Here is a 72,089-nt window from a genome sequence, read left to right as displayed (position 1 = left end):
ACACACACACATATATGCATAAGTATGCACACATACACCCACACCTACGTAGACCTACCCACCCACATACAACCACAAAAAATATTCTTATTTATCTTTCAAGCACCAATCTGGGGTTTGACTTAATGCAAATTTTGCTTTTCAGGGAAGGGGGGCCTAGGGAAGTGGTTCTGAAATCATGGTCAAGAAACACAGGCTGTTCCCAAGGGTCTTACTGATAGGCAATACAAGTGTTTAAAAAAAAAGAAGAAAGCGTTGTTCACTCTGAACAACCTCACAGTTCCACCTGTATTTATAGAGCACATAATCACAGCTTCTTCTGAGAGACAGAAGAGACAGCCTGCCTCGGGTTTGAACCGCAGGTCTACCACTGACTAGTTACATGACCTTGGAAGGGTAACTTCACATCTCTGTGCCTCCACGTCCTCGTGTGTAAAATGCTTATAACAGCAACAACTATTTCAAAAAGCTATTGTGTTCTTACAGGTGAAGTACGTGCCACGGGAAAACAGCTCGCTGTAGGGATTTTGTTGTTGTTGTTATTTTTCTTATGTTTAATATCGAATGAGCAATGCGTTCTTTAACATTGCTTGAATTTAATAGGTAATACTATTTAATAATGCTGTTTGTCCCCCGGCAGGCATAAAAAGAAACTTAGTTCCAAAATTCTCCCCCAATTTGGGGGCTGTTGAGCATAGGGTACCTAAAATGACTAATAGCCTGTAGATAAAATAACTTTTAACTACATGGAGAGCGCTCATGCAGATAATGTGTTTTTATTTTAGCGATTGTGTCACAGTCCGAATGAAATCAAGGTGAAGGTGGTATCCACCCTGGCAATGGGTGGATATGAGCCAATGCGTGAAGTAAGATAAATACAGGGGAATCTGTACAAAGAAAGATGGACTCAGCCCAGCAAGCACAGCTGGCCTGCTGAGAAAGTAATCTGTACATGATTAAATGAAGAATGAAAGTCTCCCACAGAAGTGGTACTTTTTATCTGTACTTGACCTCTCCAGTGAAACAGAAGAATTAATATAAATCATGTAAGGCACTTGAAAGTGGCTTCAGTTGACAGTCACATGGTTTTAGGAAATAATTTTGCACTGTAGGTGAGAGGAATCCCAAAGTATTTTCTGACCTCATTGTATGAATTTTGAATTTTATTTGAAGATGGATACCCGTGGCACACATCCAAACAGATGGAATCTGTCCAGAAGAAATAAAAGTAGGAATATCTGTTTCCCTTATAACCATAGCAGCAGCCAGTTAAGAAACTTCTGCTTTAAACAAAAGCCCTGATCATTCCTTCTGTATCTTCTTTAATCGTTAACAGTCTATAGAAACAATGCATTAATGTAAGATCTGCATGTATGGGTAGGGATATTTTACTCCAATCACAGGTAAATCATGTGGGTAAAGGTGGGTCACTATTGCTTCATAACAAATTACCCCACAACTTAGTGGCTTAATCACAAACTTTTATCTCACTGTTTCTATGGGTCAAGGTTCCAGAAGCACCTCAGCTAGGTGGCCTCCAGAATCTTTATGATGTCCATATTTTACGACTTTAAACCCATTCATTCCCTATGGCCACCCAATTAATTACCAAACTCGTTAATATATAAGTCCTACGGTACCTGAGTCAGTACTGTGAAAACAGAACATCCTTTTATGCTATTGAGTTTTCCCCTGGTGACTGGAATCTATCCATCTTCTAATTTATCATCTTCTTCCCTGCTCCCGGGTTTGCTGATCATGGGCCTCTCCGACTCTTGGTCCCCCAAATGTAGAATCAGATCATCTGCCAACTTGGCCAGATGTGGAAGCCAGCTGGCTATGCTTACTGTTCTCTGGACCAGGGAGAACCCAGAGTACAGCCTCCCCAAAGCCAGCCAGCCAGGCCCTAGCAGACCAGCCAGAAATCTCTGAAAATTTCCAGAGCTGGCCAGCTCTACTTGACATCTGTGTTCCAGAGCTGGGGACCCACAAGCCACATTCCAAACCCACAGGACCAACTCCCACTATAAGATGGAGCTCTTATTTTCCATCTTCGGTCTTCTGATATCTCTGCATGTTCGGGTTTGGCCTGCTGTAATAGAAAGACACAGGTTTTGTTACGTCCAACCTTTTCTACCATACGTAGTTCAGCACATTTTCCAAACCAGAAGATTCTTATTAAAACAGTGCAGCAAGATTCTGGATTTTCCAGCACTCAGTTCCACACAAGTGAATAAGAGCACATGTGGGGGAAAAAATGGTTTATAAAATAGTTGAAGTACGATGTGATAGAATGAAAGGTAGTAGCATCATCATTAGCATTGCTATTATTTTGGGTGTTGATATTTCTAATATTTCCATGACATGTTGTCTCACCAATAGTGGAATCTGGTTTCTTTTCTTTTCCTTCTTTTCTTTTTTTCTTTTCTTTTTTTTTTAATTTATTTTTTTTTAACGTTTATTTATTTTTGAGACAGAGAGAGACAGAGCATGAACGGGGAGGGTCAGAGAGAGGGAGACACAGAATCTGAAACAGGCTCCAGGCTCCGAGCTGTCAGCACAGAGCCCGACGCGGGGCTCGAACTCACAGACTGAGAGATCATGACCTGAGCCGAAGTCGGACGCTCAACCGACTGAGCCACCCAGGCGCCCCTCTTTTTTTCTTTTCTTTTCTTTTATTCTTTCTTTCTTTCTTTTCTTCTTTTTTTTTTAGCTTTTGAACATTTATAGTAAGCAGTCTTTTTGGAAAAATAAAGATTTTAGTGATTCCTTATATAAACTCTGGGATAAAATCATTATGCAATATAACAGTAACGTCAATGTTGAGGCAGTATGGCTTAAAGACCACTTGAGACCTGTTTCCAGAGATCTCTGGGCTTCAACTTACTCATCTTTGAATTCATACTAATATTACCCTTCTCTCAAGATTGTTGTGGGAAGAAAGTGAGATAACATACATAAAAACTCCTAACATACTGTTAATTAACAAATACAAAATCAGCATTTATTTCCCTTGTTGGAAATGTTATTGATTTTTTAGTGTTAGATATTTCTGTAGAAGGAATAGAGGGGAAATTTCTAGGTCTTTGCATGTCTTAAGCTATCATCCCAAGACAGTGCTGTAATTCCGAATATGAATTTATTTTCCTTGGGTAGGTTCGGGGGAAGTGAGTTGTTCCCCTCTGTTCCTTTTCTCAGTGGATGATTTGGCCTAAAATTACAGTTTGTAGTTGCATATCTCCCATAGAAACTAGCAAGAAAAGAAAATTCATGTATGCCTTCAATATGATGAGATATGATGTCTCCTTTGTAAGAGATCTTAAATGTTCCTTCTTTCCAAGATGCCATTGATCCTTTTTATTCTTCTTTCTCTTGGAATTGTCTTATATTCATGGGAATTCCAAACAATGAAGCAAAGAGGAAACTTTTCAATCAATTAAATTTGTTGGACATTTACTGCATGCCCAGCATGGTCTTAAATTAAATGGGTGATACATTTTGGATGAAAAGAGAAGAGGGGCAAACACAATTTAGGGAGTTGAGTGTGAAAGAGGAAATGACAAATACACATTCAGGGACTGAGATTAGGTGATTTGGGCTGACGCATGGATTTTGTAGAAGAAAATGATAACACGTTCCTTCATTTAGCTATCAATTCTGTTCTCTCTTTGGCCATTCATTGCCAGGCAAGAGCTCTGCCAGATTTCTCAAGTGAATTTTCTATGCCCATTACCTCTATTTCCTCTCCACCTACTTCCCCCTTCACCCCCTGTAATTTGCTTTCCGTTTCCAACAATGCACCAAGTTCATGCTTTAAAGGTCACCAACGATTTTATTATTGCCACATCAGGTGACCTCAGTTTGTATCCTACAGGACTCCTTCCGTATGCTTGACACTTTCTGTTAACAGTCCTCTGCCTTGTCTTCCATGACCATCTTGACAATCTTTTATCTTGGCTTCCTTCAGCTTACTTTTCCTGGTTTTCTAGCCCAGCAATACCTGTGTGTGTTACTTAACTCTAAAGGTCTATCCCTCAGATCTTTTCTCCACATAGTTTCTGCCTTAGAATGCACCCATTCTCCAGGCCATAATTATATACCTTACCAAATATTGCTTGTGTGATGTTCTATCCTAAATCTTTCTGTGGCTCAGTCCCACACGAGTGTCCTGCAACCTCGCATTAGCCCTTCATGCACTGGCCCCAGTATCTCTTCCATCCTGACAGCATTCTTACCCTCGCCTGTGGCTCTCAACCTTCTGGTCCACATGCAGTTCTCAGAATAAATACAAATACGTTGAATGATTCATGTTCTCTCATACTGCACAGATTTCATTGCGTGTACTTTCCTCCACTTGGAATAAACTGCCTCCTCCCACATGGCTCTGCATATCTGCTAGCCCTTCAAGGCAACGCAAGTTTCCTAACATGTACCCCCCATTCCCTTACCTTAAGGCAAATGCTTCTCTTTTCTCAAGGTTAAGACTTGATTTTGGAGGCCCAGTCTCCCCTCTCAAGTTGTGGATTCTTTAAAAAGATAATCATTGTTTGCCAAGTTCCTCTGCCTCCAGTCCTGGCGTTGTTTTTGACCCATGATCCACAATCAAAACCTCCTTGTCCAGTGAAAAAAATGAATAAAGCAAGCAAGTCAGTGGCCCAGTCTGCCTCTCTCATGAGTTTCTCATCTTGTGTGTGTTACAATTTTCTCAGCGTGACCATTTCAACTGATCTCAAGTCCAGTGGTTTCAATACTAGAAACACTATCTCATCCCACAATAGAGACCTCCCAACTGAGAGTTTATTCTCTGAGAATTTCCCATAAAGGCAGGGAATTTTTTCCCCCATGCTAGTTTTTGTGAGTATTGGGGTCATTTTCCTCGGTATTCAGTAATAATTAACCCACGTATGCAAATATATTTGACTAACTGTCTAACTAAATGACTGGTTAAACAACAAATGCCAAAACTGTAAATGTAACTTCAGGTCAATTGGTAGAGAAATAAAACCAAATGTTTGCTCTGCCTAGAGGCCTACTCGGGACTCTGTCAAAATCCTTCTCTAGCGTCAATTCCTCCATGGAACTTCTCCTCAGGCTCCGCTTAGCAGATGGTACTTAGTAGATGGAGATCTATTATGATAGTTGTTTTCAGTGTGCTTTTGCCCACTGCATCCTCCCTCAACTGTAGAGTAGCTGAGGTCACCATCACATCTTTCAGATGCTTTTAGAAGAACATCTTGGCCAGATTAGGCATTCATGGCTGTGTGGTTGAATTGAAGCACCAAGGACTGGGGCCCACAGACTTCATCAAAGATGTCAGGAGTTCAAGAGGAATGACTGGATACACAGATAGCTATGTAGCAATAAAGAAGCCCCCAAAACTGACACTTTATCCCACAAGGCCTTGCTCTTTTTCAGAAAAGGAAACAGCCTCTGAGACGTTCTCAGTGTCCATTTCTCTCTACAAGAACCTTGCTCCATCATCTGCTCCAAAAATGAAAAACCAGATGAAAAGCCGGCTTCTGCTGAACAACCTCGAATCTAGTTACATGACTAAATTGTTGAACAGACATCTTAATTGAAAGGACTAGGGTAACTTGTCCTAGCGTTTCCTATGAGAACATGTCTGCTTAATAACAATGTAGCAGATGATAAGAGAGGGTTGGTTCAGCCCATGTTAAAGGTTGATGATAATTACCAGACTAAACAAATCATTAGAAATATGTTCCCATCTCCAATCTGGATTTTAAAATACTTAAGAGTAACTTGGAAACTGAGCTTTACTTTAATAAGCACCAGGATAACTGGTACCAAATGGTTGAAAGGTTTTTGATTTTTTTTTCTTTTGCATATCAGAGCAGATAAAATTTGAGAAAAATACAAATTTGATTTCTCCTTAAGTTCCCTTAATTCTTTGGAGATATATGAGATAAAGCTTATGCATCAACATACATCAGACACTTTTAGTCTTCAAATATGTGGACATAATTCAGACATCCTAGGTGAGAAACAAGTGTGAACATTTTAAGGCATATTTTCATTTGAGAAGCAAAGGAAACGGATACTTATGGGGGTAGGAGAAAATTAAACTAGACCTCTTTTACTTTTTCAATATCTAAAAATGCATTCGTAAAACAGGGCACAAATTTTCTAGATCTGTGTAGCAGTAATTTGTGGTTAAGTCTATCCATCAAGGAAATCTGTATTCCCAGCTCTCTTAAAAGTAGTGAGGAGTAAAACTAAATATAAAAGGTTTCCAAAAGGTGGTGGTATTTTTGTCATCAAAGAGATGTGAAATGATGATTTTTTCATGGAGAATACTTTACTTTCACACTGCTGTTTTTGCCCTTCCCATAACCTGTACAATGTGTTTTTCCTAATGTCATTTTTCCTGGCTAAGAAGCACATTAACAAGAATAGCGTTTTTTTGTTTTTTTTTTAAGTGGAGGTGGGGAGATCATGAGTGTTATGTCACAAATGACTTCAAATGGAAGAAAACATACCAATTCCACATTTCATCCTGGAGAGAGAATGGAAATTTAAAGATCATGCTCACTGACTTTCCCCTTTGTGCCTAAAGTCAACCAAGGGTTTCTGTGTTTGATTAGCCTAACATTCATCCAACTAAAAACTTGTTCCTTCATAGAAAATAATGGCTATTCCAACATAAAATGAAGCACTGTGACTTCTTTATCTTTTGCCATGCTGTATCTCATGAAAACCTGCAATATCGAGGAATTACACTGCTGATTCTTTCCAGTAAGGACCGTTTGGAGTATTTGAATAAAGTAACCCTCATGCTGACTAGTATGCATAGATTCTTTCAATTTTCCCATATTTTTATATATTTCTTGATTCTCCAGCTTTATTGAGATATGCTTGACAAAGAAAAACTGCATACATATTTAAGGTATACAGTGCAGTGTTTTGATATATATTGTAAAATAATTTTCACAATCAAGCTAATTAACATATCCATCATCTCACATAGTTACCCTTTTTGTGTGTGTAGTGAGAACACCTAAGACCTCTCTTTTAACAGATTTCAAGTATACAATATATAATTATTGACTATGGTTACCATGCTGTGTATTGATTTCCAGAACTTTTCATCTTCTTTTTCCAAATTCATTTAAACAGGGCCAGCATTTCTGGATCCCTTCAATATACTTCAGGAAGGTATTGTGTCTGTTTTGCATATTTTAATTTTCACTTTAATGGTTCTGTGTCAAAATATTCTTATTTTACTCTAAAAGGTAATTTTGAGTGGTATGGGTTATAAAAATCCAAGTGTGAATGTCCCACTCGGTGCTCTTTGCAGTTATTAAATAGCTGCTGAAATGTGCAGAGACAACATTGGTGGAATTTATTAGACATACCTATTGGGAGTGGGGATAGCTTAATGAGGTAAGGTGTGCATTTGATAAGTATAAACATTTTCAAACTCCTTGACACATAACTATTCAATAAATAAATGTTAGACATTATCGTAATCTTTCAATCCATCCATTTTTAACATCTCTGATATCAGTGCTCCCATAATCTAGAGTATCTACATAATTATTTGTAGTTGCCAAGTAAAATTCCAAAACTGAGACAGAACGTCAGTCCCACAATGCCAGAAGCCACCTACCTTCTGGTTGTGTTTTTCCTCATTAAGAATTGTGTGCTGTCTGGGTCGCCTGGGTGGCTCAGTCAGTTAAGTGACCGACTTCGGCTCAGGTCATGATCTCACAGTTTGTGAGTTCAAGCCCTGCATCGGGCTCTGTGCTGACAGCTCAGAAACTGGAGCCTGCTTTAGATTCTGTGTCTCCCTCTCTGCCCATCCCCTGTTCTCTCTCTCTCTCTCTCTCTCTCGCTCTCGCTCTCTCTCTCTCTCTTAAAAATAACGAAAAAATTAAAAAAAAGAATTGTGTGCTGTCAATCAATATCAATGTATTAGTGGTGTTAGAATTGATGATGATGTCTGAAATGCTTTCATCACCTGGGAGAAGGAAGGTACCCAAGATTTTACCAGCTTCTGGTAGCATTGTTTCCTCTCTCACAGAAGATGTAGGCTTTGGCTTAACTAAGTCTCTCTTAATTGGCTTCAATGACGTCTCATTCCAATGATACGCATTTCCACAGCTCGTGTTGCAGCAGCTCCCGCTGCAGCAAATCTGCAATAAATGATCCAGAAAGTATGTTCCCACCTTAAGAATCCTCTGTAACTCCTAGCAGTACCAGCACTGGAATACACTCCCTCATCCCATATGCCCGGGGGCTGAAAGAATTTGGGGTGGGCCTGATGGAAATTACATCCCAGACCTACACGCTATGCAACATACTCAGCCTCTCTGGTTTCCTTCTGCTTCGGTTTACATGGGAACCTGTGTTTGTAATGGAGTTTTGTGTTCATCAGCTGCAGACAAAGTCCTCCTGGTTTTCCCCATGCCACATAAGTCTTTTTTCCTAACATTTATCCAAACATATGCTTTGATACGATTTTTAATTGATTTCAGTCTTCCCACTACCAGATGTCAAGTACCACAAAGGTAGAGCAATCTTTCTTTGTTGGGTTTTTTTTTTTCCTTTTGGTTGGTTGGGGGGTTGGTTTTGGTTTTAATTTGCTTGCCAGTTTTGCTCGCATTGAATCCTTGTTATATCTAACAATAACCTAGAACATGGTAGGTGTTTAAAAATGTCTGTTTAATTAATTAGTTAATTAACTTCACTTTTATGTTTTCTTATGTTTCCGTAGGTGACATTCTATGAAAATACTCATTTGACCCCATCCTTCCCCTGATCCCTATGCCTTACAGAACAAATGGTTTTGTTGGCATTAACATATTTGTACAAACCGGATTTATGAGCAAGCTCCCACCCACAGCACAACCTCCAGCTCCATTACCACCACAGTTCTTATCTTTTGTTAAGAAACCACATCCCTTCCACCTTTTCTCCTGTCCTGTTAGGCTTCCTTCCCTGTATCAGCCTTGTGCCATGGAAGAAATGATGTGGGAGAAATCATTCTTTCACCTTCTACATAACAAAATTTTCTCGATTCTTTCTTCTTGCCCCAGAAAAGAAGTTTATGCCATTTCCAAAACATTGCAAAATGGCTCTGCCAAGCTTGCTCTTCCCTAGCTGTGTTTCTGGCCAAACAGAGACGAAGGCTCAGGGTCTCTCATTTTAGCTTAGAACGGAGAGCTCACCGGTGAACAAAAGTTACCGTGTGAGGAGATAGTTGCTATTATGGAGTTAAGTATGGAGTTCTGTAGGATCTAAGGAGGAGGCATACCCAGATCCACATAAGAACTCAGGGGGAAAGTCAATGGAAAAAAAAAGAACAACCTTTAAAAAAAGACTTGAGTGATAAGCATGCATTTGCTGGGTAAAGGGGAAGGACATTTCGGCCAATAAAGCAGCATAAAAGCAATAGAAAAGAGAGTCTAGGGTGCCTGGGTGGCTCAGTTAGTTGACTGCTGGACTTTAGCTCAGGTCATGATCTCATGGTTTGTGAGTTCAAGCCCCTCATCAGGCTTGCTGCTGTCAACTAAGAGCCAGCTTCAGATCCTCTGTCCCCCTCTCTGCCCCACTCCCCACTCATGATCTCTCTCTCAAAAATGAATAAACATTTTTATAAAAAAAAGAGAGTCTACTCAACTAATATGATCAATTCAGCAGTGTGTGTATGTGTGTGGGTGTGTGTACACGCACATGTGCGAAGAGTTTTAGTGGAGGTGCTAGGGGATTGAATATTAAAAGATGAGTGTACATGAGCTATCAGAGTTCAGCTAAATAAGTATTACTCTACCCTGTGGGTAATTAAATCCATTGTATGTTTACTGGTCAAGAAGATTTCAGACATAAAGAACCAGCAAGTGAAGAATGAGATTAAAAGCAGAAAGAATGGTGCAGCAATTGAGGCAAGAGATGCCTGCAGTTGATGAGCCGATGCTCCAACAGAGCCGGTGGAGAAGAAGACATTGAGGAAGCATGTTAACAGAACTTGGTGATGGACTGGATGAATGCTGGGTATAAGGTAAGAATGGCAATTGGAGTGTCATCTAGGATCCCAGCGAAGATGGTAGAAGAAGCTGGAGGTGAGGAGATCAGCTCAGTAACACGACGAAAGATGGAGATATCCAGGTCCAAACAGAATATTTTCCTTTGGAACTCACCTAAGGAAGGAATTTGTTTTCACAAATTTGAGACCCGTCAGCAGCTGAATGCAGATGAAGGTATGGAAGAAGATAAAGTTACCCTGGTGGCATGACAAGAGAAGAGCACGAAGAACCGAATGCTGGTGAATCCCAACACTGGCATCAGAGGAAGAAGAGCTACAAAGGACATTGCAAAGTGGCCAGGGAAATGGAAGAGAATTCGTGGGAAGTGAAACTTGGAGGAGGAAGTGGTAAACAATACTAATGTGATAAAGAGAGTCAGGTAAGAAGAGAAATAGAAATCTCCCATTGGCTCTAATACCTTGGAGGGCATTGTTGAGGGTTGCTAGAAAATTTTCAACAAAAAGGTGAGGTAGGACGCCAATATGCAGTGATTCGTAATGTCAATAGGAGAGGAGAAATAGCGCCATCCAGACAGTGGCTACATGGGGAAAGGGAGTCCAGGGTGAGTTTCATCTTAAAGGTGAAAAAAGAAAACTTGCTCAAGGCTGAAGATAACATCAGTGAAGAGCAAGGTGTAGAAGATACAGAAAAGGAATATGTTTTGGACCCAAGTTCCCCAAGGCGTACAGAAGGGTGGTATTAACTGGGAGTGTGATGCATATGTCCGAGTTAACAAAGGGGCAAGTGATGAGGAGCCAGAAAGTTAAAAAAAATTCACTTCCAAGAACCGTTATTTTCTGGTGAGAGCAGAAACGAAGACAGGAGGGGACTGAACAGGCGAAGGCTTGGAAATAACTGCTCAGGAAGTTGGGGAGGGAAACAACCAGAGCTTGGAAGTGGGTGTTTCGAGTTCATGTCTCTTGACACCACATGACCCTGAAGCAGTATGATGAGTCTGGCCTCAAGAGGTATGAACTGTAGGCTGGAGTGGAGCCAGGGGTGAGTAGCTGGCCCCGTTTGTGATGGGGGGGTGGGAAGGAAGGTTTTCACCGAGACTGCTCCTGAGCAGGTGGGACGTGGGCAGCACTACAGGCAGCAGAATCGGCACAGGAATGGGACGTTTGGAGGCATGTCTGAAAGTGCCTTATTTCTTCTGTCTTTACATCTGCCACAGCTATGGGATGCTCCTTATCACAGCTTAGCTTTTTATTGATGTCACACTAGAGAGCAAGCCATGTACTTTTTGCTTCCAGGAAATATTTTTTCTGGGAAAGTATGAAAGGCATCCATGTGCTCTCTGAGCTGCCCTGGCCCAACCACACAGCTGGCTCCATCCAAGATCGAGAGGATTTTCAGATGTTTCTCTAAAGCCTGGAGATCTATTCTGTGAATCTCCAATAGTTTATTTCTCTAATAAGAGATACATACTGCTCTTCCTATGTGTCCCAACCCTTCTGAGTCATTGTAAATATTAATTCAGAACACCTTGTAAATATTAACTAATTTAATCCTCAGAACAACCCTCTGAGATGAATACTGTCATTATGCCCATTTTGCAGAAGGGGAAGGGGAAGGCTTAAAAAAAATTTAGGTTTGTTTCTAGTCTCAAAGCCAATAAGAAGCAGAGGAGAGACTTGAACCTGGCAGTCCAGCTCCAAAGTCTGGGTTTTTACTCCCCTATGCCAAGCTGTCCTTTAATGAGCAAATACTTACATTGGGGTGCCTGGGTGGCTCAGTCGAACAAGTGTCCCACTTTGGCTCAGGTCACGATCTCACAGTTCTTGGGTTCGAGCCCCGTGGCTCGCTCTGTGCTGACAGCTAGGAGCCTAGAAACTACTTCAGATTCTGTGTCTCCCTCTCTCTCTGCCCCTCCCCTGTTTCTATTCTCTCTCTCTCTCTCTCTCAAAAATAAATAACTAAACATTTTTTTTAAAAGCCAGCATTTTATGAGGAAAATGTCTAGATAATCCAATTCCTTCTTATCATGTTGTAAACATTTAAGAAGAATTGGCAACTAATGATTTCAATTTTGTTGTCTTCCTTAAAGATTATATACTGGTAGATATTATACCAGTATATAATGGAAGATATTATACTGGAAGATATTATAAGAAAGATGGCTATTTTTTGTGCTAGAGAATGTTTTCTCCTTCCCCTTGAAATATCATCCACATCGTTGATTTCACCGTGAATCATAGGACACTAGTGGGCTCCCTGGAGGCCAAACCTACTTCAATTCCTTCTATTTCCAGAGCAGGTGTCTATCCAGTCAGTCATAGTCATCTTTATTTTGAGAGCCTTTTTGAATTAAAAGAAGATTGTCTACTATTAATCTGTATTCCACTTGCCATATACATATGTCTCTAGTAAATTTGATTTTCCTCATTTGTAGCCAATTACACATCTGTGTATGCATTATTAATTGCCATGGATCTAATTTTTGTATTGTTATATATATGTGCATTTGTGTCTGGAAATGATCATCCTCTGTTTAAAATTCAAACACACTGTTTCTTTAGCTAATAGCCTACTCTGTCTTCAACAGAGAATGTTTGCTTAGTTTTTAAAGAGAAGGTTGTGGGATTTGGGAAGTTTTATATTTTGACCATTGAGTTGAGCCAAACTCTAAGCACATTTTTTAATGGAAACCCCTTTGATCAAGAGATAAAGTATCATGTTAACCTGTAGCCTTTGGATTTGAAGTCTAAACAAAAGGATAATGTGTGAATTTGCTAATGATTTCCTACTTCTGAGTTAGCTAAGCTTTTTGCTGTTAGCTGTAGAGGCATACAGCTCACAAAACACTGTCTCCTGGTCACCAGCAAGAAATAAATGAGTTTTTAAGACAAATAAAATTTTAGAATGGTTCCAAAAAGAGAATGAGGAAGACAGTTTGACAATGGAGCAATTAAATTTCCATTAAGAAGAAGGCATCTGACTTGGCATATAATTGAGATAATATTTTTTACTATGATATTAGAAAAAAATAGAGGAATTAACCTTGAGTACGCAAAAAAATAAAACCCCAGATACAAAAACTTATTTCATTTCCTCACTGCAGGAGAGCCTGCTTGAAGCATGATGGGCAAAAGTAATTCTAAGTAGTCCTGAGCCTAGATCTGTTACTTTACTCTACATAGCATATTTCAGGAAAGATCCATGACCATGTTTATAGCTAAAACATCATTAGTAATGAATAATGGCTTAGATGACTTCCTCAATGTACTTTTGGCAAAGACATTCATTCATTCATTCCATTAAAAATTAATTGTTGGGGGGCACCTGGGTGGCTCAGTAGGTTAAGCTCAGGTCATGATCTCACAGTTCATGGGTTCGAGCCCCACGTCGGTCTCTGTGCTGACAGCTCAGAGCCTGGAGCCTGTTTCAGATTCTGTGTCTCCCTCTCTCTGACCCTCCCCTGTTCACACTCTGTCTCTGTCTCAAGAATAAATAAACATTAAAAAAAATTATAAAAAACTATTTGTTGGGGCGCCTGGGTGGCTCAGTCAGTTAAGGGTCGAACTCTTGATTTCAGCTCAGGTCATGATCTCACGGTTTATGAGTTTGAGCCCTGCATCAGGTTCTGCGCTGACAGTGCTGAACCTGCTTGGGATTCTCTGTCTCCCTCTTTCTCTCTGCCCTTCCCCCACTTGCGCTCACTCTCTGTCTCTCTCAAAAATAAATAAATAAACATTAAAAAATTATATGGTGGACATCTACAATGTGCTTGGCACTGCATTAGGTAAGAGAGCAATGTGCTCTTTACTCTCACTGAACTTCCGTTCTACAAAGGAAGACAGATAATGACATGTAATTTTAAGTATGATTACATGTATTAGGAAAAGTTAAGTATAAATTACCATGGCAGCAAATGCTGAAGGGGACTTAGTCTTAGGGCACACAATAGACGCTGTGTGCTTGTGAAAACAAATGATCCAAAAAAGAAACATTAGTGTATTGAAAAGCTCTATACCCGACTAATGTTAGCCACAAATTTTAGCATTCATCACATTCTATGTGTATGTATTTCTATTCCACTAAACATAGTTCTTAACTCTGATTATGGATGGGGACCACTTGGAGAACTTTATTTTATTTTTTAATTTTTTTTAATGTTTATTTATTTTGAGGGAGAGAGAGACAGAGTGTGAAGGGGGGAGGGGCAGAGAGAGAGGGAGACACAGACTCCGAAGCAGACCCCACGCTCCGAGCGGTCAGCACAGAGCCCAACGTGGGGCTCAAACTCACAAACCGCGAGATCATGACCTGAGCTGAAGCTGGATGCTTAACTGACTGAGCCACCCAGATGCCCCAGTACTTGGAGAACTTTAAAAGCACACTGGCACTTAAGTCCAAGTCCACAGATACTTTAATTTAAGTGGTCTGCAGGGGAGTCCAGGCAGGAGTATTTTTTAAAGCCACCTACGTGATTCTACCACACAGCCACTACCAAGAACCACCACTCGAAGCCTTGAGGAGAGATCACGTGTTATGCCTGTATTTATGCCCACTGCAAGGCACCATCAGTTACACAGACTCAGGGTACAACAAATACTTTTCCATTAGACTGAACTGATTGGACAAGCTCCAGAAATGCATTAGAGACCCCTTCTTTGAAAAAGGATATCTTACTATTTTATGTCCTTCCTTCACTTCTATGATAGCAGCATAAACATGATGAAGACACCATACCAATCTGAGGAATCATCTGCTTGCACCCTCAGAGGGAAAATATGATTATGAGCTGATCATTAAATAACCACAAGGAGTTTGGGATAAGAAATATTCAAATTCACCCACGGCCCATCTAGTTCACTCAGTTCAATTGCTCATACCGTTTCTTCCCATGAGCCAACCCTAAGCCACATTTAGCCACCAACAGCCTGCAGAAAGTACACACACTCTGAGACTTGAGGATGCTATTCACCTGGCTGGTCCTATCAGCACTTTGCACCAGCCACAAAGACAAAACGTTCAGTCAGCCGAACTCTGTGAATGGCCAAACTGATTGAACACTTCAGACATCTTGGCTAGGAAGAAACAATCTCATGCTTCCCCCATAAACACAAATTCCCATGGAAACCAAACCAGGAGACAGAGAATATTCACTTTATTCACTTTGTGTTAGGTCCAGTGATCCTCATGAGACCTTCCCTGAGTGAGTCTGGGTTCTTGGTATGCAAGCCAGAGCTTTTCTTCATGGCTGGCTATCACTTTGAGCCATCATTTTAACCGAGCTCAGACAACACTTGCCTTGAACGGGCTCCAAGGAGTTTTCCATAGAGAATTTATGTCTATAGAACTGTCTGCTCACCCAGACTCCATAAGCCTTTTGTCTACCCAGACAGGGAAACACACACACACACACACACACACACACACACCACACGATTATTATTATTAAATTCACTGAATACTATTCTTTACTTTTAAAGTACAGCTGCATTCTTCCCTTACCACAATATATCGGGGCTTTGAAATTTTATATGTACTTTTTAAGACTATTTTAAGGACATCCATGATTTCTATCTTAGTCCAATATAAACTGACCCTTATTTTTCTTAACACTTCAGACTATTATGAAATTTAAAAAAAACCATTTTACTATGAAAATTTACTTTCTCACTTATCTGATTGCAAACTGGGGTTTGGTCACATTGGGTCTTTCATTATTTGATGAGGGTGGAAGTGGACGTATAACTTCAAAGCGTTAATACTGATCACGTTAAAAGTGAAACAGAAGTTTGTACTCCAAATATTCACATCTTTATTTGCTTGCCTAATGTCTTAGGAGGAATTCAGGGAAGGACAGAGAAACTGCTCTAAGGGTTTTAGGCAGCAACAGATTTAAAATAGGGAATTTGGTGCTTACAAAATCATTTGAAAATCTGAAAGAACAACTTCTAGTCTTGGCCTAGAATGACCTTGGGAACAACCAAAACTGGAATGACCTTGGGAATAATTACAGTTGACCCACTAGTGCTGCCGGTGGAGCTCCGCTGGAAGGAAGAAGCGCAGATGACCTGCTCCAGTGACCTCTCCACATCCAGGCGGCTAGAGAACGGATAATCGGCAGCCACGGTTCTGAAACTGAAGGCCACATCCAGGTGCCGCCACGTCTGTCTCTGCTTCTTGACACCCTGAGAACCGCAGAATGCCTAGTACAAAACTGAAAAAAAGGCGTCCTGTCTCTGACCTTGCTGGCCTGCAGCGATAGCCTGGCTCCTCTCTTCCATCCACTTCCAAATCTTATGTGAGTGAGGCAGATTGGTGATCCTTATTCTTTCTAAATCCCAGAGGCAAAGAGGTCTGAGAAATATAGTTAATAGGTTTCCAACGTCTTCAACCAAAGGAAGGAAGGGCAGAAGCTGTGAGTATATGCGGCACGGATATAAACAAGGATAGGCACCGTCCATTGCCTTGTTTACAAACTGAAATTGGATACCGTTAGATTATACAGTCTCATGAACCAAAGTCCCCTGCTACGTTGTTTTCAGAGGCAAATCAGCACTATATTGTACATCTGAAACTAATATAACACCATATGTTAACTATACAGAAATTAAAATTAAAAACTTAATAAGAATAATTTAAAAAAAAAAAAATAGAGGCAAACCAAGGGCATGAAGATCACCCTTGACCAGTACTCCCAGATTTCCAATTACGTGATGTTTCTACTATGCAGCTTAACTTATAGGTCTCGTTTTTGCCATTAAACGCATAAAGCTCACTCTCAACAAGTTTTGTGTTTTATAGGACAACTGTTTTGTGTTCTATAGGACAACTAGAAATTCACACTCAGTTAAGGAACACGAGATAAAGTTGCCTTTTAACAGGTCCATTTTTCTAAGTGTATTTCACTCATAACAATAATAACTGATACCTCAAAGCAAATAAAGTATTTTATGATGTGGCTTAGTGGTTCTATTCATGCTTCTTCAGGAAGTCAAAAGACCACAACACAAGTCTGAAAAAGAATTAGCCTCTGTTTTTTATTAAATATGTATTGCTTAAAGCTATGGCAAGAGAAAAAAAAGTTACTGCTGATTCATATAAGTAATATTTTTTCGGGGTCTGTTAAATAATGAAAGCTATGAGGGTAGTGGCAAAGGATAAAAGAAATTAAACACAAGTACTTAATTTTAAAAAGCAGTCTGCAAGTGTTTTCATGCAGTCTTTTGGTTTTTCTTACATACCCTAGGCACCCAGGAAAGAAAATGTATCTAGAAAGGTCAATTCATAAAAGTTTATTACAGAGATGGCTGAAACATGTTTAAGCTAAAACACTGATCCTAGAATCATTTATTCAATAGAAACTCAGTAGGGCGATTCTTAACAAACTTACATGGCTACATATTAATGTTTCATCTTTAAAAATCACTTTTTAAACTAACAAAACCACCTTCACATGTTGCAAATTAATCCAGTGATGAACCTGTGGTCCTTACAAACCATTCACTTCTACTCTCAAATCTCCTGGCTTCTCAATGTATAATCAGAGAATCCGTAGAGGGAAGGAGCCTTACATGTTATTCACATTGTGCAATTCCTTATATATTTACTTTTTAAAAATCTAAAACTGTTTCATAAACAAAAATATTAAATTTACTAAATCATGATAAAATGCACATAGAATATCAATGAAGATGAACATTTTATTGTCAAAATAAGTATCCTTGGGGTGCCTGGGTGGCTCAGTCGGTTGAGCTTCCGACTTCAGCTCAGGTCATGATCTCACGGTCTGTTGGTTCAAGCCCCGTGTCAGGCTTTGTGCTGATAGCTCAGAGCCTGGAGCCTGCTTCAGATTCTGTGTCTCCCTCTCTCTCTGCCCCTCCCCCACTCTCACTTTGTCTCACTCTGTCTCTCAAAAATAAATAAGTGTAAAAAAAATTAAAAAAATAAGTATCCTTTTCAGGCATATGATAGAAATAATTGTCTATTCATGATACACCAAGAGACAAAAACTGGAAAAATCTGGGAAATATTTGAAAATTTGGTTCACAAAATACCACGTATCTGCATATATAAACGTATCGGTATATTTGGGCTTTAAGTTTCCATCTGGAAGTTTTCTGTAAAAACACCATTTTAGTTTTCATAAATACGTGCCTGAAGTTTTGGAGAATAACAGTGATAATGATGCTACCCCCTCCAGACATCATGTTCAGGGTAGAGACTTGGCAAAATATGCTTCATCTGCTGTAGCTGAGTCCAGTTGCAAAAAAAGAAACTTTGGGAAACGTAATTTCAGAATTCCTCAGTTCATCATTGCAATCAGAACACGGAGAAATTCCACATGGCCAAACACAAAGTATGAAGACAACTCATCTTATTTTATGTATCATGATATAATTTGTGAGCCAATTTAATTAAACATATACCATGGGGGCGCCTGGGTGGCTCAGTCAGTTAAGCGTCCGACTTTGGCTCATGTCATGATCTCACAGTTCGTGGGTTCGAGCCCCACAACAGGCTCTGTGCTGACAGCTCAGAGCCTGAACCCTGCTTCAGATTCTGTGTCCCCCTCTCTCTCTGCCCCACCCCTGCTTGTGCTCTGTCTCTGTCTTTCAAAAATGAATAAACATTTATATATATACATATATGTATATATATATATACGTATGTATATACGTATATATACGTATATATACGTATGTATATACGTATATATATATATGTATATATATATATACACACATACACACACACACACACACACACACACACACACACCATGAAAAAGTGGGTGCTTCTCCACTTCTTCCAGGTGAAGGGAGCACCATTCATGACCATGTCAGCCAGGGCATCCCTGCTATGCTCTCCTCCTGGCCTCAGGGAACCACAGGCTTAATCTGAGTGCTGAGTGCTGAGTGCAGTCCAGTGAAACTGGACACATGTTTCCCAGCCTCCTGCAGGTCCCTGCATCTTGGAAATGTGAGGTCTGCAAGCAGCAGATCTCACTGGGCCTTTTCGCTCCGATTTGAGGGACCCACCCCCTCTCGGTTGAGGAAGCTTGGGGTTTTCTAGTCCTGCTGTCACATTCTCCAGAAACAGATTTAGTAGGTTTTTTAAAGTTGGTGATAATCTGGTCTGAATCTTTTGAATCTTTCGTCTTCTCAATAGGTTCAGGACTTGGACAGGTTAAAGGGGTCCTCTTTAAGCCCAGCTTAAGATTTCAGTTTAAACTGCCTAAAGAAGAGTCTGAAGCTCCCCCAAAGCCTCGTTTATCAGAATATCACTTTCAAAATCTATGTGCATCAACCCAAAAGGCTCTACCTATAGAAATGGCTTATAGCTTTTACATAGTCTTTTTTTGTTTGTTTTTTGTTTTGTTTTTTAAATGAAGAAATTCGAGTGGGAAACTCAATCTATATTTTTTCTTTATATGACTTATTCTGGTAATATGCATCTTTTCATTCAAAACTTTTATTGCCAAAATCAGAACACAGATCACGTATTTAATATAGTCCTGTGTTGCTGTTTAAGAAGAGGTGGATGGGGTATTGATGTATAAAAGGTTTCCTAATATCAGAACCTGTTGCATACTGCCATGGTCTCCATGTTTGCATTCCCTCAAAATTCATCCACTGAAATCATAACCCTCCCAAAGGTGGGGATATTAATAGGTGGGGCCTCTGGGAGGTCAGTAGATCATGAGGGTGGGACCCTCATGAATGGGATTAGTGCCCTTATAAAAGAGACCCCACAGACCTCTTCTCACCACGTGGGGATACAACAACAAGTCTGTGCCCAGAAGAGGGCCCTCACCCTACCATACCCGGTACCCAGATTTGGACTTCCAGCCACCAGAACTAATCGAAATAAATTTCTGTTATTTATAAGCCACTCAGTCTAGGGTGTTTTGTTGCAGCAGCCCAAAAGGATTAAGACACTTAATCTGCCAAAAATTTCATAAATAATTGATGAAGGCCTATTTTACTAACTACGTGACAATTTGTTTTAATTGTGCTATCGCCATTTTTACGCAGAAAAAACTGAAATAGGGACTTAGTAATTTTCGAGTTAATCTTACCAATGTAAACCACCAATTTGACTGGGCAAGTAACACATTAGCTACCCTTATCAATTTACCATTTTTCAAAAATTTTCATGGTCTCAATTCTTATGAGACTGGACAAGGGTATAAGGGGGGAGCATTTTGTAAAATACTCTTAAGTGCCAATGTGTGTACTGTCATGGGGGCCCTGAGCAAACAGGATCTGCGTGAGGAGAGGGAGTGACTGAAAGGTCCATATACATAGTTGTTTGTTTGTTTGTTTGTTTGTTTGTTTGTTTTAATGGTTATCATTGGCAGCTGCAGTTCCCATCACTATTTTCCAAATCTACTTCCTCTTGGATTCATAGTTTACCAAAAGCTCCAAAAGCTGCAGTGTAAAAGGAAGCATAATATCCCCTTTGCCAGCCAAGAGTTGTCTCCTAAGCTCTGTGTGTTTTCTGTACCCCATGCACGAAATTTACAAAGAGAGCGCGCGCGCACACACACACACACATTAAAATCCACAATGTTTATGGAGGCAAGGGTGTCAACTAATGTACTAAATACTAAAAAGAAAACCTTTGTTCCCAGTGATAACTTGACAAAAATTTGACCCGAGTCCTCAGCAAGTCTGTAAAGCAAAAAAAAAAAAAATGTTCATCTCAAAGCCTTACTTCTTCCTTCCTCCCTCAGGAAAGCACTCTTCCCTTTCAGCACAGGACAACCAGATGGTTTCTGTAATTTCCAACTTTTCATTCAAATTGATTCAAAATAAATAAATAAATAAATAAATAAATAAATAAATAAATAAAACAGTAGGTGCCTGCTCGGTTAAAAAAAAAAAAAAAAAAAATTCCCATACGTCTTGAATGTTATGCTCTCCTGACATTTGCATCACCACATAGAAACATCAAGGAGATCATAGTCATTATTTATTCATTTATTTATTTATTTAGAGAGAGACAGAGAGAGAGCACAAGTGGGGGAGGGGCAGAGAGACAGGGGGACAGAGGATTCAAAACGGGCTCTGTACTGACAGCAGAGAGCCGGATGCAGGGCTCAAACTCACGAACCTCAAGATCATGACCTGAGCCAAAGTCAGACACTTAACCAACTAAGCCACCCAGGTGCCCCAGATCATAGTCATTTTAATGATGGAGGAATAAGCAGAGGTCTCTTTATTTTTTTTCATTTTTTTAAATATTTATTTACTTTTGAACTTTTTTTTTAACATTTATTTATCATTGAGAGACAGAGAGACACAGACCGTGACCAGGGGAGGGGCAGAGAGAGGGAAACACAGAATCCGAAGCAGGCTCCAGGCTCTGAGCTGTCCTCATAGAGAACGACGCAGGACTTGAACCCTCGAACCGCAAGATCATGACTTGAACAGAAGTCGGAGGCTTAACTGACTGCGCCACCCAGGCACCCCTGCAGAGGTCCCTTTAAATCGTGTTTCTGCCCACACAAGCTGGATTTCTTCAGTGTACTTATTGGTGGGTTTAGAAAGTAATGGCTTCACATCATCTAGACTGAGTGCAGGTTAAAGCAGAATTGACTATGACAGGGAGTCTGAAAGACGTGGTCCTAAGAAATCATCACTGAGAATTTGAAGAGGGGCAGTGTTCTTACCACACCCAATTCCCTCCTCAGGAGATAGAAGGCACCAGGAGAGTTAGTTCCTGGTCTTAGGAAGCCTACATTTCAATGGGTGACAAAGCAAGAAAACACAAATGGCAACGTATTAATGATTATGAAATAGAGGGGAAGAGGAAGGCATGTCTTTGGAAGAGATGTTAGAGAAGAGACCCAAGTATATGAATGGGACAGTGATCTCAAAGTGAGAAAAAAGCTCAGACACATACACAGGGCATGGCAAGGACCCTGAGTTGGTGGTCCCTGAGCCTCCCTCGCCAAGACTAAATACCTACAACACCATTCCCTTCATAATGTGTGTACAGAAGCAGAAAAACATGCCATTTGTTGAAATCATTATTGACAGCCAAACTGTTGTAGGCAGAAAATCCCTCTTGTTCCAACAGTTGCCTGTGCTGTTTTAAGCATTGAGAAGAGGAACCCTATCAAGACTGGAGAAAATGGCTGGAAGTCTCAATTACTTGAAACCACAAAATGTCCATAATCGGAGTCACACATGGCACTTTCCTTCTTAGCCTGACATTCTTAGAGGGAAACATTCTCCTCAAACTCAGGAATGTTTCCAAAGACTTTATTACTAAAAGTTTCCCCACACTTACTAAACCGAGAACTACAGAAGAAACTCTGGGGGAAGGGTTCCCTCTTATTTTAACTTCAGAGTCTCTCAATTTCTTTATTCTCTCTAAATATCACTTAATTATACAACTATACATGTACACGCATCTGTGTAGTACATGTGGGTGGCAGAATCCCAAGATAATCCCCCCTCAGTTTAGTCCCTGATGTCCACTCACAACCTCCCAGTTATTCCATCAAACTCTAGTCTGCATGCTGCTATGAGGGGATTTTTCACATATAATTAAGGGCACACATCATTGAACTTTCAGATAAGGGATTATCCAGATGGCCTGACTTAATCACATGATCCTTTTGAAAGAAGAGTTTTCTCCAACTTATTACAGAAGGAAAAGTTAGAGATTTGAAGCATGACAAAGATTTGGTGCATTGGTACTGGTCTGGAATGGAAGGGCCATGTGTCTAGGAACTACAAGAATGTCAGAAGGCTTTGAGGCTTTGAGAGTAGTTTCTGACCAAAATCTAGAGGGAAAATAGAAAACTCAGTACTTACAGCCAAAAGAAAGTGAATTCTGTCAACAACCAATGAGTTTGATGAGGACCCCAACCCCAGTCAACACTTTGATGAAGTCCTAAGCAAAGATTCCACCCAAGCCATGCCCAGATTCCTGACCCACAGAAATTACAAGATAATAAATTCATGGTGTTGTGATAATTTGTTACACAGCAATACGAAACAAATAGAGTATAGAATAATAACAATAAAATGAGAAGAATTCCATCTTCCTCTTTTCATCAAGCTTTGTTCATAGTTTGTGGGTAGTCTTATGTGTTACTATTCAGATAATTTATAGTTAATACTTTTTTAGTATTAATCTGTTAGGTCTTTGGGAGGCTTGCAGGATGGGAAAAAATTCTCTTTTCTTTTTTTTTTTAACGTTTAATTTTTGAGACAGAGAGAGACAGAGCACGAATGGGGGAGGGGCAGAGAGAGAGGGAAACACAGAATCAGAAGCAGGCTCCAGGCTCTGAGCCATCAGCCCAGAGCCTGATGCGGGGCTCGAACTCACGGACCGCGAGATCGTGACCTGAGCTGAAGTCGGACGCTCAACCGACTGAGCCACCCAGGTGCCCCAAAAGTTCTCTTTTCTTTAGAACTGAGTGACTATAACTCATGCTAAAAGCCAATTTGCCAGGAGGAAAAAAAAAACGTAGATGTAGCAAGAGTATTCCCGCAAACAGTACCAGCCAGTTCTAGCAGTACTAAATGTAGGTGAAAAGAAAGAAAGACTAATTGGAGTTCATGCCTGCCTTGAGGAGGAGTGATTTCCGAGTACCAACAAAAGACCAGGTGTGGTAAATCACAACAGTTAACAGACAGATAAGCAGGTTAAACAAGAGTCTTCGTTGCCTTCAAAAATCTTTCTCCTGATGCAAATTGGGCTTCATTTGTCCTCTCAAAGCAACCATAGCAGGATGAAACCATATCATGATTCTTAGTGCCAGCAAATTTAGGACAAACCGTTAAAAGCTATTCTTTTAAAACAGCTGCTATTTTTAGTCTTTGCAACTTATTTAACTTCCTGGAAAAAATAACATATACAAGTCCACATCTTCCAAACTCCATTTTTTGGGCTTTTTAAAACTGTTTAAATAAACACTAAAGTAGTTTTAATAAAAACGTGCCAAACTCACCTTCTTTTACCCAGTGTTTATGAGTGCTTCTGTATACCACTATGTCACCTGAAGAATTATTGTGGAGGAAAAAAAATGATATGTCACAATATTTTCATATTTAAATGATAATATTTTTAAAATAGTGGTATCATGGCCCAAAATACTGGATTATGTTATTTCAGTTCTATCCTTTCTTAGGACACAGATTAGCTAATTCATATATTCCTGGGCTCTTTGAGGATCCTTACCACCTGGCCTATTAATCACCTTGGCCGTTGTACAGGTAGGAGAACTGAAGTCCTTCAAGAACTTTCATTTGAAACCATGGTGGCAAGGGCCAATGGGGGAACTGTTTTTAGGTGAAAATTTTTGTTTGAAGATGCAGAGTAAAATTTCCCATCTGTATATTCTGTTTACATCCAAAAAGAACCTTTAGCTATTTCCAGTCTCTTGGTTTAGAGCAAGAATATGTGGAAGGTGGTAAGCTCACTTCCAGGTAGAAGACAATCAACATGGCAAGATTCCATTTCCACCTTGGCTCTGTATCTGAACTGAGCGTGCAAAATTTTTCTGTAAAGGGCCAGATAGTAAATATTTTTAGCTTCAAGGGCCAAGAAATATTACATAGATACTTCTACAATAAGAGAGAAAACATATTTCCACAATATATTTATTGATGACATTTGAAATATAATAGTTGAGTATAATTTTTTTGTAATATAGGTCTACTAATGAGAAAAACAGAATTCCTTTGGGGAAGGTTAATATTTTGCTTAATAAAGTTGCTTAATAAAGGTAAAAAACATTCCTTGTTTGTGGGACATACAAAACAGTCAGTGAGCTGAATCTGGCCCAATGGCCATAGTGTATTCACCCCTGCTTTTAAGTGTGGCACTATATAGCACAAATGTCCTCCCATCTAGCCCCTGGAAAATCCATGCTAGGTTTCTTCTGAAATGATGTGTAAGATGTAATACTCCATAAGTAAATAAGCCTTCATTAATTTAAGGCTTGTAGTAAAAACAGAAGTTATAGTACTACCACTGAAAGAAGCCCAATCCAACAAATTGAAAATGGTGCTGATGGGAACAGCAGGAAGAACTCGAATCATGACAACAATGTATCCATGATCAAGAGGTCCTGGGAAAATAAATCCTTGGTCCAGCCTCCTTTTGTGTAGATATTTATAAGGCGAAGACATTTAAAATTGTTCTCAGGCTATGCAACTATGTCCTTTGATTGCCCTCCTCCATGGAGAGGGCCCTAGAGGAGAAGGTCATGTATTCACATTTTCATAACTGTTTTGTTGGCTGTCAAACTTTGAGACTCTAATGCTGAGATTCTCATGACTGTCATAAGGCTTGATCATTCTGTTCTAATTCTTTAGAGGTGATCTGTTTTTTGACAAAGAAAGAATATAAGATTCTGGGATAGAAGGCCAAGAATTTTTAAGGGCTTTTTTTCGGGGCGGGGGGGGGGGGATGAAGGTGGGAGGACAATGTGGAATTTCAGGGAAGAAGGGACTATCCACTTACCAAATACATATTTGTTGAATGGATGTTCTGGAATTCATGGGTCATGCCATCAACGGATTTTTACTGATGGGGTGCAATAATTCTCAAGAGCCCAATGGGGAGCTACGATTGTAAGTCTCAGAAAAGTTGCTAAATAGAAATGTGGGAAGAGTCTAAAGATAAACTTTCCTTCTAGCAAGAACTATATCCATGGCTGGAGCTGTTCAACACAATGCAGCTGCCACCATCCTATTGAACAGTATTAGCTTTGAGGATGGATCACTGAGTTATCACAAAACCTTGTGTTCACTCAGGATAGTGGTTGCCGGTCTTAGAATGTGAACAGAACCCTCAGGTTTTCAGCAGACCTATCCACAGAAACTTGGCAGGCCAGAAAGGAATGGCAGGATATATTCAGTGTACTGAATCAGAAAAATATGCAGCCAAGAATTCTTTATCCATCAAGGCTGTCATTCAAAATAGAGAGATAAAAAGTTTCCCAGACAAACAAAAACTTAAAGGGGTTTGTGACCACTAAACCAGCCCTGCAAGAAATTTTAAGGGGGACTCTGTGAGGGGATAAAAGATGAGAAATATATATATAGAGAGAGAAATAAATAAATAAATACCAAAAGCAACAAAGATTAGAAAGGACCAGAGAACACCACCAGAAACTCCAACTCTACAAGCATCATAATGGCAATAAATTCATATCTTTCAGTACTCACTCTAAACATCAATGGACTCAATGCTCCAATCAAAAGACATAGGGTAACAGAATGGATAAGAAAACAAGATCCATCTATATGCTGTTTACAAGAGACCCACTTTAGACCTAAAGACACCTTCAGATTGAAAATAAGGGGATGGAGAACCATCTATCATGCTAATGGTCAACAAAAGAAAGCCAGAATAGACATACTTATATCAGACAATCTAGACTTTAAAATAAAGACTGTATCAAGAGATGCAGAAGGGCATTATATCATAATCAAGGGGTCTATCCACCAAGAAGAGCTAACAATTGTAAACATTTATGCGCCAAATGTGAGAGCACCCAAATATATAAATCAATTAATCACAACCATAAAGAAACTCATCAATAGTTAATACCATAATAGTAGGAGACTTCAACATCCCACTCACACCAATGGACAGATCATCTAATCAAAAAATCAATAAGGAAACAATGGCTTTTAATGACACACTGGACCAGATGGACTTAACAGATATATTTAGAACATTTCATCCTAAAGCAGCAAAATATACATTCTTCTCCAGTGCACATGGAACGTTCTCCAGAATAGACCATATACTGGGACACAAATCAGCCCTAAGTGAATACAAAAAGATTGAGATCAGACCGTGCATATTTTCAGACCACAATGCTATGAAACTCAAAATCAACCACAAGAAAAAATTTGGAAAGGTAACAAATACTTGGAGACTGAAGAACATCCTACTAAAGAATGAATGGGCTAACCAAAAAGTTACAGAGGAAATTAAAGTATATAGAAGTTAATGAAAATGGTAACACAGCAAAGGCGGTCATAAGAGGAAAGTATATAGCGATCCAGGCCTTCCTGAAGAAGGAAGAAATATCGCAGATACACAACCTAACCTTATGCCTTAAGGAGCTGGAAAAAGAACAGCAAATAAAACCAAAAATCAGCAGAAAACAGGAAATAATAAAGATTAGAGCAGAAATTAATGCTATCGAAACCAAAAAAAAAAACAGTAGAACAGATCAATGAAACCAGAAGCTGGTTCTTTGAAAGAATTAACAAAATTGATAAACTACTAGCCAGTTTGATCAAAAAGAAAAAGGAAAGGACCCAAATAAATAAAATGAAGAATGAAAGAGGAGAGATCACAACCAACACAGCAGAAATAAAAACAATAATAAGAGAATTATTATGAGCAATTATATGCCAATAAAATGGGCAATCTGGAAGAAATGGACAAATTCCTAGAAACATATACACTACCAAAACTGAAACAGGAATAAATAGAAAATTTGAACAGACCCATAACCAGAAAGGAAATAGAATTAGTAATCAAGAATCTGCCAAAAAACAAGAGTCCAGGGCCAGATGGCTTTCTAGGGGAATTCTACCAAACATTTAAGAAAGAGTTAACACCTGAAGGTGTTCCAAAAAATAGAAATGGAATGAAAACTTCCAAACTCTTTCTATGAAGCCAGGATTACCTTGATTCCAAAACCAGATGGAGACCCCACTAAAAAGGAGAACTATAGACCAATTTCCCTGATGAACATGGATGCAAAAATCCTCAACAAGATATTAACCAACTGGCTCCAACAATACATTAAAAAAATTATTCACCACGACCAAGTGGGATTTATACCTGGGATGCATGGCTGGTTTAATATCTGCAAAACAATTAACATGATTCATCACATCAATAAAAGAAAGTACAAGAACCATATGATCCTCTCAAAAGTTGCAGAGAAAGCATTTGACAAAATACAGCATCCTTTCTTGATAAAAACCCTCAAGAAAGTAGGGATAGAAGGAGCATACCTTGAGATCATAAAAGCCATATATGAATGACCCAATGCTAATATCATCCTCAATGAGGAAAAACTGACAGCTTTCCCCCTAAGGTCAGGAACAAGACAGGGATGTCCACTCTTGCCACTGTTATTCAACATAGTATTGGAAGTCTTAGCCTCTGCAATCAGACCACACAAAGAAATAAAAGGCATCCAAATCGGCCAGGAGGAGGTCAAACTTTCACTCTTCGCAGATGACATGATACTCTATATGGAAAACCCTAAAGATTCCACCAAAAAACTGCTAGAATTGATTCATGAATTCAACAAATTTGTAGGATATAAAATCAACGCACAGAAATCGGTTGCATTCCTATTCACCAACAATGAAGTGACAGAAAGAAAAATCAAGGAATCGATCCCATTTAGAGTTGCAAAAAAAACCATAAAATACCTAGGAATAAATCTAATCAAAGAGGTGAAAAATCTATGTGCTGAAAACTATAGAAAGCTTATGAAAGAAACTGAAGAAGACACAAAAAATGGGAAAAGATTCCATGCTCCTGGATGGGAAGAACAAATATTGTTAAAATGTCGATACTACCCAAAGCAATCTACATATTCAATGCAATCCCTATCAAAATGACACCAGCATTCTTCACAGAGCTAGAACAAAAATCCTAAGATTTGCATGGAACCAGAAAAGACCCCGAATAGCCAAAGCAATCTTGAAAAAGAAAACCAAAGCAGGAGACATCACAATCCCAGACTTTAAGCAATACTACAAAGCTGTAACCATCAAGACACTATGGTACTGGCACAAGAACATACACTCAGATCAATGGAACAGAAGACAGAACCCAGAAATGGACCCACAAACGTATGGCCAACTAATCTTTGACAAAGCAGGAAAGAATATCCAATGGAATAAAGACAGTCTCTTTAGCAAGTGGTGCTGGAAAAACTGGACAGCGACATGCAGAAGAATGAACCTGGACCACTTTCTTACACCATACACAAAAATAAACTCAAAATGGATGAAAGACCTAAACGTAAAACAGGAAGCCATAAAAATCCTCGAGGAGAAAGCAGACAAAAACCTCTTTGACCTTGGCTGCAGCAACTTCTTACTCAACACGTCTCCAGAGGTAAGGGAAACAAAAGCAAAAATGAACTCTTGGGACCTCATCAAAATAAAAAGCTTCTGCACAGTGAAGGAAACAATCAGCAAAACTAAAAGGCAACCGACAGAATGGGAGAAGATATTTGCAAATGACATATCAGATAACGGGTTGGTATCCAAAATCTATAAAGAACTTACCAAACTCAACACCCAAAAAACAAAAAATCCAGTGAAGAAATGGGCAAAAGACATGAATAGACACTTCTCCAAAGAAGACATCCAGATGGCCAACCAACACATGAAAAAATGCTCACTGTCACTCATCATCAGGGAAATACAAATCAAAACCACAATAAGATACCACCTTACACCCATCAGAATGGCTAACGTTAACAACTCAGGCAACAACAGATGTTGGTGAGGATGCGGAGAAAGAGGATTTCTTTTGCATTGTTGGTGGGAATGCAAGCTGGTGCAGCCACTCTGGAAAACAGTATGGAGGTTTCTCAAAAAACTAAAAATAGAACTACCCTACGACCCAGCAATTGCACTACTAAACTGCATTTATCCACGGGATACAGGTGTGCTGTTTCAAAGGGACATATGCACCCCCATATTTATAGCAGCACTATCAACAATAGCCAAAGTATGGAAAGAACCCAAATGTCCATCGATGAATGAATGGATAAAGAAGATGTGGTATATATATATATATATATATATATATATATATATATACACACACACACACACACACACACACAGACACACACACACACACACACACACACACACACACACACACACAATGGAGTATTACTCGGCAATCAAAAAGAATGAAATCTTGCCATTTGCAGCTACGTGGATGGAGCTGGAGGGTATTATGCTAAGTGAAATTAGTCAGTCAGAGAAAGACAAAAATCATTTGACTTCACTCATATCAGGACTTTGAGAGACAAAACAGATGAACATAAGGGAAGGGAAACAAAAATAATATAAAAACAGGGAGGGGGACAAAACAGAAGAGACTCATAAATATCGAGAACAAACTGAGGGTTACTGGAGGGGTTGTGGGAGGGGGGGATGGGCTAAATGGGTAAGGGGCACTAAGGAATCTACTCCTGAAATCATTGTTGCACTATATGCTAACTAATTTGGATGTAAATTAAAAAAAATAAAAAAGAAAATTTTAAAAAAAGAAAAAAAATACCCCAGAAAAAAAAAAAGAATGTGAACAGAACCCATGACTGACTCTGTGCATCCCTTCCTCTGGCTCCCTAGTCATAATCTTAACAGGCCCTCATGGGAGCATGTGAGACTAAGATGTGAGACTAAGAAAGTCTTGTCAAGAATGATGCGACCTGACTTGTTAGCTATCAGGTCAGCCTGGACCAATTTCACGGAGACAATTAGAAGACACTGGACTCCTAGATCAAAGAGAAAAGACTTTATTATTCATGACACAGAAAGCAGCATGAGCTTCGTGCTTTCCCATGTGGATTCTGCAAATAAAGTAGGTTCGCATCATAGATGAGCAACTCCTTACTTATGAAACCTCAATTTTTTATAATGAGCTACAGGCAAACTGCCCAATCTATATCCCAGAGGAATACATTGTCTTTAGTAGAGTGTACTGTAAGCAAACCTGCCTACTGCTCCAGAGAAAGAAAGTATTTCTATCTTCCAAGGCTGTTTTCTCTACAACATCTTTGGAAAGATCATCTGGAGTGATTACCATCAGTGTCTTTGCAAGATATGCAGAAATGTGAGATACACATGGAAAATTGTCTCCTGACAGACTCAGACTTGCTTAAATTCATTAATGTTTCATTCATTCCCTATTGAGCTTCCAGATAATAAATAAACTGTATCTAACTAGTTTTTCCCTTTCTATTTCCCATCACATCAGCATTAGCTGATCAGTCATAAAGTAAGCAACCATTTATTGAGCATCATTCAAAGATTTGTATTTATTCCTGTGCTCTTCAAAGTCTTTAGGAGAAATGTTGAGTGAGTCATGACTTCTAACCAGTCCAAACAAGGAGACATGAGCCAAGCCACTCCAATTTCTTGGATTCAATTTTTGCTTACATCTCAATGACCAGAACTTAGTGACACAGCCTCACATATGGGGAGGAGGGGCCTGACAAATGAGCACATTGCCTAGAATAATATATCAGGATTATGCTACTAAGGAAGAATAATGAACATTGGGTACAATTAACATCTTTGCACAAGAAGAAAACTTGCAAACACTATCAGAGATGATACGATTTTTAGAAAGTATTCTGTTGGTACAAAACCATTTTTCTCCCAAATATGAAGTTAGGTATCCCTGTTAAATGTCAGGTAACTACCTAACAACCACAAGAAGTTAAGAAATTTGGTTAGGCCACATTTACTTATTCCATTAGACAGAAAAATAAATTGAATCAGTTTAGCATTTTTATGTGCCATAAAATTAATGTAAGATCACCAAATTTTCAAATGCCAGGGAAGTGCCAGAAAATTATATACTACAGACTCAGTGATGCTAAAGACTGTTTCAAAAGATTCTTCTAGAATTTAGAAGAAGTCAGAAATAAAGGACCCGGAGATAAAAGAAAAAAATGAAAAGATAAGCAATCTAAAAAACAGCAGACCTCTCAAAGCTATGTGTTAGCAATTGCAGAAGGAGATACCATGGAAATGGAGATACAATAATCAAAGACATAACAGTTGAGGATCTTCCTGAGCTGAAGAACAAGTAAATGTTAAAAATATTTAATGAAAGTGGAAACATAACTATGATGGAAAATATTTGAAGTTTCTCCAAAGTAAAGAGAAGGAAATAGATGGAAAAAAAAATAACAGGTTAACATATTTCTCTTCTGAAAAAGTACAACTTGAAAATTTACTGGAGCAAAATTTCTACAGAGTTTGGACGGGTTAACTTTGTGATCCAATAATCTATGCCCAATCAAACTAGGATTTGACTGCAAAGGCAACTAAATGGCATTCTCTTTCATACAAGGATAAAACTATCCATGAATCCTCCCAGAAAAAAAAAAAGTGAAAAAGCACTTTATCAGTTGGGGAACTGAACAAAAATGAGATGTCCATAACATACTGATAGAGGAAATGGAAAATGTGAACTCAAAACATGTTTTATAAATGAACTCTTTTTGCTTAAAAAAAAAGTGTATATCCATGTAGAAAAGCCTAGAAAAATATAACCAACATTTTAAGAGTGGGTTTTGGTTTTTGTTTTGTTTTTTTTTTTACTGGTGGGAGAAATAACCTTTAATGTCCGTCCTTGATACCCGTGCCATCCACTGTAGTAGCCACTGGCCATATACGCCTAGTAAACTCTTGAAATATGGCTATTCCCAGGGAGATGAAAGGAACGCTACAATGTACACCAAATTTCAGAGACTTAATATGAAAAAAGAGGGGCGCCTGGGTGGCTCAGTCGGTTAAGCGGCCGACTTCGGCTCAGGTCACGATCTCGCTGTCCGTGAGTTCGAGCCCCGCGTCGGGCTCTGTGCTGACAGCTCAGAGCCTGGAGCCTGTTTCAGATTCTGTGTCTCCCTCTCTCTCTGCCCCTCCCCTGTTCATGCTCTGTCTCTCTCTGTCTCAAAAATAAATAAACGTTAAAAAAATTTTTTTTTAAATAATAATAAAAGAAAAAAAAAGAATGTAAGATAGCTCATTGATAACTTTTATATTGATTTCATACTCAAATTAATCATGTACTGATGTATTGGAATAAATAAAATACAGTATTAAATTAATTTCACCAATTTCCTTTTGCTTTGTTATAAATGTGACTCCCCCAAGAATTTTAAATTACATATGAGCCTCTCATTTTGTGGCTTACATTTTATTTTTTTTTTTGAACAGTGTTCATCTATGCTTTCTGTTTTTTCTGATACTTTATATAGTGCATGTCTATTAACTTTATAATAAAAAAGAAAGGTATTTAAAAATATTTTTAGTTAAAGGTTCAGTAAAAGCAATAAAAGCTAGACAAAAGCAGCAGAGATAAATGAAAATATATATGAAGAGTCAGGTACCTGCATGGCAATTCTCCAGTAATAAAAGTGGAAAAACATGCAACAATATTTTACAGAAAGATCAGTGCAGGAAAACTAATTACACTTACATTACAAAAGTAAATGTGGTCAGTCAGATAGCTACCAAAAGATTGGTCTGTAAGAGTTGTTCCCAAGGCCTAAGGAGTTTGCAAAGGGTTTACTCTCTCTATAAAACTATTGAATGACTATCCATTCAATCCTTTCACTAATGAACTGGAGAAAGTAAGGCACCTTCTTTTTTCATTATTACCTGTATCATTCAGAGAAGGAAGAACAGAGATTTAATGAAAAACAGTTGACTTCATAATTTGAGATGGTTCTAGGACCTAACCTGGGCCTTTGGTTCCACATCAATTATTCTTTTCTTTCTATCACCCTGTCCTTTGGAGGCATTTCATGCTATCCTCCAGCCTCTCAACAAAATAATAAAACTATTTTCTCCTTCCCATGAAAAGGAAGCCTTCCTCATAGAACTTTGTCTTGATTGATTTGGAGGTTGCACATTGCTTTGCTAGTCACCTAAGAACAGAAATTAACTTTGGGAGTTCAAAGACTAGAAATATCACAGGACCTTCCTGACTGGCATGACCACTAACAGAGCAACTTACTGCTCAATTTAAGTAATTATTCGGGTGGTAGACAATCTAATAAAAAGTTGAATTTTTCCTTTCAGGAATTTAGCATTTGTTTAACTCATGGCAGAGGAGGTGGAAAATTGTGCCTTTGTGACTGTTGTCAGAGAATCCAGTGAAGGAAATGCTCATTGATGGGTTAGATAGTTCAAGGCCACAAGGAAATGAGAGAAAGTCATGACTGATTAACCTAAAACAACTTCAGAAAGAAATGAAAGAAAATTATGGGGGATAAATTCAAGTATCTGTTACGTGGAATAAAATAATGGTATTTGAGGGGAAGTCATTAAAGTTATAATGTTTGGCTTTATCAGACAAAGGGCAAAGGAACTATGTAAATTTCATTCTTGACCAGTGCCAAGTGGGCTGAAGGCTTCTAAGAAAATAGAGGACTGGAAAAATAAATTTTTATCAAATTTAGAGTTGAGACTGACAAATGTGATTGTAATTTTGTGGGCATTTAGATATTCAGACATGCAAGTAAAATAATAATTTTTGGTCAAGGTTGATTCAAGTCTTTAGAAATAAAGAAAATGTGGAATTACATGTACATAACAAATGAATGCTCCTAAGGATTTGTGGATAAATACACTTCAATACAGGTCAGTTATATCTCTTCTAACAATCAGTCCAGTACAGGAAGGGAAAAAAATGGGTTTAAGACTCTAGTAAATAGCTGTAAGTCATAATAAAGCGAACACTTAAGACAACTTGGGGTGTGTTCAGCAACATAAACTGTATATACTTGTTAAGACTTTTATAAATAGACACAGTTGTACTAAATTGTATCTTCTCTGATATATTGGACAGAATCCTACAAATCCCCTGAGTTGTCCTGAAATGATGGAAGCATTACAACTCCCAAAGAAAAGACAGCAGAGGATAGTGGATGCATCCCTGGTTGAAGTCCCCAAAAACCTGTCTTTGAATTTGGGCTCTCTCATCTATTCGATAAGTGCCTTTACACAAATTAATAAAACTCCCTGCATTCAAGTTTTTTTTATCTAAAAAATATGTTCCACTATAGGATATTGATGTGAAGATTAAATGAGTTTACCTAAGAAGTGTTGGCAGTTAACAGGCTTTGTACCAGTTAGAGTTCCAGGAAATATATCATATACTCCAACAGAGTAATTGAGAAAAGTTAAATAAAGGGACAATTTACAAATGGTGGACATGGTTAAGAAAAATCAAAAAAGAACACTGAAACACCCCAGGCAAGAAAAATGAGGAGCTACAGCTGAAGAATGAAGTAAAGACACAGTTTCCAGAACCCAGAAAACTGTGATTTCAGCGGCGGGTGTAAATGAGACTGCTTGCTTAGAGATGGGTAGCCTGTAGTCAAAGTGAGAAAACATCCCTATCCTGCAGCCCAGCAGTGAGACAGCCGGGGAACCATTCTCTGTCCTCTGTCTTCTACCATCTTTCGATCTGTCACTAGAAATTCCCATTGGCTTTGTTTAACCAGAAGTCAGATAGCAAAGGGAGCTCAGTGCGTCCCCATTATACAAGTCAGAGGAGGAGAGAAAGGGAAGTATATTATAACCGTTGGCCCAATTCTAAAGAATTTTTGTTGGCCTCGGCTCACAGATGCTATTAGGACCAGAGGCCTCCACCTTATAGAGGAAAATAGATAGGCTCTAACAATATGGCGGTCATCGTGACCTCAACACAGCCGGCCACCTTGCCTCGCCCACACACACATTTAAAATCGGGAATTTGGAAACAGACAAAGGCATCTGCAAACTGAGAGAAGGGGAGAAGGTGGGGTAGTACCAGGCAATAAGTGGTCTATGTATTTCTCCCTTAATTCTCATAAAGGCCATATTAGGTAAAGTTAAGACTCAGTTTCAAAATAAAAATCACTTGACTGCCACTAAAGCCATATTCTTCACATTGAGAATTGGGTAAAGTCAAAAGTAAATTTCCAGCCTCTCTATCCACCCCACAAATGACTCATTTCTGGATTTTAACCGAAGAGACAGTAAACTTCATTGCAAAATGTACCTCAGATCTTCTCTTTTCATGTAGCCAATGTCATCAAACCAGACTGTACGTGCAGGAATATCTCTCTTTTCATTCCTCAATTCATTTACTCGTTAAGCATCAACTGAGCATTCATCCTGTGCTCAATGATATAAGACCCTGGGACATAAAGATGAATATGTCTCAAGTCCTGTTTACAGAGGTGCTCAACCCTGAATGAGAGCACATGCCCAAATTCATGCCATTTAAATGTGTTGGGACATGCTCTAAGGTCAAGATCTACATCTCTTACTTCACTCCCATGCACAAATGTGGTCAATGGAACTGAGCTCAACATTTTCTTAAATTTATCATTATACATTATATTAGGACTCTTTTTTGTTAAAGCAATGCAAGTCCTATTGAAATTGTCACAAATTTAAAAGAGGAATTCATAGCTCATATAGCTGGGAATACCATTGGTATAATTCATTAGATGGAAGAAGAACTACACAAAACAAATGCCTCCCACTACCCATCTCCCAGCTCTGTCTTTGACAGGCTTCTTTCTGTAGGCAGCTTCTCCCTTCCAGCAGGAAATATGTTTGCCAGCCACCCAATTTCATATTCTCCCAAATGAAAGACAAAGTTTCTCTCCATATGTTGATATGTTTGGCCCTATTTGGGCCAATAGAAAGCTCCGGACTATTATTGCTTCTGGAAAGGTCTGGGTGACATGTGGACAGGAGATCACAGGAGGGTGAGAGGCAGGTCATTATGGCCCACTGGCATCACTCAAAGTCTGAAAGCCATTATTTTATATAAATGTTTTGTGAAGTGAAATGTTATACAGTAGTCCATTATGACTCACATTTTGTCCACCATACAAAAGTCTGGAAAGTGGTAGAAAACAGAAAGATTGAAAACCTATTTCAGGGATAAAATGTACTGAGTAGGATTTCGTGATCTGTTTTCATTCTTGTTGAAATTGCTTCTAATATGAAGGATGATATACGTTTTTGCTCTTGTCTGTTTTCACTACGGACTGGCGTGTAAACTATGCCCGCCTCTTGTATTTGTGAAGCAGAAACCCTGCTCTCTTTTTATTATCTTAAACTTTGAGACATCAGTAATTATCAATGCTTCCAGGATTTTTCCTCTGTTCAAAAGCTCTGTGCATGATGCAGAGAGAGCCCAGGTGGGATACATCCCTGCAGGCCAAAGGTGTCTCTCTGCCAGAGGATCAGGAGTAGGAGGGTGGGTGAAAGATGATCAAGAGAAAGGTTTGGTGGTGACAGAGCTTAGTGCAATCACAACATTTCAGCATTTAGCTTTCTGTCTCCCTCCTCTGCAGAGAGCCGTCTCCTTTACCACCTAGAGTGGAGAAACACAAATGTGCTCATGGCTTCCTGGGACGATTCTTATTGTGGATTAGCTCATTAATAAATAACATGTCTTAGCTGTCTCTCCCTATCATTGCATAACATACCCAGCACATGAAGTGAAATAGAAACAGTCCTCTTGACCTTACTTGATCATTTCTACTTTATCTCTCCCCAAGTGTATTTTTCCCATATTTACTCATTAGAAACATGCTCTGTTGAGAGTAAAAAGAAAGAGGAAACGAAAGAATGAGAGTGAGGGAAAGCATGTCCTTTCTTATTTGCATTTCTGGATCTCTTGTCACCCTTCTCCCCCTGCCAACCCCTGGCTTACATAACCACTTTGTAGTGCCAGCATTTCCTACTTCCTAATGAGTAAATATTTACTTCTTATCTTCTGATCTTTTATAATCTGCCCCCTTGAGACCAAGCAGACCTCGACCAGAAACTAGGACAGACTTGCAACGTAGCTTAACACTGTAATGTAATTACGCTGCATTGTTAATTAGTGCAATGTAGTTTTTGGACTCTCCTAAACCTGGTTTAATTTTTTGCACTTATAAAGGCCTTGTTCACCAGAGAAAGCACTGTTAACAAATAGCAAGTAAATAAGGAGTACAGGGAATATGAGCAGTAATAACTCAGAAAAGGAAAATATCACTGTTCTGACAGCACAAATGAAGTCATGGTGGCACCAAGACTGTAAGAGTCAGAGCACTCAGGTGGTAGCCACAGGCCTTGATCAGCAATTTCCAATTAGTCAGAGTCATGGCTAAGGGCAGAGTGCAAAGTGTTCAAGACATATCAGCAATAAGTGTGAAGCAGAAAAGTGGAAAAGTTTTTAAAAAATAATAACTTGACTTGGAAGCCAGAGATGAAACCAGGACCACTGGTCACAGCTGGGAAAAATGAAGCTAAAGGTGGAGATAGCATGGAGGAACTGAGTCACAGGCCAAGGGACAAAAACAAGGGCATAAAGCATGGAACACCATGAGTCAGTGTTCCTCTGGATAATGAGCAAGGACAACTTCTGCATGAAAGAGCTGCCCTTGAGAGGGGCTGGATGGCTGTGCCTCTGAATCTGAACTTGGCAATGACTTGGGCTGCTTTAGGGCCTGTCACTTGCCATGTGAGGATCTGGTGGACACTAGGACCCCAGCACTAGTAGCTTTAAAAGAATTTAGATCTCACCAAAGAGGAAGGAAGAATACTATTCCAAAATATAATCATGTAATAATAAAAAAAAACAACAACAAGATAGGATCTGAGAGCAGACATTGTATGATTTCTATTCTTTTACATTTAAGGTGCATTTTATGGCCCAGAATGGGGTTTATTTTGGTGAATGTTCCATGTGAGCTTGAGAAAAATGTGCATCCTACTGTTTTTGGATGAAGTAGGCTAAAGATGTCCCTTATATCCAGTTGATTGGAGGTGCTGAGTTCAACTATGGAAAGAAAGAAAGAAAGAAAGAAAGAAAGAAAGAAAGAAAGAAAGAAAGAAAGAAAGAAAGAAAGAAAGAAAGAAAGAAAGAAAGAAGAAAGAAAGAAAGAAAGAAAGAAAGAAAGAAAGAAAGAAAGAAAGAAAGAGAAGGAAGGAAGGAGGGAAGGAGGGAAGGAAGGAAGGAAGGAAAGAAGGAAGGAAGGGAGGAAGAAAAGATAGAATCAAGGGAGAAGGAGGAAGGAAGGGAAAGGAGAAACAAGTTGAGGCAGATAGGTCCAGATAACAGAGGACTACATTTCCAGATTGTAGTTAAATCAATAAATTCAGACCTTAAAGGTTTTTCTTTGGAGGAGCACTGGAGGAGTTCATATATGCTGAACCAAGAGCATTAAAAATATATATTTTTTTAATTGTACCTTGAACCTTTTAGAAATCATATAAATTTATATAAATTAGTAAAATTCATAAATCTTATAAAATGCTATGATAATGCAAAGTGAAAGCAATCAGCAAAAAATGAAACTTTTTCCAAGATTCCCAAACATGGTTCCTCAAGTTATTAATATGTATTAATAAATATATAATTAATAATTAATGTATATTCTTATACATAAGTAGATACATTTATGTGTGTGTGTATTCCAATAAGTTTGAGAGACACTAAGAGACAACTTAACAGGTTTCTTTACTTCAGAACTAATGTCATTTAAATCTCCAGGAAGGGGATCTATTTGCATCCTCCCAAATTGCTTGACCTTTTGCACAAATTTTTGTTGAAATACCTAGTGCCATCTTTCCTAGAGTTAGCAGTCATCGGAACATCAGTTTGGGAGATTCTGTTTTCATTTACTGGTTGGTTCCTAAGCAACCAAGCAGTTTGACTGATTCTGTTCACTGAGTGGGATGGCTTGGAATAAAATAAAACATCAAGGGTAGAATCCACCATCTCTAAATTGCCAAATTCTTGGTATCGTCCCTAAAAAAATGTTTCATGCATAGTACACCAAATCTCTTATGGAGACAATGATGTTCTGCTTTCAAGATTCTAAAGACACATCAGGATCTTTTGTTCCTTGTGGTAATTACTTTCAAATTCCATTTTGCTGGTAAGACACAGAAAGCCCAAGTTTTAAAAACTACTTATTAACAGATACACAAAACTTCAGTGTATGTATCTTATGCAATGAGTGTATTTTCAGACACTCAAAAAACAGGACTAGGATGTAGCTGTTGGAATCCATCTTAGTTTTCTTTTACCCTTGGTCAGGAATCAGTGGATTGTGTTGATCCTTGGAGTATCAATCAAAATGAGTATAGGGATCCTATTCTTCCACTAAGGTGAGTCAGAGGTCAAAGTATGTTGGCAATTGTGTAGCTCTATGCAAATGCAAATGGTATTAATCAGTAACTTTTGGTGTAAACAATGCAGTTAGCCTCCTTGTTAGCACCACCTAAAAATACAAATACTCTTTGGGCACATCTCTACATTAGAACCAGATCACATGAGTATGAAAGATGTAAGTCAAAACTGCCATAGGTTATCACTCGACGTGTAGTCACATTGTGTAGACTTGTCTAGTTATCAAGCTGAGACAAGCAGTCCATTCACCTTTAATCCCTAGAAAAGAGGGGAGGAAAGATTTTTCCCCCTAGGGTTGTGTTATTCACTGCATCTCATAAACATTTTATGTAACTGATTCACTCATACTGTTAGCTCTAATTTCTTGTCTGCCATATCCTTCTATAAAACGGTGACTGGAACATAAAGAGTGAGGATTGGATACAATGTCTGTGATACGAAGTATAGACTCATAATTGACCTGAGCACAGATTCCCAGTATGTTTATGTCACTCTGCAAATTAAAAGCATACTGTTGACGCACACAATCAATAAATCAAGCATGAAATCTTGGATTCCGTCCCCACTTGTCCACTTTACCAGGGTTTCTAAAGAAATTCTATATTCTGAATCCAGCTCACTGAGACCTCAAATCTGAACATAGTTTAATTATTGAACTATAGCTGGTGTTAAAAAGTCACAGCTTCATGTTAAAAACAGGTGCTTAGAAGTTGGCCCTGTTCATGAGGCACTTCTATATGATATCTAAGAATGTAGTTGAGCCTGGGTGGCTCAGTCGGTTGAGCGTCCTACTTTGGCTCAGGTCATGATGTCACAGTTTGTGAGTTCAAGCCCTGCATCGGGGCTCAGTGCAGACAGCTCAGAGCCTGGAGCCTGCTTCGGATTCTGTGTCTCCCTCTCTTTCTGCCCTCCCCCACTTGTGCTCTCCCTCTCTCTAACAAAAATAAACATTAAAAAAATGTAAGAATGTAGTTGATAGGGTTTTGTTTTGTTCTGTTTGTTTTGCCTATTTGTAAGACTCTTAAAAAAGAAAAATCGTCAACATTTACAGCACAAACTTAAAAACAAACTGAGCAACACACCAAAACATGGTCTGACCCTACTAGTTGGCTGAAAAAGCAACCAATTTTCAAAAAATGAGTAACTACAAAATAATCAGAGTTTAACAAACTCCATCAGAGTTTAATCTATACGTCTTCAAAAGCTAGGAAAAGAAAACAAAACCAAGAATATCCAAATATTCTGCAAACATAGCCTAGACATTTCATTTGGTTCAAGTTCCTGATTTATAGACATTATAAACAGTTGGGCAAAGCAATAGACTGCTGGAGCTTCTTCAAAAGAATGATGTAAACAGCAGGAAGAAAATTAATAGGCAACAGATGCACACATGAGCATTCTTTGTGACTGGCTGCGAGTACAGCATGTGCTGTTTTGTTTGTGCATGTGTTTCCTTTATACACGCAGCATTTGTATCTGTAGATATCAGACCAAAAAAATCACCATCGCCAAAGAGGCTTGGATTTTATCAATTACTGTAATTCTAACAGAAGCAATAGAGACCAGCACTCGTGGTGAGAAACTATATTCTTCCTCTCAGCCGAATCCCCCTTTTGCTTCGAAAACGAACAAGTTAAGGATAAGAAAAGGCAAAGCAATGATTTGCCAGGAGAATCCACCGCCGGATGCAACTGAGAGGCAGTTTGTAAATGTACAAATCAGCTCCATCCGCAGGTTTACCTTTGTCTGGAGCCATTTCTTTCAGCTGCATTGAGTGGAATTTTCTAAACAAACCTCTTATAGTTGAACAAGTATAACTGTTCAGGTATAACTGAACAGGTATAACTCCAGTTGCTGTCCACACATACACCTTTTCCATGCCCAGTCACTTACAAAAGGCAATACAGAGCTGAGAGAGATGTAGCCGGGGTAGAAAAAATAATCAGATTCAAAGTACTTGTCTCCAGTGGGGCGTCTGGGAGGCTCAGTCAGTTAAGCATCTGACTCTTGATTTGGGCTCAGGTCATGATGTCATGATTTATGAGACTGAGCCAGCATGGTGCTCCATGGTGCTGACAACATGGAGCCTGCCTAGGATTCTCTCTCTCCCTCTCTGCCCCTCCCTCGCTTGTGCTCTCTCTCTCTCTCTCTCAAAAATAAATTTAAAAATTTTTTAAAAAGGTACTTCACTCCACTAAGCAACAACAACAACAAAAAGTTGAGGATTGAGTTATTCCCATCCTACATTGTTGTCTTTATCCTTTATTCGTAAATTCTACTGGACACCAGGTATCTGAAGCTAGATGTATAATGACAAGAATGACAGACACAGTTCCTATTTGCACAGAATGTGCAATCCAGCTAATAAAACCTAAAGATGAAATGTATTCAACAGGAGTAACAATAAGCATTAACATTTATAAAAATATATAGCCATTAATATCTTAATAAAATAATAAATTATTACTATGTTGTTACATATTGGCATATATTATTAATTATTAATAATATGTATATTCAGTGCATTAGTTTTGACATCCATCTACTGAATAATCTTACTAATTCATTCAATGGACTCATTCAGATATTCACATATCATTTATTCCACATTTATTCTTACTCTATGCCAGATGCCAGCATCTTAAACCCTGAAATAGATACAAAAAAAGCAAAGATATCATTGCTTCGGACAAGTTCAAAGTTAACATAACAGACGAGCAAGCATGTACCGACACAATTGTGGTGAGTGCCAAGCACATAGTAGGTGTTGAAAAGAAAGCATGGGTTTGTTCTAACAAAAGTGTGGTCACAGAGGAATTGGTTAGTTCCTTCTTACAGAGCTGGAAAAGTTTCCCTAGAGGAAGTGGCATCTGGCTTGGGTTTTAAGGGATGAATACACATTTCCCAGATGGCAAAGAGCAAAAGGCTATTCTGGGAAGAGGCAAGATCATGAGCAAAGGCAAGGAGACCTCACTAAAAATGTGTACAATAATCACGCTCGCTCAATCTCAAGTCCTCCTTGTGTGAAATTTAGTACAGATGGGTTTAAATGCACCCTGTGTCCTCAGGGGAATTTTGGTTTCTGTGCACGTGAATTTAAGGTTCTTCCTGCTGCAGATAATTAGAGAAATAGGAAACCAGAAGTTGGGAAAAGAAAGAAGCAATACATCATAAGGTAGAGAAAAAAAGGGAGGGGGATGCCATAAAACAGCAGGGGAGAGACAAGGAGCAGAGGGAGACTGATGCCAAACAGTGCAACTGCACTTTTTGGTTTATGGGTGGAAATATTCCCTAGGTTATGGGTGAGAAGGGGCTTTATTATACAGTTACCATGTTCAGAATTCGCACCACTCAGCCCTGCACTGGGAATTGGAAGTTAAGAAATAAAGACTACCTCAAGCTCATTTTCCAACTCAGGCGTGCACATGAATGTCTGCAGAAATACCGTGAAACCAAAGTGATGACAGATAATCTCAAATCACAGAATCAGAAAGGCCCTGGAAATGTAGATGGCAGACTGACACAGGAAACATTCTGTACTGTGAATAAATAACATCAAACAAAACAAATTTATAGAATTATAATTAACATGTGAAAAAAAGGAGACAGTGAAAAGTTACTAGTGATCAAGGATGTATATGAATACGGACCCATTCTATGCAATTAATTACCAAATGAAGATACATGTAATTGTACAATACATGGTGGGCTGTTGGTATGGTTCTACTTTGATAAACATAAACTATACGCACCAGAAGTTTGATAGTTTTATTCATGATTTCATTGCCCTGCCTCTATTTTTCTCCATTGTCCTGAAAGTGTCTCATATGAGGTTTACAGAAATGTAACCAAAGCTATCGAGAAGAGACTACTATAGTATTTTCAGCTAAATTTACCAAGTCCCATTGGGCCAGACAGGAAGACCTTAGGGGAAGAAAGACTTCACTATAAAGGTTTTTATAAAATGCTAGCTTTAAAATATATTGAGTCTTCCTCAGGTCACAATCAAAATTTTAAATTTTATTGAGAATGTATGCACTAAGGAAAAGTGATGTTACGTGTGTAAGAATACAAAAAATAACCAATGATGTAAGTATAAGAGCATAAATTCTTCAAGCCGAGGATACAATCTACTTTTGGGCTCCTGGGATGAAAAACAAAAAAGAGCCTGTTTTAACAACATGCATTACTTCTTAGACAAATAGAAATTCAGCAATCCTATGTGCCAAAGATTCAAGCTGTCACTCCTGAATCACAATGCCAAGTGCACTTAAGAGAAAGAAGGAAACTGTATTCTGGCATTACACACCAATCGTATGTAAGCCATATACAGTAGTAATCTTCCTATGCCAGAAAAGCTCAAAAGCCACATGAAATCAATCAACACCAAGATGACATTGTCTACTCACAACTTCCCATTTATTCCATAGCTATCTGACACTGTAATCTTTAAAGCAGTTTTCCCTCCTGTCTATTGCTAACTGAGCAAAATTTTGTACTAAAGCAACTAATTATTTTTTAATTTTTTTTAATGTTTATTTCTTTGAGAGAGAGAGCATGAGCATGGGAGAAAGAGCGAGAGAGAGAGAATCCCAAGCGGGTTCCGTGCCATCAGTATGGAGCCTGATGCAGGGCTTGAACCCACAAACCATGAGATCATGATCTGATCATCATGATGATTACCCCTGAAATGAGGAGTCAAATGCTGCACCTACTGAGCCACCCAGGCGCCCCTAAAGTAACTTTTTTTTTAACTCTCATTTAGATTGTTGAAAGAAGATAAAATGTAGTGGTTTATTCCTTCAGTAGTAATAGTAATTAATTAACATTAATATTAACTAATTTATAATTATCCATTTAAAAATATGCATACATATTCACTGTGTGCCTTCTTCAATCAGCCAGACTCCAAGCAAGAAAAAATGGAACTCTCAGATTGGATAATTTCAGTGTGTTTAATGAAAGATCTATTTCTAAAGGTATGGGCAAAACCAAATATGGTAGTGCAGTGTCTCAGGAGTAAGAAGGGTGGAGAGGTCTTAACCACTCCAGATCTAAAGGGAAAAGAATAGAGCAAGGTTCCCAGAACCCAGGAAGGGTAACTGAAGAGCAAGCCATCTGCCAGGAGACTTCAGTAGAGGGGGCAACCAATCCATGGTGACCAGACTAAACATCACACCTTCACTCTTCTGATTCCCTCTGATCTCTGCCCATGCCCAATGCACTGGCTCACTGCAACTAGAAAGCAGGAAGACAGGAAACTTTCTGACACAATCCGTGGTGGGCAGCCTCAAGCCCAAAGCAGGGAGGGGGAGGGTAAAGCATGGATCTGGAGCAGTAAAGGGAAGATATCTAATGCAAAACTCCATGAGGGGAGAGACATGTTTATCTTGTTGGCTGTTGATCCCAGAGCTTTGAAAATACCTAGCTGTATTTGTTTCCTAGGGATCTGTAACAAATTTCCACAAACTGGGTGGCTTAAAACAACTGAAATTCATTCTGTCACAATTCTTGAGGCTAGGAAGTCTGAAATCAATGTGTTAGCAGGGCCATGTGCTCCCTGAAGCTGCTAAGAGAGAATACGTCCTTGCTTCTTCCTAGCTTGGTGGCTGGCTTTCAATCCTTGTGTTCCTTGGCTTATGGCAACATAACTCCATTCTCTGCCTTTGTCATCACATGGAGCTCTCCTCTTTGTGTGTGTCTGTAACCAAATTTCCCTCTTTTTATAAGGACACCAGATGTACTGGATTAGAGGCCCACTCTACTCCAATATGACCTCCTCTGAACTTAAGTAATTATGCCTATAACAACCCTATTTCCAAATAAGGTCACATTTTGAGATACTGAGAGTTAGGACTTCAACATATCTTTTTAGGGGGATACAATTCAATCCACACCACTAGTGAATCAAAAAGTATACTAAGTAATTGTACCATACAACATACAATAAGCATTGTATTTAACAATTCTTTATTGGCAAATATTGTGCTGAAGTATGAAGGTAGAGATGTATATAGATAGCATATTGTCTCCTCTGTGGATCCCAGACTCTAGTAGAGGAAATCCATACATGAAAAATTAGGCAGGCAAAATGTGAGCCTGGGGCAGACAGAGATTCAGAAAGGCATATTTTCAATGCTGGGGATGTCCTGCATCAGAATCAAGTCCTAATCATAGTTATTAGGGCTCATAGACTCAGATTTCCAGGTTCTGACAAGATCTTCAAGGCCATAAATCTATTGTATTCTCAGCAAATTTCCTGGACAAAGGCACCTGGTTGCCTCAGTTGGTTGAGTGTCCAACTCTTGATTTAGGCTCAAGTCATAATCTCACGGTTCATGGGTTTGAACCCCATGTCAGATTCTGTGCTAACAGCATGGAGCCTGTTTGGGATTCTCTTTCTCCCTCTCTCCACCCCTCCCCTACTTGTGCCCTCTCTCTCTCTTTCTCTCTCAGAATCAATAAATAAACTTTAAAAAAAAAAAAAGAAAAGTAAAAGAAAATTTTCTGGACAGCAAATAGCATTGGGGAACAGAAAAATAAGAACAACTCAGTTGTTAGCAGTGAAATAATAAAATAATATTAATTAATAATAATAATAATAATTGATTACTGCTGCAGAGTTTACAGAACATCTCCTTAAGACAACTCAACAGCACTGAAAGAAGATACTAGATGTGAGCACATTTTGCATATAAGGAAATTTAGGGGAGAAATCTTGTGACTTGCTCCAGATTTTACAATCAAGGAGGGAAACAATCAAGACTCAAGTCTGAGATTTTCCTTCTACACACCATACTGTCTCCCTAAGTACAGTATTCCCCCCAACCCTTATCTGCGGTTTTGCTTTCCAGAATTTCAGTTACTTGTGGTCAACCGCAGTCTAGAAGCAGACAATCTCCCTTCTGACATCTCATCAGAGGGTCCACAGTAGCCTAATGCTTCATCACAATGCCTGTGTCACTCACCTCATTTCATCTCATCACATGGGCATTTCATCATCTCACATCATCACAAGAAGAAGATTGAGTCCAGTGCAATAAGGTATATGAGTGCATGCAAGAGAAGCCACATTCACATAACGGTTATTACAATATATTGTTATACTTGTGCTATTTTGTTGTTGGTTGTTGTTGTTAATCTTTATGGTGCCTAATTTATGAATTAAACTTTATCATAGGAATTATGTATAGAAAAATAAACCACAGTATATATATGGTTTGGTACCATCCACAGTTTCAGGCATCCACTGGGTTGGGGGGGGGGGGGGTTGGAACATATGCCCTCTGGATAAGGGGAAACTACTGCATAAAACAGAAGTTTAGATAAAAGTTGGACAAAAGATATAAAGTAAAAAGAGCCTAATTTAGGGGCCCCTGGGTGGCTCAGTCGGTTAAGCGTTTGACTTAGGATTTTGGCTCAGGTCATGATCTTGCATTTCGTGGGATGGAGCCCTACATCCAGCTCTGCACTGACAGCATGGGGCCTGCTTGGGGTTCTCTCTCTCCCTCCCTCTCTGCCCCTTCCCTGCTCACATTCTCTTTTCTCAAAACAAATAAATAAACTTTTTTTTAAAGAGCCTCATTTAGGATCATTGGAAACAAGACCAGACTAGAACCAACTGTAAAGCAAAACCAGCTAGCCTATGAAGAGACATATTTAAATCACAACAAAAAGTTCTGTCCCCGAGGTTGAGGAATTGGCTGAGTCTACAGCAAGATCTACATGGCATTAGCTAGAACAGTAAATGTGGACAGTGGTTTACAAGCATAAAGGAAGTCAAGAGAGTGAACAGTCTGAATATTGAAAAGGTACATTTTCTAAAAGAAGAGCAAAGTCCCCTTTCCTTGAAACTTTTGGTAGACAGCTGTCAGCTCTCTCTGGGCAGTGGGGGCACAATGAGACAGATCCTGATGGCACGTGCTCCACTGAGAAGCTTTCATTGTGTTTATGTGAAGTGAGCAGATTTGGCTTTCCTTTTAGGCAAGATGATGCAGGACAGATTGTCATGCCCAACACTGAACTGCAGAAGCCGCACGAAGTCCACTTCCAGGAAAAGCATGACTGAGCAAAGTTTCACAATAATGTCACTCAATCTACAGTGCATCATGTACACAACGCAAGCATGGGATTCCGTGACTTTCCAGCACACTAATTTGTCTCCCATGTCCTTTGCTTTTCTTCCCATGACATACACAGACACACAAACCCTCGCACCAACTGCCCATCAACCATAATTACGTAGAGACCAGAAAGAGAAAGGAGGTTGGATGAGTATTTAACTCTTTTTTTTTTAACATTTATATGCATGTAAGCATCTGTGAGCATTAAGTCTTAGTTTTCATGATTTCCCAGGTACTAGGGTGTCTTCATTGGTAGGATGATCCCAGTGCTGGCATAGGATATAGAGCTTATTACATGGGAAAAGCCAAGTAATCACAATGAATGGTGAAATTAAAAACCAGAGGGTGCCTGGGTGGCTCAGTCAGTTAAGTGTCAGACTCTGATACAGGTAATGACCTCACAATTTATGGGTTTGAGCCCCACAACCTCTACCTCCTCCCCCACTCTCTTGCTTTCTCTCTCTCTCTCTCTCTCTCTCAATAAATAAATAAATATTTTTTAAAAAATTTTATTTTTTTATTTTATTTTTCGGGGGGGGGGGCGGTGGGAGGGGCAGAGAGAGAAGGAGATAGAATCTGAAGCAGGTCCGGGCTCTGAGCTGTCAGCCCAGAGCCCGACACTGGGCTTGAACTCACGGACTGCGAGATCATTACCTGAACCGAACGAAGTCAGACACCCAACCAACTGAGCCACCCAGGCGCCCCTAAAAAAATTTTTGAATGGGTGTTTGCCTCAGCAACTTGTCATTAAAAGTGCCACACTGAGTGAAGCTGGGAAGACACTCTGTAAAAGAAGGTATGTATCTGTGAAATCTTCTCTCCACCTTTGTGCAACCAATACATGTTACCTTCAATATAACAAAATTAAATAAATATTTGAAAAAACAAATAATAAAGGAAGTCCTATTTTAAGGATTACTAACTGAATCGATTTCTTTGCATTTTTATTGATCTTCCTTTCCTCTTGCTTGGGTGCTTCTAAGTAGTTGCTGAAGAAATGGATTCAAATGATATTAATGCTGCAAAGGACCTAGAAATCATCTAGCAGTCCATTGGTTACAAATTGTTGTTTCCAAATAACACTATGTTTAAAATCAGTAAAAATCTAGGGGCGCCTGGGTGGCTCAGTCAGTTAAGCGTCCCACTCTTGATTTCGGCTCAGGTCATGGTCTCATGGTTCGTAACTTCGAGTCCCACATCGGGCTCTGCACGGAGCCCACTTAGAATTCTCTCCCCCTCTCTCTCTGCCCTTCCCCTGCCCTCTCTCTCTCAAATATAAATAAATAAACTTAAGAAAAGTGAGATCAGTAAAAATCTAATACAAAACACAGCATTGTCCTGGTTGGAGTCCCCCTAGGTTCCTTTGCTCTCCCAGCCCCTATCTGTAGTGGCTCCTGAGGGGATGCTGGACGCACCCCCCTCCCCCAGAGCACTGGCCTGCAATGGTACCTCCATGTTCACAATGGAAGAACACGAGGCTGAAAGCATGAAAGGATCCAACATCACTAAGGTGGTACAGGGCAGACAAAAATTTCTTCCTTGCTTTATCATCTCCTAAATTTGTCTTCTCATCTTTAACTCATTTTGTAGGTCTGCAGAATGACTTCCCAGAGGAGGAAAACTACCCCAAATAGCCGAACACTGATTTACTTTTCTTTCCCTTCATTTCAAGAAATCAAATCACCTGGTTGTGCAACCAATTCTTTTGAAACTGTCATGTAATCGCAGAGTATTTAATTATGGCTCACTTACTGACGGTATCAGTTTTATGTGAACTGTTACAAGGCAATTAAATTTCTCAGGTTACCATTTTTTTTATAAAGTTTTCTCATATGCGTCAATGGCAAGGGATCAGTTTTCCAAACCTGTCTTGTTTCCTTAGTGAGTCAGTCCTTCAGAGCTTATATTGCAGTCATTGTTTGCATTATAAAAGTAATTAATCCCTAAAGTAGGAAGAACAACTACATATAGCCTCTATGAAATTCCTAGCCTAAAAAGTCATTTCAAATGGCTCTCTTCCCTAAGTATTGCTTAGTATTACCTAACTGTCACTGGCACTGTACAAAAATATAAAACACATGGGAGAAGCCTATGGCAACAGAGGAACTTGGGAAAGTATGTGTATTGGAAGGAAAAAATACAATGCCGGTGGGCAATGAAGAGAATAATCTTGGAAGAAAAAGAGGAGCATATAAGAATTTGGTGTATTGTGCTTTTCCAAACGTATGGCTTCATTTAGCAAACTTGGGACAGTCTTTATTTTTGTCCATTATTATTACTTATGTGTCAGCAGGCATAGCTTGGCCTTCTCCTTCACAAGCCTGATGCTGAGTCAATGCTTAGTATCCAAACCACACATAAACTATTTTTCCCTTAGAAAGTACTCATCTGATGACTTAATAAAAGTTCTTTAATGGTTGGAAAGAGAGAAATGTGTTTGCCTTCTTCTTTTACACTTAAAGCTGATTAGGATTTCTAGAAAATGCTGAGGTCAGCAGCATTCAAAAGGCAGAGAGTCTGGGGATAAAATCTACCTATCTCTATTTTACTTCTACCGATCCCATTCTTACCAAATAATACACGTGGCCAGAGTGACACAGCCAAATGCAGGACAGAAATTATTATAGGAAGGGTGGCACAGGTGACCAGTTCCTACAGGGCACTGACTGCCAACTTCTGGGTGAGTTTCCACCCCTTGGACTCTGCATTTACCAAATTGTCCTGAGGTCAGGACAGTTGACCACTGACTCCAGTCAGCTCATGCAATTCTAGTAAAAGCACAGCAAGGAAGAGAGAAACTGCAGCTTTGAAGTCATGAGTAATGACAGTAACACCACAAGTAATAATAACAAAAACTTTTTTTGGACATTTACTACATTTCAACCGCTAAGCTAAGGACTACGTACTTTGTTTCCCTTATTCTTGCAACAACCTTTTTCATTTCTGATTTGCAGATGTGCTAAATGAAGCTTAGGAAGGCAGGCAATTCATCCAAGTTCACAGTTGTCGATACATGGAGTCAGTATCAGGAGTCTGTCTTCCCTCTACCCCCAAATTCCAACACTCTGCTGATGATCAGTACACAAAGACACTCCCATCTGTGAAGAGAAGAAGTTGGTGACCAACCAGGTGATCTGTAAATTCAAGGGGAACTCTTCCGAGTTTTTGATTTCATACCAAAAATTGTCTCCCAAATCTCTACTAGCAAGGAAATAGCAAACCATCTCCCACAACACTTGGAAACACAGTCATCAACAGCAACTGTCCCAGGCGCATTTCTCAAGTGCAACCTGTTCACAGGTTTCCCATGCTTCAAGTGAACTGAGTCTCATGCTCCAAGTGAGCAGTTTATAAGGACTTTACACCTCCTTAACTTTGCATTCACTGTACTGTTTTGCTATTCTCACTGTCATCTCCCCTATGCACCTATAACCATCAAAATCAAAACGAAACTATAATTTCCAGACCGTATGCTAATTTCTCCACAAAGCTTTTCCATCAGATAATATCTGCTGTGTGCACAATTTCCAACTGCCAGCCATGTACGTCCACACTCTAGCCTTCTTCTTCCCTATAGACCACACACATGTAGGGGCCATACATTTAAAAGGAATAAAACTGTCTAATACCTCTGTGTGACTACTGTGGAGGTGGCTAATTCTCCTCTCACCCCTACCTCCACATTAATTTGAATCAAGTACAGCCAATGAGGTCATAGTGAACTACCTATTTGCAGTAGTTTCTAAAAGATTTTTTAAGGGTAACCCATCATGTATGGACACTATGTAACTGTGAATCTTTAAATAAATAATAAGCAAGCAATTTCAAGAAGTGCTGCTAGAAAATAATTCTGTCTCCAAATTTCTGAAACAATAGCGTGGCCAAAGATACTTGTATATAATCATTTGGGTGGCGTGTTAGACATACATCTAGCACTTCTGGTACTTTACACCCTTACACCCTCTGAGACTGCATTTCGGTGAGTTTCCTTAGCAGGAACTTTACAACCCGTGGTCAAAGCCAATCTCAATACCATTGATCTAGGCTCAAAAAGTAATAATCATAACAACACTAACAACAATAACGATGATGTCAAAAAGAGATTTTGTGTTATATAAACTTTTATCAAATAATGCATCAAGCCTGTCACAAAAAATTATTTGGAAACTTCAGCTGGTGGGTACAGAAATTAAAGATTAAGGAGTTAAGGGGTGCCCAAGATAGATGTACATGCAGGGGAGGAAGAAAGCTATGGAGAGGGATCAGTGAGTCAATGTGCAAGGATCAGCACAGATTCCATGTCCTAGATGCAGGCTCCTTGACCCTCAGCAATCTTGATAGTTAGGCCTCAGTGGACTCAGCCAGGCTGGAAGACTCCAAAATATCACCTAGATTTTCCCTCTCTTGCAGGAAAAAAACAGAAAAGTAGAACTGCATTTTCTTTACAGTGAGACCGATGTGAACAGCTTTCCCTCTGAAGTTTTATGAAGAGTTGTGCTTTCTTTTCCTTTAATATGGATATATTTATATAAATTATTTTTAGTTTAGTGGATTGGCCAATAAGGATGTCTTAGCATTAGTTGTCCAAATCATAAAAATGCAACCTTTGGGGCGCTTGGGTGACTCAGTGATTAAGCATCCAACTTCGGCTCAGGTCATGATCTCACAGTCTGTGGATTCAAGCCCACATCAGGCTCTGGGCTGACAGCTCAGAGCTTGGGTCCTACTTCAGATTCACCTCCCTCTGTCCTCCCCTCTCCTGTTCTCACTCTGTCTGTCTCTGTCTCTCTCCCTCTCAAAAATAAATAAACATTAAAAAAATTTTTTTAAATGCAACCTCTGACCCCAACATAGACCACACTTGTGGGCATGGAATCATGGTGGGAAGGACAGCTATGGGGTGAGCTCAGCCCCTCATTCCTCACCGCTATGGTGTCTGAGTTAGGGCCATCACAAGGCACGTCACAGTAGAGGAAGGTCTGAACAGAAGAAGGCTTGAGTTCACAGTCCAATTATTTCACCTTTTTGAAAGGTCTCAAAGGTCCCAACGCAAAATAAGGACAATAAATTGTCTGTGGACTTAAATGGGATAATGCATGCAAAAAATTTTGTAATTCAAATTCATTGATTCATTGTAATATGTCAGTTTTCATACTAAAGAACTATATTATTTTTTACTAGAAAAATAAAGCTTTGGAAATATTAACATTTCCCTTTGCAATAAGTGTATGGGTTAGACTTGCCTTATTTCATTTTATTACTCATCCCTTTGTTAATATATTAAGTTTTTAGTATTTTACAGGCACATTTAGTTTAGGGTTTCTCTATAAAAGATGGACACATTAAGTTGAATTTCTTTCAAAGTTTAGTTTATGGCACACTATTTTGAGGCATAACTTTATCCTTTGTTAAATCGCAGTTTTATGAAGTTTGTTTCTAAAATGTCAATCTCAGATGTTATTTCTCCCTTAATATGTATAACTATTAACTGTAAAACAAAAATAACTGGATGTCTAAGTCCAGGGATAACTGATCTCTTTAGTCCTACAGACAACACTGAGGATGACTATATCTCACAGGTGATGTTACAAATCCTTAGTAGACATAAGATATGGGTAGAGAGAAAGGGAAAAGAATGTAGAAGAAGAGAAAAAGAGAAAGGGTGGGAGTAGAAGCTTAGAAAATAAAGAGCAAGTGCTAAGGTGATGGTAAGAAATCATGGGAAGAAAAGATATTTCAGGGGACTTCTTTCAGGAAGACATAGTCATGGGACCATTCCTCATAGACATATTATGATTGGATCTACACTTCAACATGAGAAACATCCAGTATGGCTTTGAACCATTTTAGCCTAGAGAGGAAAACACCAGCAAAGGCATTCCAGTATAAGAAATGCATTTTTCAGATGAATGCAATAAACTGAAGGGTCACCTCTGAACCAAGGTTTTACATGGCCTGGAGCCAGGACTAACTAGCTCATGGTCCTGGTCAGCTGTGTGTGGTTTTGCAGTTGCCTCAAGAATTCTCCACTGATGAGCCAGGCCACTGGTAACTTATTCCAAGGATATGATATAGTAACTTGAAAAAATGTCTTACCCTCACACTGCTAATCTTTGATTAATCCTATGAGCTTAAATTGCAAACCCCACTTAATAGAGCTGGGTTAATACAAAACATCCTGCTTTATTATGGAAAATAATAAAGAAGCTTCTCTGTGTAACTCAAATTATAGAATATTTAACCCTTTGTAAACTTCATGTAAAAATAACATGAAACAGTCCAAAATAAATAAACTTGCTCAGATACAAAGAGTAAAACACATTGCAAGAATATTGGGTTAGGCCGGTGATTCTCAACATTTGTGACAATTCATAATAACCCAGGCAGCATGAAACAGAACTTATTTGTGGGCCTCTAGCCTCAGTCCAATTATATCAGACATTGGACTAGAGCATCCATGTTCATTAATAGGTCCTCAAGTGATGGAAATATGTAACCTGGATAGAGAACCACCAGCCTCTCTATTTGCTTATGAGAAGACAGAACGCTGGTAGAAGGGAATTTTTCCATATATGGGAATTCAAGCTCCAATTATAAGAGGTGCTACTTGTGTGGTTTGAGGCAAGTGAATCAGACTCCCCATGCTTAATTTTCCTTATCCTTTAAACAAAGGATAAATATTTTCCCTAGGAGACCTTTCTGGGGTTGTTTGAGGATCAGAAATCATAGAGGGGTTGGCAAGGGATGAGCAGGCAATAGGCTGGGATTCCCTCCTACTCTTGGATGCTTCCCTTTTCACTCTACAGCTGATCTGATATAAGCCTCCATGGACTCAATTATTTCTTCCCAGAAAATATGGCTCTCTTGGGAAAAGGAAACGGTGATTATTAATTTCTAGGGATACTGTAAAACAAGTACTTGCAAATTTCTTCATTCCACAGCAAGTTTTAACATATTTATTAGCAGTAATCTAAAAATATGTCTTGGATTATCCACCATATATCAGTAGAACACTTACTCTTAAAACAGTAATCCTTACATAAAAATAAACCTCTCATAACCAAATTATATATTTCATATAAAGCATCATTTGGGAAGTCAGAAAATTTCCTAATAATTTCACATAATTCCTAAACCCTTAAATATATTTTTCTTTTCTTCACTCATGTCAATTTGACAAAGGATCAACTAGAATATCAAAAAAAATTTTTTGAGAGAGTGAGAGAGTACCTGCATGCACAAACACATATGCTCAGGAGGGGAGGAAGAACAAAGAGAGAGAGAGTGTGTGAGCAGATGAGGGACAGAGAGAGAGAGGGGGGCAGGGAGGAAGAGAAAGAATCCCAAGCAGGCACCATGCTGTCAGTGCAGATCCTAATGCAGGGCTCAATGTCACAACTGAGAAATCATGACGTGAGCCAAAATCCAGAGTTAGAAGCTTAACCGACTGACCAACCCAGGTGCCCCTGGAATGTCAAATATTTTAAAGAATACCTAAAACTTCCAGAAGAAAGCATGATGATGAAAATTCTGCAAGCTAGTTAAGAGTGGGTCACAGGGACATGTAAGAGTGAGCTGTGACCTTGCTGGATAAATAACTGGTAATTCCATCTGAGAATAATCTAAACCCAGAGTTGCTGCATCAATTGCAAACTTTTTATCACAACTCTGCCACTGACACAACCACCATTTTGCACAATTTCTCTCATTCAAGGTTTGTTCTGAGAGATGCTCTTCAAGCAACCAAATCATTCAATGGTACACATATGTCATGTTGATGATAATTTCACTACCAATTCCCATTATTGAAAGCAGATCTACTTTGCCATAGAACCATTTATAGGTAACCTTTTAAAATTATTGAATGGAAGTATCTAGTAGCATACTTTGCTCTTCTGAAATAGCCAAGAAAAGTCTTTCCTGGGCTCTGACATCCTCTATTTGTTGGGGGCAATTCCGGGGGGGGGGGGGGCGGGGAGGAGGAAATAAGCAAGGGTTTGCTGACTATAAATATTCTGCCATTTTAGTTCCTGCCTCTCATTCATAAGATGCATGAATTTTAAGAGTTTTTCTAGTGTCTGTATCCCTAAAGAGACTGATGTGATAATTATTCTGCTCAGCTACCAAACTTAACTTCATATTAACCAGAACCAATTGAGATTTTAGAGGATCTCAAAAATTAAGTGTTTTCTATTCATTCATTCATTCATTCATTCATTCATTCCCTTTGTACATTTATTTATTCATCAAATAAGCAATTCTTAAGTTTCTATTATGTAGCAGACAGTATGTACCAGAGATAAATAAGACAAAATCTCTACCTTAAAGAGTTTACAGTCAGTTACTTCAGACCTACTGACATTTGGGACCAGGTCACAGTTGTAGGGGATTTTCCTACACGTTGTAGGATGTTTAACAGCACCCGTGGCTTCTATCTACCTATTAAATGCCAGTAGAAGCCAACCCACTCACCGCCATCCAGGGTTGTGACAATGAAAAATGTCTCCAGGCATTGCCAGATGTCCTGCGGGGGCAAAGTCATTTGCAATTGAATACTACTGAGTTAGAAGGAGGAAACAGACATTAAGTGCAAAAAAATGATACAGGTGCAATGATAGAAAAATACATAAGATAAAATGGAGATAAGGAGAAGAAGAAGTATCAGGAAATGCTCTGAGCAGAAAAAGGATCAGGAGTATGATCACAGACCTTCTTTTGACTGAACACAGTTCCTACTTCTACTGCAAAACTACCACAGGCTGGGAAGAGAGGCCTGTGTGAGGTGTTCTCTTCTTAGACCCCCAAATTAAATCTTCTCATTTGACTTCTCTTTCCTACCCTCTCCTGGATTGAAAGGGATAGTTTTCAAATATCTATTTCAATTTTTTTCCCCTGGATGAACTACTCTAATGCCACATTCTTTCCTTTCCTGGAGTCTAGTAAGCTTATAAACCTTTGCAGATTATTGCCAAGTATGATTAAGCAGAAGAAAGGCTTAAGATAACACTCTAGAGCTTCCCTCTGTTTCTGTGTGGCAGGAATGTGGCTCAGAAGTCATTGTGTGTGATACAGAGGTTTTCAAAGGCAGGAAACTAATTAAAACTGTTGATACTGGAGTGGGGGCTACTCTAACATGTGGCTGAAGCTCAGTGGGGTCTGTTTGCCAAGACATAAGAGTCAAGGTGGTGTTAAGTCAGCAAGAAAGGACCATGAGTCAGGGGGGTCTCTTGCACGGAGGAATGGGAAGCAGGGTAGAAATCAATGACAACTAAAAAATTGCATCGAAAAAAACTGAAGTACCATTAAAAGCATGTTAGAAATCCTCACTAAGTAGGGACCACTGAGGAAGAGGCTATCAGTTATAGAAAATGAGTAAGACTCATATTCTTTGCCCATGTGCATTTCGGTGGGAAGGCTTTCTTTTACGCTACACGGTAACTGTGATATTGGAAATACAAAGTTTTGCAGGAACACACTGCAAAGTAATTTAACCAGGTCTGGGTACTCAGGGAAGACCCAGATGAAAATAGAATTCTGAACAGAAACTGGAGAATTAATAGGAAATAACTACTGAAGAGAGAGAAGGGAAAGGAGACGGAGGAATGTTCCAGAAACACATGTGAGAAGCCCCCAGTGTGAGAGAGAATCAGGTAAGTTTGGGAACTGGAATATACACAGCCGGTGTTTCTAAGGTGAGGAAAGACGCAGTGGTCAATATTTATTCAGGATGTAAATACATTCCAGGTGCTATGCTAAATTCTTTACCAACATTATTTTGTTCGATTTTTACAACCAACCAATAACATATGAAGTTATAGTCCACCCCTCTCATTTTACTATTGTTATCATCATCATCATCATCATCATCATCATATCAGATTTGTGTTTCAGAAAGTATACAGGTACAAGGAGTGAGAAAAAAGAACCGATTAAGAAGCTTGCTACTACCACATACTGGGAGAAACCGGAGCTCCAGATTATGTCATTAATGCTTAGAATTGAAAGGAAAGGATGATTTGTAAGTCACTGAAATGATAGAATTGAAAAATACTATGCAACCACTTAACTTTTCAAGTTCAAAGAGAGAGAAGTTGAACATGAGGCCAAAGCTCTGACCATGAAGAACAAGAAACAAACAACTGGCACCAAGATGGCTCAAGAGGATGCGGAAAGTGGGGCAGGGAGATGCAAGCAGGTGGAAAGAGCACACAGTGAAATGAGGAGCCAAGACGTGCCCTGCTGAGTTTGAGGTGCCAGCAGATTACTTGAAATGGGGGATGGGAGTTTTGAAGTGAAAGATGTTCAAGGACATGAATTTAAAAGACTTTCGGAAATTTTAGATGACTAGGTGACAATTGGCGTCCCAAGAGCGAACACAATGGAAGACAGAAGGAAGCAAATTCAAACAACTACTGAAGTCGGAACAGAAAGAAGACCCATGGCACACATCTGTAAATCCACTGTCTTGCTTTCCGCTCCAACATTAACAATTGCAAGGGCAAAATTAATACTGCTTTTGCTGATTTTTGCTGCTAAGGGACCAGAAAGAGGGACCATGGTCTGAGCATCGTTTCTTTTCTATCGCCTTCCCTGATGCAACCATTTCTAAGCTTTATTCTCTCTCCTTACTCTCAGAGATCCACATGCTCACGGTTTCCTATGATCATGCCCATGGACTGGCCCTCTCACCTGTGTCTCAGACTATGGGCCAAATCAGGTGTGGGCTTTGGGAGGGCGTACAGTTTACTGTTTTTGGAGAAAATAGTGACTTCTCTCTAAAGGACACTGGGCTTCATGGCTTGATAACATTGAATGATTCCAACCTGATGTGCCAAAAACTCCCATCTCTGCTCTCTCCCAAAAAGAAGATCCTAAATATTAGATATTGAAACAAATACAGCAGGGGCACCTGGGTGGCTCAATCTATTGAGCATCCAACTTTAGTTCAGGTCATGATCTCATGGTTTCTGAGTTTGAGCCCTTCATTGGGCTCTCTGCTGTAGTGTGTAGCCTGCTTCAGATCTTCTGTCCCCCCTCTCTGTCTGCACCTCCCTTGCTCATACTCTCTCTCTCTCAAAACTAAAATAAAACATTAAAAAAAGAAAGGAATACAGCAAATGTTTAAAACATTTTGTCTTTTCTTCATGACCTTCTGGCTCATTAAATTCTGTCCACTTGCAATTACCTTCTTCCCAATCTGCAACTGCTAAAACTCTATCTTTCAATATGTAGCCCCAGTAACCCCGCTAGGAAGCTGTCCCAGCTCTGCTCCTAAGGGAATAATTGTCAACCCCTATGTGCCCCTGAGCACTTTACATCTCTGCTAAAGCATTCATTGTGTTCTTCCACATTTTGGTGGTGGTGGTGGTGATGGTGGTGGTGGTGGTGGTGGTGGTGGTGGTGGTGGTGGTGTGTGAATGTAACTGTAGTTGGGAGTTCATGAAACAGACATGTGGTCATGTAAGTAACAGTAATTAGAAAAGTCCCATGAAAGCATTAGCCAGGAATCCTTCCCCCCAACCCTACCAATTCATATTGAAAGTAATACTTTCAGCAGGAAAATCTCCCCCACATTTGCAAATAGCAACAGTGTAATTAGCCTTCAGTTGTATTTCCTTATTGATGATGCCGTTCTTCTCCTTTCCACACAATGCAAGACATTGTCATAAGTGGACATTTGTATAATGAATTGTAGGAGCATATAATCTAAACATCTGGATTCTTCCACATATGGCTCATTAGCTGTTGCTACAAAAGCCAATATGAGCTCCATGTTGATGCAATTAAATGTGACTGGAAAAATACATGCTTCTCACATTTTTAGCTCTACATAGGTATATAGTTGGCAAACAATTCAATGTAGTCACAGGAATTTGAAAAAGAAAGCTTTCTATAGCCATGTCTGTTAACCATCATTGTGCTACTTCCTGGAAGCAAGGGGAAAATGAGTAGTCCCGGGCGGACAGCCACTCTACTACATTGCCATAGTGAGAAAATATCTAATAATAAATAAATACAGTCAAGGATCAGGATTTCTTGTCTGCTCTTCATGATGGTTACAATATGCTTCAACTTGAAATTGTCTGGGACTGAGTAAAAAGAGCGTTTTTATCCATCATTTCTTAATTTGTAAGAATACAAAACAGGTGATTACTAACAACACACACTCTCTCTCTCATCACTGTCACACTAAAGTGGTCTGAAAAGTGTGTGGCCCACACTGAGTCAGAATGAGAACACAGATCATTAGCTTCACAGCGCTGGGTGAGCCAGCCCAGAATGAAATCCAATAGCAATGCAGCCGAGAGAGAGAGGCAGATGCTCACTTTCTCTTCCACCCCTGCAGACCCAATTTTGCCCTTTATGTGCTGAAGACAAAGTTGTCCATGCCCAAGTCGGAATGGCCTTTCTCTTTAAGTTTCTGCATGCATCAGAGCCTGAGAAAAGGGAGGGCATCCTCTTATGTTTCTTCTCTTACAATTGTTACGAAGAGAGAAGATGCATTTTGCCTTCTCTTCATTTGGTCATCTACCATGGAAACACTATTGAGTTCTATAATATCTGTATTCTCTCTTACTTGAAATTTCTCACCCTCATTCTGAACAAAGTAAATACTAAATGAAAGATGGTATGCTGTTATTAATTTAGATTGCTCAAAACCGTCCTACAGGGACACAGAGGTGTGGGTTGTCTTCAGTCAGACTTCCTGGATACAGACACTGAGACTTGTGTAAAGGAGGTTTATTGGCATGTCCTCTTGGGAATAAAACATGTAATGAAGTGATAGAAACTTTACAGAGGAAAAAGTTGAACCATGGTTTGGTTGCACCAAATGCTTCAGCCTATCCCATGGAGAGCATGGAAGGATCTAAATCTAGGATGGTCCTTCAGAGTATGTTCCATGCTGAGACAAGGGGACCAGGCCTTTGAATCCTAAATGACGAGGTATGGAATGCTGACTGCCCCAAGCAAGGGAGTGTAACCTTGAGTTAAGGAATGTCCTTCCACCAAGGGCAATTCCCAGATAAGGACAGAGGTCAGAGCCATCAGCAGTCAGTATATCCAGGGTTGGAGAAGGAGCACCTCAGCTCTGGAGGGGTTGTCTGGATGGCATATAATAGTATCCACTACTGTCTATCCTAATTTAAGATTCTTGAATCTACTTGCTTTCATAATAAGTTCTCTCCATCTAGGAACATCTTCTTTGGGACTCTAATTGGTCTCATTTTCCAATGAAACCTACAAAAGAAAGTTAGTAACCCGAGCTACAGCCTCTCAGCTATGGCCCTTTCCACTAAAGCTAGCCTCAAGGCTGTTAGTAATACACACCAGTTCTAGATTTTCAATACCCTCGGCTTGCACATCTGTTGGTCTGGTTGCTTACCTACTGTAATAACCCAAACTCTCATCTCTGAGGGATCAAAACTCCTCTCCACCATGAAATTCTTGGGTCATAGCTGCTGCACTTGCCTGTTACCACCCCGTCACAGTTAGGCATGGAACTACCAAGAAACACACTAGTGGGCTGGCTGGTCCTGTCAAACTGCCCCCACTGTGACACAGCAGTTCCTCTTTCCCTTGATAATCAAGATCAAGTACCCTGACATCTTCTTTCCTTGCCTGATTATCTGTTGACATTACAAACCCTAAATGACCAGGAAGTGGAAATAGCTTAAAGTTCAATATTATTTTCATTATGTCCCCTGGTGAAAGCATTACTTTTCTGAGAACAAGGACCTCCAAACCCATAGAGCCTAAAATTGAAGGGAAAGGAAGCTAGAATTCCTTCAAGTGAGTCATAGGAGGGATGGCATGGGGGCTACTCCATTCCCTGATTTCTAGACCCTTTTATTCTACCTACTGAAAAAACAATGTCATATTGTGGTCATTGATTTAGGTTATTTAATAGATCCTGGAGGATGGAGTATCATTATAGCAGACGTTATTGACATATCAGTTGCACTAAAAAAATACAAAAAATAAAAAAATGAAAAAATAAAAAACAACTATCCCATCCTGCTTCCAGGCTGAGAGCCCCAGGCTAGTACAATGTAACTATTCCAATTATACATCTGAGGAACCAGGGAAATGACCACTACATGAATCTAAGGAACCAGCCTATCCACTGTGAGCCTGAGCTGAGTTATCATCCCATTTATTATTTGTCCACCTTAAACAATGGGATATTATTGTGCTCCAGTCCCCAAGTATCAATGTCAGCTCAAATCCTGTGTCCAATTATTCTTGAAATGTCTGCATATTCCTCTTTCTCCATGGTATACTGTCCAAATAATATTCACATTCCCTTTTAGTGAAGGACTTATGAAGTCATTACCATATAAACTTAGCATGTTGCAGTATCTTTCTTCCTGATGACCATGACGACACCAATAACTACCACAAATAAAATATAATACAGGAAAATACTACTTACAATAGAAGCAGAAATAATGAAATAAATCATGGATATCAGTTTTAGTGAGATCAGCAGACTTCAACTACATATCTATACTTCTACACTTAGCTCTAACTATATATCCAGTTACTACAAATATATGCATATAGATATATAGCATTTCCTGACAACAGACTGTACAACTTGGGTTTTTGTGAATAAGATAAGAAAATATTCTACTAACCTGTGCGAGGGTAAGATCAGTATGACTCCTTCCATTTTGTGGCAACCAAACTCTCCCATCTCAGGCAGTAGGCATGTGTCCTACGGAAAGTACAATACCACACATACTCTCTACACAATGCTTTTGAAAAGCTACCAGGAGACAATATTCCATGGCTCTCTAGAATTTCTACATGCCCTGCTCTTCCTCAAGATTGTACTTTCAAAGATGTTTGTACAATGGGCAGCCTGGGAAGACAGAAATAGTATCTCCCTCTGGAGCCAAGGGCAGGTTTGCTCATAGCCTTAGGAAATGGAGACAATTGGGGTGCCTGGGTGGTTCAGTCAGTTAAGTGTCTGATTTCGGCTCAGGTCATGATCTCACGGTTCTTGAGTTCGAGCCCTGCATTGGGCTCTGTGTGGACAGCTCAGAGCCTGGAGCCTGCTTTGGATTCTCTGTCTCCCTCTCTCTCTGCTCCTCCCCTGCTCATGCTCTGTCTCTCTCTCAAAAATAAATAAACATTTAAAAAAACTTTTTAAAGAAAATGGAGACAATGTTTCCCTCCAAAGTAAAGGGCATGTTTGCTTACTGTCCAGATTAGTGAAGATAATGCCTCCCCAGAGCAAATGGCAGGCCTCTTCCCACTATAAAAGATTTGAGTTCTCTCAGTTCAGAATTCATTTCCTGTAATGCAGCCCACTACATAGGTAGAGGTGCCACCTGGCCCTGTGAATTGGGCCCGAGAACCAGCACAAAAATGCTGATATTATAGCTACTGCTATTGCTATGTGTAACAAACATCTCTGACCCAGGGATCTTGTACCTTCCACCAGCATCCAAAAATATGTGGCAGGCTAATTTGTTAGTTTGTAAGTAGTGTAAAACCTTTACCACCATCACACTTCTAGAGATTCTTTATGTGGCTATGCAGAAGATGTATTCTAAACAGCAGTAAGAGTGTTATAAATATAGGCCTAGGAAGTGCTATGTAGGTAAATAGCGACAATCATTCACATACCAGTGCTCCAGGAGGAAAGGGAGGTACTAAACTATGAAGGTATTACTTTCTCAAATCTTATAACTACTTTATGATGGAACCAGGAGCTAAACATTGCTTGTGTGACTTTACTATAATGGGCTGTCTGATGAGAACTTCCTATCTGTGCCTCAGAGGAAATTCTTAGGGAGTTTTGCCTAAGGAGCAGCTCAGAGTTAAAGACTTTTATATACCTCTCATCTTTCCATTTTTAAACCTACAAAGAGAATTAGTATTGCTTTATCCCTACAGGAATAGCAGTGTCAATGCCATATTCTACCATTTATATCATAATTAATTGCCAAACTACTTTGACATTTTGACCACTTCATTGTCTCTGCCTGTGTTCATCCAAAGCTGAGTCTGAGACAGAGGTTTACATGCCAGGAGTTTATATGCAAATGTAATCCCGTGGAGCAGAAAGAAAGGCCAAGAAATAAGAATTGGGGAACAAGGGAAAGCCAATACCAAGGATGCATCATTGAGACAGCCAACTGCTATAACAGACAGGACTCAAACCAACAGGACTTCAGATGAGCCCTATGAAATGCATCCTAGAACTTGGAGAACCAGGAGAAAACACTGATCTCTGGTCTCTTGTCCCCCATTGGTTCAAGATGATACCATGGGCATTAACTCTCCTGAATGTCCAGGCTGTACATGTGTGAGGGCCAAGTGCGTTCCCACAGTGACAACCTAGAATCCTTGCAGCAGGAAGCGAGAGGTGTCCATGCAGACTCAAAGAGAGATGTTGTCATTGTCTTATCTGCGTAAAGCTGGTGAAAGCCACGAGCTCTGGGGTGGTATCTGCACCAGCATGTGAGGCTGCAAGGGTTTGGAGTGATGTCCAAGAGTTATATAAAATGTGCTTCCTCTGCACATATTTTTGGGGTAAAGATGGTAACTTCTCTACTTCTGACCTGAAACCAGTCCTAACCACACTCTCACCCACTAGAGAAATACCATCACTCTGCTTTTACGCACAGCCATTTCTTAACCCAGAGAGCCTGTATAATATGAGTGGAGTTCTCATATAATATGAGTGGAGTTCTCCTGCAATGAAGAGCTCTAATATAACTTGAGCAAGTTACTTAAGGTCTAGATGCTTCTGTTTCCTCACCTAGGTTAGGAAAGCAATAATCATATCTATGCAAAGTTGTTTATAAAGATTAAATATATTAACATTTGCAAGGTATTCAGAGAAGTGGTTAGCACATGGCAAGGGTCCAGGTATGTTATATATCACCTATTAAATAACACTGCATCGTTTTGATATTTTTAGCTTAAGGTGAAATTTAATTACAGAATAACAATTTCAATAAAATATATAGTTTGATTTGCTTGTTTTAGGATATAAATGGATAGATAGAATCTATTGAACATGGACAATATATGTTCCCAATAAATTTGTAAGAAAGGAACAGGAAAGCAGTCGCCAAATAGGAACTTACTGAGGGAAGCAGACTGCTTTATTCATCTCTAAATTCTCTAGATCCAAAGACACTTCATTTTCTCCGTGCTCACAGGAGTCCATTCCATGCTACATATACACCCAGGTTTCAAGGTGTTCCATGCAGATGTTGATTTTTTGTTGTTGTTCCTTGATCATACCATGCTATCTCTCAATCCATGATTCTCACAAGTTACCCCTTTTGTCTGCAACACTATTATTTCAACCTTTTGACCAATAATACTCATTCTTTAGGACTCAGACTCTCCTGCCACTGGAAAGCCTTCCTGGATCCCTCAATTCTGAGCAAAGTTCCCTTCCTTTTGTGCTCTCATAGAGCCCCATATTTCTGTAGCACGGCATCTACCATCCGGTACTGTAATGGCCTGTCCTCAGCTGTTTCTCTCACTAGCTTAAGTTCCCCAGTTACTGTTTTATTTCCATCACTTAGTACAGAGCCTGGCACAAATAAACTCAGAAGAAATGCCAGCAGAGTCAACAAAGGAGCGAATGAATGTACACATAAATAAGTGCATGAACAAACAAAGGCATAGAAGACAGGAGCTAATTGAGTTACACACAAAGAATGACAGCTCTGAGTGTTCACTTGATTCATTTCTGTCTTCCACTCCTTAGCCTCGAGGTGGGTTAAGCTCACACATGGCTGGCACCCTCATCCCAGAATACGATAGTAAAATGTATATTTGCAGCCACTCCTCTAGACTGATGCCTGACTGTGCAGGTCTCCCACTGGATTTCTAGCTTTGGCTGAGGCTGAGGCTAAGGAGTAGACCCAGCTCCAAACTCTTTCCTATCAAGCAAAATTATACTGCTCCCTATGGAGAGTCCTATTTTAATCTGACCCCAGCTACAGTCTTCATACTGCATACTTCTCCTTCCTAGTGAGATGCACAGAGGACAGAGTATAGGGAGTACCATCCAGGGATACAAGCTTGATTGGTGCAGTGAGTGGAACCTCATTTTGGTATCACCAAAGACAAAAGTCATCTAGACCTCACTGATGTAAAGTCAGTGCCCTTAATTATTTCAGCAGGGACCTTCACTAGAGTATGATTATAATTGCAAATGGTTCCTCATTATGAATTATGAACACAGACAAGTGTACTATTTTTAAAGTAAATAAAAATGTTAGGCCCTCTGTCTTCCTTCTGAGTACTCTGCTCCTCAATCCTCATGGCCTTCTCCTGAATGTTCCTCCCCTCAGAAGAATCTCTTTACAAGCTCCTATGATTCTGCAACTGGCTCACAAACCTATAAAAGATGATGGATCATAAGGCTCAAGGCAGTATTTCCCAAAGTATGGCTTTTGGACCACCTAGTTCATAATCCACCAGGATCTGCATCGACACCTCAGGGCATTAAACCAGATTATCTTGGGGTGGGGTCCCTGCAGGTAATAGTAACGCCACCCCCACCATGAATACTATGCACTCTCAATATTGAGATCCACAAGCTTGACTACTTCCAGTATATCCAAGTATTTTAAAGACAATAACCTTCAAACTTCAAAGTAATGAATATCTCTTTCTGTATCTGAACTGAGGATCCCTTGTACCCCATAAGAATGAATGGCTCACATCATCATCTGTGTAGCACATTTGTACTTTAAGATCAAGCAAGTTAATAGGACCGTATGGAATTGAGATCACACCAATTTAGGGGGTTATTGACTCTGGCATCTGACATCAGTTTAAACCTGAAGCCAGAATTTATGAGCTGCTTAGAGATATGTTCTTAACTTCTAGGAACTGAATGTTCTCGTAGTAGCAAACACAGTTGGAAGTCTATAGAACCTTAATAGATTTCCTGGCCAGTGCAGTGGATATGCATGGAGAATGTAAGAAATACTGGAAATACTGGAGAATGTAAGAGAAATATTAATGATACTGAAGAACTCTGTCAAACTTGAAGAATCTGGCCACAGGTTACACTTGAGTAGCATCCAGAATTAATAAATTGGTGAGCAATGCCTTATGCACAGAAGTATTAAATAAATATAATAGTAAACAGACAATATTTATTTCACAGGAAAATTTCTAACTAACCTCAAAATATTTTTCTGCACAAGCAAGTCATTATTTTCCTATAAAAGCAATTTCTTTCCTAGCAAAAACCATACTTATTTCTTGACCTGGGTAATTTTCATACTATGGTGAAATTCCTCTGAGTGAATACTGTATGTGATAAGAGAATACTGCCTTGTTCTTAATAGTGGATTAGTTTCTACTGTAATCAAACAAGGTGGTGATAATCTCCAAATGTAATCCCTTATCTAGAAGTTGGTTCTTGCTTTGGGGAAACGTAAATTCCTCATGTTGAGAAAAGGTAGTTAATTCCTTCTTTTCTGATAAATAGTTGGGCACTAAGATTCCAGCGAGAAAGAATATCCTGATGCCCCAAAGGGCTCCATCCCAAGTGAGTTTTGACAGTGTGCTAAGACTGAATCAGTAAATACCTTGTTATTATCACACATACACATACTCTAAAAATCTCTGAAGGGATGAGAGATTAAATGAGTCTGTTTAGGCACAGCCATTTGGACATTCGCTCAAAAAGATAAAGAAATTAATTAAAATTTGTATATCTTTAGAAATAATAACATATCAAGCATGAGATATTTCAGAGACCCACATATTAATAAAAATATACTTTTGTTCTTCTCAGATAATGTTTAATTAAGCAATAACAAGAAGAAAGAAAACCTAAATGTAAAGTACGTTAGTTATGGCAAAAGAAATGCTGGGATTTTGGATTTTAATTTAGGGTGATTCTTTTTTACTCAGTAAAGATTTATTAGTTGTTTACTCATGCCTAGCACCACATTAAATATCAGTAATTCAAAGAATAATAATACAATACTGTCTTTGCCCCACATGAATTCAAATTGAACAGGGAGAAATAAACACATTAATAAATAATTGTCATACAGTGTGTGTTAATTGTCATACAGTGTGTGTTAATTGTCACAATATAGGAATGACTTTTGACATAAAGACTTGGTGTTCTCATAAAGATACCATTTGAGCTTAGTCTTGAAGAATGATGGAGAGGGGGAATAAGCATTCACATCAAGGAAGCTACAAGTGCAAAGTCAGGGTCAACTAAGCAAACACAATGTATTCAGGTGCTAGCTGGAAGGTCCATAGCTGCAGCTCGGAAATGATGAAGAACAGTGTCAGGAAACAAGGCTGGAAAAGCATTTTATGGTCATCTTGTGAAAGACCAAGGGCCTTGAAAAAGTCACCCATGACCCTTCGCAAAACAGAATTATTTTTCAACAAACCATTTTCTAAACCAATTATTTACAGTTTCTCAACAAAGTGGGCAATATGAAACTTTCCACCAAAATAGGAAATATTTGTTGAAAGATAATACAATCTTATGACCACATATCCACGTGAAGCTCAAAATTCCATTCTACAGAATCATAAACATCGCTTTTTGAAGTTACAGGCAGCTCTGGTAGTTCAAGGGAACTACACACAAAAAATACAAAGTAGGTCAGCAATGTAGGGCACTAATCATCTGATCCTATTCAGTCTTTCTGAAGACTAATTCTTCCAATATGTGAAATTAGAAGATTGGCTTCTTTCTAATCTTAGGGCAAAAGTAAAATAAAAATAAATTCAAATTTTCGGAGCTAAAAGTAGTAAGTAATTATTGGACCAATACTAGAGGCATGGATAGTCTTCTGTGCTCTGTCCTCAGTATCACAGAGCAATTTAGTCCAGTATTCACAAACATTCTAGAAAAAAAATAATCTTATAATAAAGTAGACAAATAGGGTATGCTTTGCCCATACCTGTCCTCACTTCACCTATGCTAATTTAAGGCACCGTCTTACCGCAAAAGAAGATTCTATAGAAGCCTCTGCCCAGTTGATTGAGGAGAAACATTTTTCCTTTGGAAAAGGAAACTTTCTTGAAGTGAAGAAGAGATATGCTTCAAGGAAAGTGAGATTTTGAATCTTCACCTTCCAAAATATGTTCTCATTTTGACCTTTTTACTTTTGTGACTATGTATCCCCAGAATGCCTACCATTTTTAATTATCTTGATTACCACTACCACATGGTGTGCTAGTCTTATGCAATAAGATGTTCAAACTTTTAGAACATTGTATTCAAATACAAAAAAAAATTAACTGCAACATAGCATGAAAAGTAAAATGAAGTATATGTTCTTGGATAATTTTTGGAGGATTCGAATCAACTCTATATTTTTCTTGCTTATAAATGGACAGTCATGATCCATTTATAACACATAGTATGTGTTATAAATATATATATAACACATTTATAACACGATATGTGTTAAAGTTGAACAAAACAATATACGTTATTTTGGTGAAAAAATACAGAGATCTTTTAAATATTTTGCTGTAAATTCTTAAATAATTGTTTTATCCTTCTGCTTTGCTCTGATACTGGAAAGCCTAAGACACTCATCCGAAATCTGTATCAATACCAATCTCTGCTTTATCTAACTCTATTTTAAGCGTCTATCACTGTGAATTAGTTAGCTATTTCTCAGACTGAAATTATTTTTCCAATAGTATCACAGTATTAAAACTTTTAACTTATGATTTAATATCCTTAAATATCCAATATTTAACATGGGAATTTTCAGCCTTAATTTTAGTAGCTCATATTATACTAACTATCCCACTGAAAACAACTAGAAAAATATATTAAAATATTATATATATATTTATTTATTTATTTAAATATATATAAATATTTGAAGGGCTACTGAGATAGACAAATTGAAGCATGAGAATCTAAGAAAAGGGAAGGACAAGAAGTTGAACCCAACACTCTTTTTAGTGTACCCTCCAGTAGACATTTGCCAGATCTTAAATAAAGCCAAAAGACTAAGAAGCCAAACTTTTTTACTATTCCAGATATAAGTGAGATCATACAGTATTTTTCTTTCCCTGTTTGACTTATTTCACTTAGCATAATGCTCTTGAGGTCCATCCACTCTGTCACAAATGGCAAGATTTCCTTCTTTGTATGGCTGAATAATATTGATGGACACTTACATTGTTTCCATGTCCTAGCAATTGTGAATAATGCTTCACTGAATATGAGGATACATATATATCTTCAAGATAGTGATTTCATCTCCTTTGGATATAAACCCAGGAGTGGGATTGCTGAATCTATTTTTAACTTTTTGAGGGACCTCCATACTGTTTTCCATAGTGGCTGTACCAATTCACATTCCTACCAACAGTACACAAGGCTTTTCTTTTCTCCATATCCTTGCCAACACTTATCTCTTCTCTTTTTGATAACAGCCATTCTAATAGGTGTCAGGTGATATCTCACTGTGGTTTTGATTTGCATTCCCCTTGATGATTAGTGATGTTGAGCACCTTTTCATGTACCTGTTGATTAACTGTATATCTTCTTTGGAAAAGAAGTCCTTTGCCCATTTTAATCAGATCATTATTATTATTATTAGATATTAGATATTAAGTTACATGAGTTCTCCATATACTTTGGATATTAACCCTATTCTGTTATTTTTTAAAATATTTTCTTCCATTGAATAAGTAGCTTCTTCATTTCATTATTTCATTTGCTCTGCATAAGTGTTTTAGATTGATATAGTCCCACTTTTAATTTTGCTTCTGTTATTAACGCTTTTGGTGTCATATTAAAAAAAAAATCATTGCCAAGACCAATGTCAAGGAGTTTTTCCCTGTTTTCTTCTAGTAGTTTTACAGTTTCAGGCCTTACATGTAAGTCTTCAATCAATTTCAACTTAATTTTTATGAGTGGTATAAAACAGGGGTCCAATTTCATTCTTTTCTATGTGAGTATCCATTTGCCAGCAGCATTTATTGAAAAGACTGTATTTTCTCCATTGAGTATTCTTGGCTCCCTTGTCAAAAATTAGTTGACTGTATAGGTATGGGTTTTTGAAGGGGAAGGGATATTGATTCTGTTCTATTGGTCTATGTGTCTGTTTTTATGCCAGTACCATACTGTTTTGATTACTATAGCTTTACTACTATAGTATAGTTTAGAATCAGGAAGTGTGAAGCCTATACCTTTGCTCTTCTTTCCTACGGTTGCTTTGGTTACTCTGGGTCTTTTGTGATTTCATGAAATTTTAGTATTGTTTTTTCTGTTTCTCTAAAAAATGCCATTGGAAAATTGATAGAGACTGCATTGACTCCACAGATGGCTTGGGGTCATATGGAACATTTGAACAATATTAGTTTGTCTGATCCATGAACATGGGTATCTCTCCATTTATTTTCATCTTCTTCAATTTCTTTCATCAATGTCTATAGCTTTACATGTACAGGTATTTCACCTACTTGGTTAAATTTATTACAGACCCATTTTTTAACTTCAATTATTTTTAACTTTAAACCCAATATCTTTTTAAACTTTAGATCTAATTTAATCTGCTCCAGAGTCCCTAATCCACAGAGATGATAAGAAAGTAAATCCCAGATAGTCCTGGAGCCTCTAACATTTCAAGGAAGCTTCAGAATCCAGGATGTTAATTGGATTTCTAAAATGTGTAAACAGGCTCTCACCATCTCTCCATCATAGGCATGACTAAGATTTGTGATTTCTATCTAGCAGTGATTTGTTGGCTCTCATGTTCCAGGCCCTGGTTGAGATCTAGCCTCTCAGGTATGCTATCCAAAGACAATACCAACCAGAAGGATGTGGGTCCATGCTTTCTCTGGGAATAATTACTTTCTATTTTCTTTCAATTCTTGACCATTCTCTTTTTCTTCTACTCCAACTTGATTCTCAAAGTTCTCTCCATTTCTCTACCCTCCCCATTCTCCTTCCCTCAGGATAACTATGACAGTCTTTGAGGTGGACTCTGGCTTTTACCAAATATGCATC

Source organism: Panthera pardus, unplaced genomic scaffold, assembly GCF_024362965.1.
Source record: "Panthera pardus isolate Hobbes unplaced genomic scaffold, ASM2436296v1 HiC_scaffold_16, whole genome shotgun sequence".
NCBI lineage: Eukaryota > Metazoa > Chordata > Mammalia > Carnivora > Felidae > Panthera > Panthera pardus.
Note: the sequence above shows the minus strand (reverse complement) of the source record.